The sequence below is a fragment of the Carcharhinus amblyrhynchos genome, chromosome 2, assembly GCF_965287045.1.
Source record: "Carcharhinus amblyrhynchos chromosome 2, sCarAmb.v2.hapA, whole genome shotgun sequence".
Taxonomy (NCBI): Eukaryota; Metazoa; Chordata; class Chondrichthyes; order Carcharhiniformes; family Carcharhinidae; genus Carcharhinus; species Carcharhinus amblyrhynchos.
In genome coordinates, this window is record NC_137325.1 from 116,217,893 (window position 1) to 116,284,948 (window position 67,056).

Here is a 67,056-nt window from a genome sequence, read left to right on the forward strand (position 1 = left end):
AAAGTTTACAGAATTGTGGTCACTATTTGCCAGATGTTCCCTTGCTGAAACTTTGACGACCTGACTGGGCTCATTTCCCAGTACTAGGTCCAGTAAAGCCCCCTCTCTACATCACAGCTGTACTGAGAGAGGATATATCTGAGAGTTGTGCCACTGAGTCTTTATGGGTAGAACTGAGAAATAAGAAAGGGAAAATCACTTTGATACGGTTGTATTATAGGCCCCCAAATAGTCAGCAGGAAATTGAGGAGCAAATATGTAAGATTACAGGTGGCACCAAGAAAAATAGGGTGGTAATAGTCAGAGATTTTAACTTTCCCAACATTGATTGGGACAGCCATAGGATTAGAAGGTTGGATGGAGAGAAATTTGTTGAGTGTATTCAGGAGGAATTTCTCATTCAGTATGTGGATGGCCCGACTAGAGAGGGGACAAAACTTGACCTCCTCTTGGGAAATAAGGAAGGGCAGGTGACAGAAGTGTTAGTGAGGGATCACTTTGGGACCAGTGACCATAATTCTATTAGTTTTAAAATAGCTATGTAGAATAATGGGTCTGGCCCAAAAGTTAAAATTCTAAATTGGGGCAAGGCCAATTTTGATGGTATCAGGCACAAACTTTCAAAAGTTAATTGGGGGAGTCTGTGGGAAGGCAAAGGGATGTCTGGTAGATGGGAGACTTTTAAAAGTATGATAGCCAGGGTTCAGGGTAAATACATTCCTCTTAGAGTGAAGGGCAAGGCTGGCAGAAGTAGGGAACCCTGGATGATACGGGATATTGAGGCCCCAATCAAGAAAAAGAAAAAGGCACATGACATGCACAGGGAGGTGGGCTCAAGCGAATCCCTTGAAGAGTATAGGGGGTGTAGGAGTAGAAATAAGAGAGAAATCAGGAGGGCAAAAAGGGGCATGAGATTGTTTTGGTAGATAAGGCAAAAGAGAATCCAAAGAGCTTCTACAAATACATAAAGGGCAAAAGAATAACAAGGGAGAGAGTAGGGCCTCTTAAGGTTCAACCAGGTCATCTATGAACAGATCCACAAGAGATGGGTGAGATCTTAAACAAATATTTCTCATCAGTATTTGCTGTTGAGAAAAGCATTGATGTTAGGGAACTTGGGGAAATAAATAGTGATAACTTGAGGAGTGTACATATTACAAAGAAGGAGGTGCTGGAAGTCTTAAAGCACATCAAGGTAGATAAATCTCCGGGACTTGATGAGGTATATCCCAGGACATTGAGGGATACTAGGGAGGAAATTGGGATCCCTTAGCCGAGATATTTGAATCATCAATAGTCATGGGTGAGGTGCCTGAAGATTGGAGAATGGCAAATGTTGTGCCTTTGTTTAAAAAGGGCTGCAGGGAAAAGCCTGGGAACTTTGGCTAGAGAGCCTCACATCTGTGGTGGGTAAGTTTTTGGAAGGTATTTGGAGAGACAGGATTTACAGACATTTAGAGATGCAAGGGACAGTCATCGTGGCTTTGTGAGTGGAAAATCATGTCTTACAAATTTGATTGAGTTTTTTGAAAGGGTAACCAAGAAGGTAGATGGGGACAGTGCAGTTGATGTTGTCTACATGGACTTTAGCAAGGCCTTTGACAAGGTACCACAAGGTAGGTTGTTGTATAATGTTAAATCTCATGGGATCCAAGATGAGGTAGCCAAATGGATACAAAATTGGCTACTTGACCGAAACCAGAGGGTGGCTGTAGACATTATCTTTCAAACTGGAGGCCTGTGACCAGCAGTGTACCTGATGAATCAGTGCTGGGTCCACTGTTATTTGTCATTTATATTAATGATTTGGATGAGAATATAGGAGGCATGGCTAGTAAGTTTTGAGAAAACACCAATATTGGTGGCATAGTGTACAGTAAGGAAGTTATCTTCGATTACAACAGGATGTTGATCAATTGGGCCAGTGGGCTGACGAATGGCAGATGGAGTTTAATTTAGACAAATGCAAGGTTATGCATTTTTGTAAATTGAACTAGGGTAGGACTTGCTCAGTTAATGGTAGGATATTGGGGAGAGTTACAGAACAAAGAGTTCTAGAGGTACATGTTCATAAGTCCTTGAAAGTGGAGTCACAGGTGGACAGAGTGGTAAAGAAGGCATACAGCATGCTTGGTTTCATTGGTTAGACCATTGAATATAGGAGTTGGGACGTCTTGTTGAAGTTGTACAAGACATTGGTAAGGCCACACTTGGAATATTGTGTGCAGTTCTGGTCACCCTATTATAGAAAGGATATTATTAAACTAGAAACAGTGCAGAAAAGATTTACTAAGATGCTACTAGGACTTGGTGGTTTGAGTTATAAGGAGAGGCTGGATAGACTGGGATGTTCTTCTCTGGAGCGTAGGAGGCTGAGGGGGTGACCTTATAGAGGTCTATAAAATAATGAGGTACATAGACAAGGTAGATAGTCAATATCCTTTCCCGAAGGAAGGGGAATCTAAAGCTAAAGGGCATAGGTTTAAGGTGAGAAGGGAGAGATACAAAAGTGTCCAGAGGGGCAATTTTTTCACACAGAGGGTGATGAGTGTCTGGAGCAAGCTGCCAGAGGTAGTAGTAGAGGTGGGTACAATGTTGCCTTTTAAAAAGCATTTAGATAGTTACATAGGTAAGATGGGTATAGAGGGATATGGGCCAAATGCAGGCAATTGGGATTAGCTTAGGGGTTTAAAAAGAGAGGGCGGCATGGACAAATTGTGCCTAAGGGCCTGTTTCCATGCTGTAAACCTCTATGACTCTATGCTCATAAGATAAACCTTCCGTACAAGGGATCATCCGAGTAAATCTTCTCTGAATTGCCTCCAAAGAAATAATATTTTTCAGTGGTACAATGGCTAGCACTGCTGCCTCACAGCACCAGGGACCCGGATTCAATTGCTGGCTGGGGTCACTGTCAGTGTGAAGTTTGCACATTTCCTTGTGCTTGCGTGGGTTTCCTTTGGGTGCTGCAGTTTCCTCCCAAACTCCAAAGATATGCAGGTTAGGTTGATTTGGCCATGATAAATTGACCCTTGGTGTTGTGCAATTAGCAGGGTATACATGTGTGGCCAAGAGATAGGGCCTGGGTTTGTTGTCGATGCAGGCCCAATGGTCCGAATGGCCTCTTCTGCACTGTTGGGACTTCCTTAATAAGGGGACCAAAACTGCTCCCAGTAACAGGCAGGAGGATATCATCATCTTGAATGTTTTCAGAAACACTAGAGAAATGGTTTCAGTCACTGTTGGTCCAATAATTTGGAGCATCATCCCTGCCACGAGGCTCAGAGGATGTAAATATGCCTGAACCCTGCCACTTCTCTGCAGCTGCTTCCTGTTAAGATTGGCCTTGTCTTACAAGAAGGAGGAAAGAATGCCAGTAAATGTGTTACAAGGTGTTCAGGTGAAGTACCTGTCATTGCTGGACAACTAGAAGTACGTGGAAGCTGTAAGCTATAACTATGAGCCCTGGAGTACTTGTAAGTGCTAACGATTTGATGGAACATCTAAATATTAGGCATGAGTCCTGGTTGCAGATTGATGACTGATATTATACCAAGTTGGGTGGGAGGGTGAACTGTGATGAGAAGTGTATTGAGATGGGTAGAAAACTGGTTGGCAGAAAGGAAACAAAGAGTAGGAATTAATAGGTGCTTTTCAAATTGGCAGGCAGTAACTAATGGGGTGCCACAGGGATCGGTGCTGGGACCCCAGCTGTTCACAATATATATCAATGAATTGGATGAGGGAACAAAATGTAACATCTCAAAGTTTGCAGATGAAACCAAGTTGGGTGGGTGGGTGAACTGTGACAAGGATGCAGATACCCTTCAGCATGATCTGGACAGGTTGGGTGTGTGGATTGATCAATGGCAGATGTAGTATAATTTGGATAACTGGGAGGCTATTCACTTTGGAAAGAAAAGCTGAATAATTATAAATTGGGAGACAGGAATGTGCAGAGGGACTGGGGTATCCTTGTGCACCACTCACTGAAGGTAAGCATGAAGGTACAGCAGGCGGTAAAGAAGGCAAATGGCATGTTGGTCTTCATTGCAAGAGGTTTTGAGTACAGGAGCAGGGATGTGTTGTTGTAACTCTACAGAGCCTTGGTAAGGCCTCACTTAGAGTATTGTGTGCAGTTTTGGTCTCTGGTTCTGAGGAAGGATGTTCTTGCTCTTGAGGGAGTGCAGAGAAGGTTTATTAGGTTGACTCTGGAGATGGCGGGACTGATGTACGTGGAGAGATTGACTAGGTTAGGATTGCTTTTGTTGGAGCTCAGATGATTGAAGGAGAATCTCATAAAGACTTATAAAATTCCAATAGGTCTAGACAGGATAGATGCAGGGAGGATGTTCTCAATGGTGGGGGAGTCCAGAACCAGGAGTCACAGTCTGAGGATTCAGGATATACCATTTAGGACAGAGGTGAAGAGACATTTCTTTACCCAAAGAGTGGTGAGCCTGTAGAATTCATTACCACAGGAAAGCGGCGGTTGTATATAGCACTTGGGGCAAATGGGATCAAAGATTATGGGGATAAAATAGGATTAGACTATTTAGTTAGATGATGCGCCATGATCGTAATGACCGACGGAGCAGGTTCGAAGGGCTGGACGGACTCCTCCTGCTCCTATCTTCTATGCTTCTATGATAGGATGTGGTGCATTGACTGTGAGTCTGGAGGTACAGTGGAGGTAGTGATGTATTCATTAACTTTGGGCCCCTGTGCATACACTGAACATTTTAAAGGGAAAAGTTCAAAGTTTGTTTATTAGTCACAAGTAAGGCTCACATTAGTATTGCAATAAGGTTACAGTGAAATTCCCCGAGTTGCACAGTTTGACACATGTTCAATCAATGCACCTAACCAGCATGTCTTTCAGACTGTGGGAAGAAACCAGAGCACCTGGAGGAAACCCACGCAGACACGGGGAGAACGTGCAAACTCCACACAGACAGTGACCCAAGCCAGGAATTGAACCTGGGTGCCTGGTGCTGAGAAGCAGCAGTGCTGACCACTGTGTTACTGTGCCACCCAAACATTGCAACATTACAGGAGGTCTTATGGTGCAGTGAGTAGCATGTCTGCCTCTGAGTCAGATGCGTTTAAGTCCCACTCCAGGACCTGATGGTCAAGGAATTTGTGTTCATAATGTGGCTAAATGGGTTGATTATCAACCTGTAAATCCTTCCTTTGGTAGGCAGCAAGAGTTGGCAAGTTTCTTGGTCAGCAATGGTAGACCTGGAGTAGTACACTCAAGCCTCTGAGGATAGGCTTACCAATTGTTCCAAGTAAAATCACCTATGGAAGAAGACATAAACATGTCTGCCTTATCCGCCTCATGTATCAGACATTGGGAGAAAAAATATAGAAACAGCCAAGACTTCTAGGCTAGACTCCTTGCATTGACTTACTTTGTTACTTGCTCTCGTTTTCTTAGCAGTCTGGGTGCCTGAAGGGCTTCATTACTCCCGTGGAAATGTGGGCTGTGATTCTCCCATCGTGACCTGTGACTTTTCTGGCAGGTCGTGCTGGGAGATGCATGTCGCCAGTCTTGTTCCGGGATCTGCGCATGCGTCGGGAACACATGCCCATGTCTCAGAGCCGGCGAACAGTCATCAGTCAGACCACGCTGGAAACCAGCAGGGAGGCAGGTAAGTCATTTGAATCCTTTTTTTCATGTTTTAATTCTTTAATAGAACACCAGCTTCCATATTTAACTTTTGTACATTCATTGGCATCCATGGTACAGGTTTGCTATCAATATAACTCATGTTTTAAATGTATTTCAAATCTAATTATTGGGAACTAATTATTGGGGGTTGCGCAGTGGGGGATTGTGCCCCCTGGGCATGGGCACCCTGTCAGTACCATCCTGTGCCCCCTAGCATTGGGCAGTGCCAAGGGGACAGGGCCTATTGTGGGCAGGGCGATCGGTAGTGGTGAGGGGTCTTGATACCACTCTGCAGACAGGATTGGTCTGGGATGGAGGGAGGGCAGCGATTGGTGGGTGGTCTGCCAGGGCAGGGGCTTGCCTCTTGGGACAGGTCTGATCTTGGGGTGGTCAGCTGGGGGGGTGAGGGGGGATCACCACTGCTGGGGGTGGTGGGTTGGGCATCGGGGAGGTCTGGGGCGGGGAGATCAGGCTGGCTCGGGAATTGTTGTGGGGGCTAGGATTGGGCCATGGGGAGAAGGCTGGAGGGGCAGTACTGCGGGGAGTGGGGGGGGGGCGTGGTTCCTGGGCTGGCCAGCGAACAGGTTGGCCAGCAAACTGGGAGATTGACAGATTGGGACCACTAAGCTTGCACAGGGTTCCAGAATTATCAAACTCTGGTGTGAATAGGCCCTGCCCACTGGGTTTTTAATGAGATTCACAACTGGGACCTCTGCAGTGCACAGAGCACGGAGATTCAGGTGAGAAGCTGAACTGACAAAACAGTCGGGATCTGGAACAGTTTTCCCTCCAATTCAGTGTTTTTGGGAAAATCGCATCAGTGATCTCTCTTCCTTTCCATTCCTAGACTTAGGTATTCTGCATCCCAGCAGAGAAGGAAAGTAAGGAGTTATATTGATAGCAAACCTGTACCACAGGTTTGATGTACAGATCTGTTGATGGATGCCAATGAATGTACAAAAATTAAATATGGAAGCTGGTGTTCTATTAAAGAAAGCCAAGTGAAGGATAAAACAAGATATAATTTTTTACACACATTTTGAAGCATTTATTTAGAGATATGCACATTACAAACATGACTTCCTCACTCAGCCACCACTTCCAGTCTGTTCCTTTTCATAGGGGCACAAGTCAATGCTCAGTTAATACCAAAACAAGTAATTGGAATTGATATAAATTCAGCAATTATCTGCTTCTGACTGTCTCCATGACATGCTGGAATATTTTGCTTCTTTAGCTTCCTGCGGGCAGTGACTGTTCAGTCTGGCAGATTGAAGTTGAGCCCATTGGTTTCCTTTGCCTTTAAGAAGGGAACTATGTCTATCAGGACTGTAGGAATGTTGATGGTGCAAAGTTAATGTAATTGCTTGGCATAAAAAATAACTTCTGTTCCTTTTACTTAAACATACAATGAAATAAAGCATCGCCACTGGTACTCAACATCTTCTGTCATGCTTAGAATGTATATGCTTTCTTACTGCCAGGGCAGAATCACAATGAAACAGACCACGTCCAAGTACAGGACCAAATGCTTCAAAATGTGTAAAAAATAATATCTAGTTTTATCCTTCACTGGGCTTTCTTTAATAGAACACCAGCTTCCGTTAACAGATCTGTACATCAAACCTGTGGTACAGGTTTGCTATCAATATAACGCCTTATTTTCTTTCTCTGCTGGGATGCAGAGTACCTAAGTCTAGGAGTGGAAAGGAAGAGAGATCACAGCCGCGATTTTCCCAAAAACACTGAATTAGAGGGAAAACTGCTCCAGATCCTGACTGTTTTGTCAGTTCAGCCTCTCACCTGAATCTCCATGCTCTACACACTGCAGAGGTCCCAGTTGTGAATCTCATTAAAAACCCAGGGGGCAGGGCCTATTCACACCAAAGTTTGATGGTTCTGGAACTCTGCACAAGCTTAGTGGTCCCAATCTGTCAGTCTCCCAGTTTGCTGGGGGTCCAAAATGCATGTTCTCTGATTTATCATCGAGTCATAGAATCCCTACAGAGCCATAAGAGGCTATTTGGCTCATTGAGCCTGCATCGACAACAATCCCATCCAGGACCTATCCCCGTAACTCCATGTAGTTACTCTGCTAACCTCCCTGACATTAAGGGGCAATGGATCATGGTCAGTCAACTTTGAAAGTAGGCAGTTGATGTCCTTTGGCTGTTTGGTGACTTGCAGCTTGTTTCAGAACCTGCTTCTCAGACTGGTTAATGACTGGTGGATCTGCTGGGGGTGCAGTCTCTGAAAACCAGGTTTGATCACATGACTGTGGTGCTAAGGTCCACCCTTCCTGGGTAGGTGAGGGAGGCCATTGTGATACAGTGGATAGTTGATATCCACTATTGAGTTACCAGTTACTATTGAGTTTTGATCTTCACTGCTGTCCAATATGAAACATGGAAACAGGAAGTCCAGAAACTCCATAATCTTTAGGTGTTGGTGAGATGGCTAATTCTGCAGATGGCTGTGAGGTACCCTCATTTATGATCATGTTTACAAAGGCATTCACCAGGGACTTGATACTGCCTAAAGTCCAAAAATTATATTACATGATATTAACAGCTTGTTTGCGTCCAGTTTTTAAAATGCGTGCATTTTGGACCCCCAGCAAACTGGGAGACTGACAGATTGGGACCACTAAACTTGCGCAGAGTTCCAGAACCATCAAACTTTGGTGTAAATAGGCCCTGCCCCCTGGGTTTTTAATGAGATTCACAACTGGGACCTCTGCAGTGCACAGAGCACGGAGATTCAGGTGAGAAGCTGAACTGAAAAAACAGTCGGGATCTGGAGCAGTTTTCCCTCCAATTCAGTGCTTTTGGGAAAATCGCGTCTGTGATCTCTCTTCCTTTCCACTCCTAGACTTAGGTATTCTGCATCGCAGCAGTGAAGGAAAATAAGGCGTTATATTGATAGCAAATCTGTTGATGGATGCCAATGAACACACAAAAGTTAAATACAGAAGCTGGTGTTCTATTAAAGAAAGCCCAGTGAAGGATAAAACTAGGTATTATTTTTTACACTCATTTTGAAGCATTTGGTCCTGTACTTGGACGTTGTCTGTTTCATTGTGATTCTGCCCTGGAGGTAAGAAAACATATACATTCTAAGCATGACGGAAGATGTTGAGTACCAGTGGCGATGCTCTATTTAATTGTATGTTTAAGTAAAACAGAAATTATTTTTTATGCCAAGCAATTACATTAATCTTGCACCATCAACATTCCTACAGTCCTGATAGACATAGTTCCCTTCTTAAAGGCAAAGGAAACCAATGGGCTCAACTTCAATCTGCCAGACTGAACAGTCACTGCCTGCAGGAAGCTAAAGAAGCACAGACTTAAAGTTATCTTATCTAATGCTGTGACCTATCACTGATCTTATGTGAGAACTTTGGGATGATTTCTCATATTGTGTTCCATGAAAATCTTATGATGAGAAAGTAACTCATTTTTTAGGCAGTTAACAGCTGAGGATATTCTAAACTAATGCTCTAAGTAACCCACTTTTCAGTTTAATGATTACTAGCTATACTTCATCAAAACAGAAAATGCTGGAAATAGTCAGCGGGTCTGGCAGCATCTGTGGATAGAGAAAGGGAAACCAGGATTTTCAATCACCCATGGGGCAAAGTTTGCTTGAGAATGAACTTCCAACACATCTGACAAGAAATCTCACAACCTGCTATGTATGAACTCTTCATTTTACAAGGGTCTCACTTCAACTTTAATTCATTGAATCTGTTCAAGAAACTAAAGGCTTACCATGTGGGAGACCAGAAATCATAAATCAGAATCTGAATTAACCATAGTCTGTAAAAATGGGCCATCTTTATCTGTGTGTGTGTGTGTGTGTGTGTGTGCGCGTGTATATGACTCTGCTTCAATTTGGGCATTTGGAAAAAATGTGCAAGATCTTCTGAAAATTTGCTGCTGTATTATTTAATTGGAATACACATTCCTAGGATAAGAAAAAGCACAGTTTTTTTCCCACAGAAAACATATCAGTTATATCCAGTAAGCAGAGGTGGATTTACAGGTTGTGGAACCCTGTACTCAGCTTCATTTTTGGCCCCCAACACAGGATCTGATGCCTGAAGCCCACCCTTACATACACTTCTCTCTTCCCCCACTCTTCGCATTATTCCTACAAAAAGCATCTCCAAACTCTGTGGCCTGGGCTCCTCCCTCTGCGACTGGATCCTAGATTTGCTAACCCCCCAAAACTGCAATCAATAAGACCACAACACCACCTCCAAGACCATCCTCAACACCAGTGCCCCACAAGGCTGTGTCCATGGCCCCTGACTATATTCTTTATATACCTGTGACTGTGTGGCCAAATCCCCCTCCAACTCGATTTTCAAGTTTGCTGATGACAGCACCGTAATGGGGTTGGATCTCAAATAGTGATGAGAGGGAGTACAGGAAAAAGAGAGAGAATCTGGTGAACTGGTGTGATAACAATAATCTCTCTCTCAATGTCAGCAAAATGAAGGAGATAGCCATTGTAGTGGAGCACATGCCCCTGTCTATATCAATGGGAATGAAGAGGAAATGGTTGAGAACTTCAAATTTCTAGGTTGCTAGGTCACCAACAACCTGTCCTGGTCCCTCCACTCTGACACTCTCAGTAAGAAGTCCCACCAACACCTCTACTTTCTCAGAAGACTAAGGAAATATGGCATGTCCATTAGGGCTCTCACCAACATTTAAATATGCACCATAGAAAGCATTCTTTCAGGTCGTATCACAGCTTGGTATGGCTCCTGCTCTGTCCAAGACCACAAGAAACTATAAAAGGTCATGAGTGAAACCCAGTCCATCACACAAACCAGCCTCTGTTTATACTTCCTGCTGCACCAGAAAAGCAGCCAGCACAATCAAGAACTCCATGCACCCTGGGCGTACTCTTTTCCACCTTCTTCCTTCAGGAAAAAGAGACAACAGTCTGAGACCATGTACCAACCAACTCAAGAACAGCTTCTTCCTGCTGCCATCAGAATTTTGAATTGACCTATATTAAGTTGATCTTCCTTTACACCCTCGCTATGACTGTAACACTACATTCTGCACTCTCTCATTTCCTTCTCCCCTTTGTACTCTATGAACAGTTTGTTTTGTCTGTCTGGCACACAAGAAACAATACTTTTCACTGTATACAATTAACAGTGGTTTAAAAAAAAGACAGCTTTGACAAGTTGGATGTGCTGTAAATCTCTATGACTCTATGTGATATGATTTGATATTAACAGCTTGTTTGTGTCCAGTCTTAAACGAGAATAGACTTAAAGTTATCTTATCTAATGCTGTAACCTATCACTGGTCTTACCTGAGAACTTTACTCTGATATAGTATTCCACGAAAATCTTATGATGAGGAAGTAACTCATTTTTTAGCAGTCGAGGATATTGTTAACTAATATTATTATAATGTTTTCAGTTTAATGATTATTAGTTACACTTCATAAAAACAGAAAATGTTGGAAATAGTCAGCAGGTCTGGTAAAATCTGTGGATAGAGAAAGAGAAGCCAGGATTTTCAATCACCCATGGGGCAAGAGGAAGCACGGACACACTTTAAAAATAGCAATCCCCGAAGACATATTAGTGTCCTAATGCTCCTGCTGCTTGTTGGTATTTGCAGTGTGACTTTGGCCAGAGATGTTTGCTGAATTTTTCAAGAAGCTGAGTTTTTATTATCATCGTCACTCTATTAAAGAAATTTAATCCTTCCTCTACTGCACACAACAGATGTAGTTGATTGTTTCTTCATTGGTGCCTTTTAAAAAGCGACTGAATTTCGCTCCACATCTTTGTTTAAAGTTTGAAGTTGAGCCCATTGGTTTTCCTTGCCTTTAAGAAGGGAACTATGGCTATCAGGACTGCATGAATGTTGATGATGCAAGAATAATGCCATTCCTTGACATAAAAATAACTTCTGTCATAAAAGAGACAATATCACAACTATGTCTCTCTGTTCCTATCACTTAAATATACAATTTAAATGAAGTATCACCACTGGTACTCAATACCTTCCGTCATGGATGGAATATATATGCTGTCTCACTGCAAGGGCAGAGTCACAATGAAAGAGATCATGTCCAAGTACGAGGTCCCCAGAGGCAGGGGTGCCCATAATGCAGGTTTTCTGATTAATCAAAGAATCACAGAAACCCTACAGTGCAGTAAGAGGCCATTTAGCCCACTGAGCCTACTCTGACAATAATCCCAGCCAGGTCCTATTCCCTTGACTCTGTGTATTTACCCTGCTAATCTCCCTGACATTAAGGGGCAATTCAGCATGGCCAATCAACCTAACCTGCACATCTTTGTGGAGTATGAGGAGAAACAGGAGCACCTGCAGACATGGGGAGAATGTACAAACTCCACACAGTCATCCAAGGCTGGAATTGAACCCAGGTCTTGGGGCTCACAAACCCACCCACAACAGAAATGTCAATCACTACTCCCAAACAAGTGCAGATGATGGGTCAGGACTTATCTAATTCACTGTGGATTCCGGTTCTGTGCAGGCTCTATTGGAGACAGTCACACATTCAGAACTACATTACCCGTGTTACCTGTGAAGTGTCTGCACAGTGAGGGGCATCAGCATGGAATGGTGAGACCCCGGCCAAGGTGGCTGATGGGATCATGGTGGAGGTTGGCGGTTTGAATCAGAGAGCTCGCGAGCGGGAACAGTCGGCGCGAGCGGGGCTGGGATTTGAGGTGTGCACCTATAAATCTTAGCCCACGGTGACGGGAATGCAGCAGTTTAATCCCTCTACCATATCGTCCATCCTTCACCACACTTGCTTCTGCTCCTTCACACCCCAGAGCTCCCCCTCATTCCCTTCTCCTCGCCCTCTCCTTCAAACCTCCGTGCCTCTTCTTCACTCACCCATTCCCTCCTCCTCACCCACCCCCCCTTCACCCTCCACCCCGCCTTTACCTCCATTCCTTTTCCTTCCCCTCCATTCCTTTTCCTTCCCCCTCCATCCCCCTTCTTTCACTCACCCACCCTCCTTTCATCACGAGTGCTTCTCCTTTACCCACCCCTTCTCCTTCAAACTCCATCCCCTTTACTTCATACCCTTTTTCCCTCCTTCACACTCCCGTTCCCCTCCTATCCTTCATTTCCCCCCAACCTTCACCACCCCCACACCCCCAGTCGGACAATGCTGGTTGTCCGGGAGAGAGAGAGGGAGTCTGTGTGTATGGATGACCTGTTTGTATCCAGGCTCCTTCACAAATGAGCTAATCCTGACAGTGGCCTCCGCCTGAGAAGGTACCTCCTGACATTATGATGCAGTTGACTCTGGAAGTATTCATGGGGTGACCGCCATTGCAGCAGGATGTAGCGTACAGGAGTGTACCACCAGTTTACTGGGAGGAGAAGCACATTCTGCAGGTAGATCTCTCACTCTACGGCAGAGTGGAGACCAAATCAGTCCACTTTAGGACTGCACTCTTGCAGAAAGAACAATGTATTCTGTTTTTCAGTTTTTGCTTTGTGTTATCATAGGCAGGAAATAATCAAGTCAATGACCTCAATTATAGAATCTCTGTGATCTCTTAATGCTTCCCAACCTAATAAATAATTAATAAGGATTAAGACTTGGGCCATGTTAAGCCAAATTCTCTAAGAAGATGGAGGTTTCTTCAGACCCCAGAAGCTTTGTCAATTACTTCGTTTATGATATTTGAAACATATGTAAAATTAGCTACGTATGTTATGTGATGCTGAGAGTTGATCAGAAATTAGGCTGTATTATTTTACCCAATTGATAAGATGGCAGGGAAAAGGCAGTTGAAGATGCAGGCAAGAATTTCTTCCCTACTCAGCATGTGAGGAAGTAATGGATTTAACCAGTAGCAGTACTGGTTGTCTGAGAGGATATCCGATTTCAATGCTGGAATGTAGAAATTCACAGGAACATAGGAATTAGGAGTGGGATTAGGCAATTCAGCCCTTTGAACCCTCTCCTCCAGCACGGAAGGAAGCTACTTGGACCATGATTGTAACTGCATAGCTCTCAAAAAGAACAGTTCACATCATCCTACTTCCCATACCTCGCCTTTTAAAAATTCAAATATAAAACATTTGATGAATTCTATTCCTGCCACTGTTTCTGGTGAGAACGTTCTGTGTCCTAACAACAGTTTATATCAATAGTCATTGTATCATCATATTTTATTGGTTGGGAAAACTATTGCTGCAGATAACTTGGTGTAGCTGCTGTTAGAATGGGTTCAGATTCCAGGTATAAGGAAAGGTTTTCAGAAATCAAGATTGGGATGTGCTGGTTGATGGAAATAAGTTATTGAGAAGAAAAATAAGTTATTTACATATTTAGAAAATAGTCTGAAAAATAAATATTTCACAAAGTATAAAGCATTAGCAAGATGGCATGTATAGGTATCAGATGCAGTTGAAGTTAGCTAAAGTCACAATTGAATGCCAAAAATGCATTACTAAAAGAAAAAGCTGATCTAGTAGCTTCCCATGGTAAAGCTTTCTAAGTCCTGCTCGTGGCCAGGAAAGCTATACAGACACTCGTCAAGATTTAGTGTGTTGGTGAGGATTGAGGAGTAGATTTTGGCTGAAATGTACAAATATATGTTTTGTATTCATTTTTAACCTTCAAGATGGTACAGTGGTAAATACAAATGGTTTTGATATTGACTCTTTGAATGTAAGTGCATAAATAACCTTAGTTTGGATTGAAGGTTGACCAGGTTGCTAAACCTGAAAATAATTAAGCTCAATGCTGGAAAAAAAAATCAGAGAGGTACTATGCTAGCCATTAATCTAGTTGATTAATAGTTCTTTGAGACCTGGGCCAGAATTCTTCAACCTTGCCCGCAGCTGGGATTCTTCAGTCTGCAGCTGTAAATGGAGATTTGGCTAAGTGCCAAAATCTCCTTTCTCACTGGCAGTGGTCATGGGGATTACAGGACCAGACAATTCCAGCCACAGATGTGTTTGAATTGACTGAAGAAAGGACTTGATGCATGAATGCTTTCACACATGTGCCTAGCCCCATTCATTGATATCTAGATAGCAAAAAATGGACAAGTGTAGGCTATTCAGGCCTTTGAGCTTGTTCTACCATTATAGTTGCTCTGTATCTTAATTCTACTTATGAAGTTTTATTCCAAATTTTGTAAGTACAGCTCTGTGACTCTTGTTTTTAAAGGCTTGAAATATGTCATTAAATGTTGCATAATACATTTCTAGCTATGATAAGGTTCAAAGTAAATTGCCAACATTTTTCACCTGAAAGCGTTGTCCAGGGACTCAAATAATTAATACATAATAAAACTATGTAAAAGAAGAATAATTTCTTAATTAATGTGGCATGAGCTCCCGCACCTCAAAATTTCCATCTACACCATTGGTGGTGACAGGAAAAGAATGTGAGTGAGAGGGTGGGGTTGCGTTGGGAGAAGAGTCTGTGTGTACAAGGGATGGGGAAGAGAGAGATTTGATTTGATTTTGATTTGATTTATTATTGTCACATGTATTAGTATCCAGTGAAAAGTATTGTTTCTTGTGCGCTGAACTGACAAAGCATACCATTCATAGAGAAGGAAACGAGAGAGTGCAGAATGTAGTGTTACAGTCATAGCTAGGGTGTAGAGAAAGATCAACCTAATACGAGATAGATCCATTCAAAAGACTGACGGTGAGCAGGGAAGAAGCTGTTCTTGAGTCGGTTGGTGCGTGACCTCAGACTTTTGCATCTTTTTCCAGACAGAGGAAGATGGAAGAGAATATGTCCGGTGTGCATGTGGCCTTTGGTTAAGCTAGCTGCTTTTCTGATGAAGCAGGAAGTGTAAACAGAATCAGTGGTTGGGAGACTGGTTTGCTTGATGGACTGGGCTTCGTTCATGACCTTTTGTAGTTTCTTGTTGTTTTGGACAGAGTGGGAGCCATACCAAGCTGTGATACAACCAGAAAGAATGCTTTCTATGGTGCATCTTTAAATGTTGGCGAGAGCCCTAACAGACATGCAACATTTCCTTAGTCTTCTGAGAAAATTGATGAAATTTCTTATCTATAGTGTCGGAGTGGAGGGACCAGGATAGGTTGTTGGTGACCTAGCCACCTAGAAACTTGAAGCTCTCGATCATTTCCACTTCATCCCCATTGATATAGACAGGGACGTAACCTCCATTAAAATGGCTATCACCTTCATTTTGTTGACATTAAGAGAGCAATTATTGTTATCGCACCAGTTCATCAGATTCTCTATCTCTTTCCCGTACTCCCTCTCATCATCATTTGAGATTTGACCCACTAGATCGGAGTCATCAGCAAACTTGAAAATCGAGTTGGAGAGAAATTTGGTCTCACAGCCACAGGTGTATAAAGAGTATAGTAAGGGGCTGAGGACACAGTCTTGTGGGGCGCTGGTGTTGAGGATGATCATGAAGGAGGTGTTGTCATCTTAATGATTGCGGTTAGGAAGTCTAGGCTCCAGTCACAGAGGGACGAGCTGAGCCCCGGGCCACAGAGTTTGGAGATGTTTTTCGTAAGAAAAAGAGAGAATGTGGGGGAAGAGAGAATGTATGAAAGGGTGGGCTTCAACCATCAGATCCTGGGGGCTAAAAATGAAGCTAAGTACAGGGTCCCATGACCTGTAAATCCACCTCTGCTTATTGTACATATGTTTTCTGAGGAAAAAAAGCTACGTCTTCTTATCTTTGGAATGTATATTCCAATTAAATAATATAGCAGTGAATTTTCAGAAGAAGATCTTGCACACTTTTTCCAAATTCCCAAATTGTAGCAGTCACACACACGTCTCATGCACACACACTCACATACACACACACACACGCACATGCACAGATAAAGATAGCCCATTTTTACAGACTATGGTTAATTCAGTCTCTGATTTATGATTTTGGTCTTCCACATGGTAAGCCTGTAGTTTCTTGAACAGACTCAATGATTTAAAATTGAAGTGAGAGTCTTGTAAAATGAAGAGTTCATACATAGCAGGTTGTGAGGTTTCTTGTCAGATGTGTTGGAAATTCATTCTCAAGCAAACTTTGCCCCATGGATGATTGAAAATCCTGGTTTCCCTTTCTCTATCCACAGATGCTGCCAGACCTGCTGACTATTTCCAGCATTTTCTGTTTTGATGAAGTGTAGCTAGTAATCATTAAACTGAAAAGTGGGTTACTTAGAGCATTAGTTTAGAATATCCTCAGCTGTTAACTGCCTAAAAAATTAATTACTTCCTCATCATAAAATTTTCGTGGAACACAATATGAGAAAGCATCCCAAAGTTCTCTCATGAGATCTGTGACAGGTCGCAGCATTAGATAAGATAACTTTAAGTCTATTCTTGGAAAAACTGGACGCAAACAAATTGTTAATATATAATATGACTTTTGGATTCTAGGCAGTAGCAAATCCCTGGCAAATGTCTACGTAAATGCTATCATAAATGAGGTGCCTCACAGCCATCTGCAGAATTAGTCATCTCACCAACACCTAAAGATTATGGAGTTTCCAGACTGCCTGTTTCCATGTTTCATATTGGACAGCAGTGAAGATCAAAACTCAGAGGTAACTGGATATCAACTGTCCACTGTACCACAATAGCCTTCCCCATCTAACCCAGACAGGGTGGACCTTAGATGTGTTAGCACCACAGTCATGTGATCAAATCTGGTTTTCAGAGACAGTACCCCCAGTAGATCCATCAGTCATTAACCAGTCTGAGAAGCAGATTCTGAAACAAGCTGTAAGTCACCAAGCAGCTGATTATAATATTCATGTTATTTTAATATGTTTATTGAGCCCAGGATGCAGTCGTCCTGGCTCACTTGCCTTAACGGGCTCGCTGGTGGGGATCCTCACTGGCGACGATCATGTATGGTCCCCACCGGGCATCTTGGCATTGCCCACCAGGCACTGGGCAACGTCAAGTGGTGGGTGTAAGGAAGGGGGAGGGCAGACCCAAGGGGCGGGACAGAGCTGAAGAGCAGGCAGCACATGGGGAGCTGATCCCTCTGCCACCCCAGCCATGATTGTAATCAGCCGGGGGAGAGGGGCAGTGCCGGGGTGGGGGGGGAGGGAGAGCTGAATGTGGCAGGGCAATCAACTAGGGGGGAAAGGAGAGGCAATGTGTGGGAGAGTGACAACTTTCCAATGTACTATGTACTCTTGACATAGTGCATTGGAAGATTAGGCACATGTGCAATAGTGCCCTCTAGTACTCAGCAGCCGGCTTCACAGCATGAATAGACTTTGTCCACTCCTCCTACTGACAAGAATCACACTAGAACATAGAACATTACAGCGCAGAACAGGCCCTTCGGCCCACGATGTTGCGCCGACCAGTTACAAAACAATGACCCACTAACCTAAACCAATCCCTTCTCGTCCATAAACCTATCCACGGATCTCTTAAACGCCCCCAAACTAGGCGCATTTACAACTGCAGCAGGCAGGGCATTCCAATCCCTCACCACCCTCTGGGTAAAGAACCTACCCCTGACATCCGTCCTATAACTACCACCCCTTAATTTAAAGCCATGCCCCCTCGTGCTAGATTTCTCCATCAGAGGAAAAAGGCTATTACTATCCACCCTATCTAAACCTCTAATCATCTTATATGTTTCAATAAGATCCCCTCTTAGCCGCCTTCTTTCCAGCGAAAACAACCCCAAATCCCTCAGCCTCTCCTCATAGGACCTCCCCTCCATACCAGGCAACATCCTGGTAAACCTCCTCTGCACCCTCTCCAAAGCCTCCACATCCTTCCTGTAATGTGGGGACCAGAACTGCACACAGTACTCCAAGTGCGGCCGCACCAGAGTTGTGTACAGTTGCAACATGACGCTGCGACTCCTAAATTCAATCCCCCTACCAATAAACGCCAAGACACCGTATGCCTTCTTAACAACCTTATCTACTTGACTCCCAACTTTCAGGGATCTATGTACACATACACCTAGATCCCTCTGCTCATCCACACTATTCAAAGTCCTCCCGTTAGCCCTATACTCGACACATCTGTTATTCCTACCAAAGTGAATTACCTCACACTATGCCTCATTTGTTTCTCTAAGTGGCATAAGATTTGATTTTTACTCTTGCCAAAAAAGTGGACACAATTCTCCCCAATTTTCACACTCATTTGGCACTTAGAATTATTTTTAGAAGATCATCCACACGAACATCTCTGAGATGGAAGCTCTAAGAGATGAGATTTGAGTTGAGAAATGGTCCTGGCTTGATTCAGTACATTGGTTCTGTCATGCCCAATACAAGCTCACCATAACATGAAGTTTACAGTTTTGAGTTTGGATCGGGGTAGGCCACTCGGTCCCTTGAGCCTGCTGTGCCATTCAATAGGATCATGGCTGATCTGATTGGAACCTCACTGCACATTCCTACCAATCCTCTGTTAATCTTTCAGCCCCTTGCTTAGCAAGATCTATCCACAGCTGCCTTAAATTTCCAAATACTTTGCTTCCACTGCCTTTTGAGGAAGTGTTTAGACGAATATAGAGGCAACTTGTTAGAAACATTTAAGATCCCCAGGTGTCCTGACAGTGTGGATGTAGAAAAGACGTTTCCTCTTATGGGAGTATCTAGATCCAGGTGTTACTGTTTAAAAATAAGGGAATGACCATTTAAGACAGAGATGAGAATTTTTTTTCACTCAGTGAATCCTGAGTTTTTGGAACTCTTTTGCTCAAAAAGTGATAGAGTATTTGAATATTTTTAAGGCAGAGGTAGCTAGATTCTTGATAAGAGATACTTGTCTTTATTTGTTTATGTTAGTAATATTAAAAGGGCAAGTTTCTTGAAAGTTATCATAAAGCTGAAGATCAATTTAGGTTGGTGCTGATTCATGTCCTATCTGGAAAACTGTTAACTTTAATCATTAAACTAAATAAATGAACATTTAAGCCAATTAAAATCCCCCTATTCGTTGCTATCAAAAAACTACTTCCTCCTGTGAGGTGATTTATGTGGAACTCTGAGATGTAAATCACTGCACTGTTCTCATACAGAGCCAGGGAAAAGCAGGGATGGAATAGTATGTGAGGTAAGAACCATAATTTCTGATGAACATGTATCTAAATGCAGTCCTTGATTTACCATCTGAAAATATTTCATCCTCTCATTTTATAAATTGATATTATTTTTGCTAATGTTTATTTCTTTCAAGACAGAAAAGTTTTCGCAATGATGTAGTTTATTAATAAGCCTGAAATTATTTCATATGAAAATATTCATCTTCTAAGGACAGGTTGCATCAGTTCAATGTTGCTGGAGAGCCCTGCACAAAGTAGGAGATGCTGGCAGCATTGCTACAGTCTGCATGGTACAGGCACCCTGTTTTTTCTTGAAGACAGGCTGCCCGTTAACAGAAAGGTGGAAACTGAGATTGCTGTGATGGAAGTGCTTTTGGACACCAGAGCAGCTCAAGGACAAAGGGGTAGAGCAAAAGCACGCAATGATGAAGAGGCACGTGTTTTAACTCTTGCAGTCCACCAGCTCCGATACTGGCACTTCATTTACTGGGGAAGACCATAGAGATTTTATTAGTATATGTTGAAACACTGGGCATGAGTGGACTGCAAGCAGGTCAGAAGTGAAGGATGGTTTGTTTGTCAACTTATTGGAGGACGAGATGTGCGGCACACAATTACTGCAGCTAAAGGACTCGGATGTGGGCCTCATATGGGGGGCATATTGAACACTGAGTGGCTATGTACCCAGAGATGTTGGGTGCATTGGCTAGCCCATCAAACAGTCTTCTGTCAATGCCAAGGAGCAGGGAGAGGTCCAGGCATCCATATCAATGAAGAATGCTGTGCGCATCCCCATGGCACTACCTGAATTTCTCATCTAGTGTGTTTTTTTAACAGAATAGTGCTTTCAATCACTACCAACTTTAAATATAAAAATTGTTTTCATTTCAGTCTGCCCAGTAATTATTTTTTGAGGCTGAATATGCAAGGATTTGTAATTATATATCTGAGGAGAAGAAATTGAAGTAAATCTAAACGTTTCAGATTGAGGTTGAAAAATCAGAATTTGTGATTTACAATGTTTAAATACTTTTTTGCGCCCTCAGGCTGATGCCTGGTATGGCGATTACAGTTGACCACGGCATGATTTTAAAACTAGTAATTGCATGAGTTCTGGTCCAGGAACTTCGATTGAAGTCACTGAAAAAGAGAAAGTTAAAGTTTATTTATTAGTCACAATTAAGGCTCACATTAACGCTGCAATGAAGTTACTGTGAAATTCCACTAGTTGCCATAATCCGGTGGCATGGTAGCACAGTGGTTAGCACTACTGCTTCACAGCCCTAGGGATCTGGGTTCGACTCCCGGCTTGGGTCACTGTCTGTGTGGAGTCTGCATGTTCTCCCCATGTCTGCGTGGGTTTCCTGCAGGTACTCTGGTTTCCTCCCACATCCTCAAAGACGTGTGGTTAGGTGCACCTAAAGTTGACCCGAACAGGCACTGGCCTGTGGCAACTTGGGGAATTTCACTGTAACTTCATTACAGCAAGAATTTCTGTCTTAAGGCAGCAGTAGATTCTACCAAAGGAACATCGAAATTACACTTGGACAATTTCTTACAAGTAAACACACTGTGAAATAAAAGTAATTTTGTGTCTTGTCACATGTTAATTTTAATCATTAAGCTTTATTACCCAGAGGCAGGCCAATTATCAAAGGTTGCACAACCCTCTTAAGGCCATATCTAATTTGTGACAAATTTGATATCAATTTGCTTATGTTAAAACTTTCAGCCGAAAACCAGAGCAGTTCCGGCAGTGGAAGCATTGTTTCAACACAACATTGGTTGATTCTAATATATTTTGTCCCATAGAGTGGCTTTTATTGTGTGCGTGTAGGACATTTGTGCATGAATCCTGTACCTGAACAATCAGTCATGTCATTAGCAGGCAGCCATTTTCGCCAAGTAGCCACTCTTAGGTTTGCTGGGCTTTCTCAGATGCAGCAGGCACTGTGGATAGCCACAGAGTGATGGTGTCACGACTGCCACCAGGATACTGGACGCTGACCTACATTCCCTGCCCATGGTCACATACACCAGCTGGACATTGAGGGGGTGCAATCCACTTCAGTTCTATTAGGAGCAGAGTTGACACGTTGTGCCCACAAAGGAATTTTGGCAAAATAAAGTGTAGTTAGCACTCAATGTATCGACTTGAATTATGCAAACAATGGATGTGAAACTGCAAGATGTTGCAAATATCTCCAGCTGCAACCTGGAAGGAGCTGGACGCATAGACGTTCATTGCCACAACCACTTCCACAGCCACTGGCAATGTAGGCTTTGTCTTGCTCTGAAGTTGTTGTTATAGTAGATTTCAGTGAGGAATTCTTACTAAAGTGTAAATGTTTAGCATATTGTTCTTTGCTGAGGATCACATTGGAGAATTGTTTCTTTAATGGTCTGGGCATAAACATTCTCCAGCTGAGAACTCTTTTCTCCCTTCTTCCTCCTCCTTCCAGCAACTTATTCCACTTAGCTACTTCTCTCTGTTATGTTGCTGTTTTGTTGCTCTATGTTGTATTTCAAGACTGTCCTGGTGCTCATGCTCACTCTTTTCCTGACCATCCTTAGGATCCAAGTACATCTCTGTGTCCCCTCCAACCACCCTTCACCTGCTACAGGTGAATCCTTACCTTTCTCCTGCCCCCCTCTATCAGATACTGTGATCTCCCACCATCAGTATCCTCGATTTTCCCCCAAAGATTCCTCCATCAACACACAGATCCCTCCATCTGAATCTTTCTCCCACCCACCCCAACTGTCCTCTGCTAGGAGCCCCAGTACTGCTCTTCTGGATATAAATCATGGCAGATTTTGGGGGAAAAATTACTGCATTCTCTTTGTTCCCAACAGACACAGGCAATGAAAAATGGAAAATAAAGGTGAAGAAATAGCAATTGTTGGAATAGGATGCAATTTTCCTGGAGGTAGGTAAATGAAAATTAGAATTATAGATGGTCATTAACAATTATATGTTGCAGATGAATTAGGACAGATTTTCCAATAATAGAAAGAAATAGAAAGTTTATTTATTAGTCACAAGTAGGCTTGCATTAACACTGCAATGAAGTTACTGTGAAAATCCCTTAGTTACCATACCCCAGCACCTTTCAGGTACGCTGAGGGAGAATTTAGCATGGCTGATGCAGCTAACCAACATGTCTTTTGGGCTGTGGGAAGAATCCGGAGCACCCGAGGAAACCCATGCAGATACAGGGAGAATGTGCAGACTCTGCACAGATGGTGACCCAAGCTGGGAATCAAACCCGGGTCCCTGGCGCTGTGAGGCAGCAGTGCTAACCACTGTGCCGCCCATATACTTAAATAATACTTGAGTATTAAAGGTTGCCTGCACACTGCTAGATTAATCACACGCCCATCATGGGACCAATTCATTTTCTGTCCATTTAATTTAATAAGAATGCAGCTTCCCCCTCCCCAGTCACTATCTGTGTGTGATCCCTACTGATCTTAAATGCCCATGTATCATATAAATCAGCAAATTCTAATTTTAGATTTCAACTTATGTATTCAAAATTCAGTTTCAACTGGGGAGAACAGTGAAGGTACTAGAGTGGGGAGCTGTTTTGTTTCAGTGAATCAAGTGATCTAATATCACTTGGAGCCTCCTTACTGCTCTGGAGACTGCAAATGAAAGAATAGTTTATCTCATACTGATTTCAGACACTGGTCACTGTGATGCAGGCTGTTGTATCAGCTCCCAGGATCTGACAGCTGCCATTAGACCAGCCAATCCACTGATAGTTGGGATAATCCAAGACCCATTACAATGGCAACAGCCACTGACCTTTCTGAAACTGCCATCTCCCAGGACAATGATACTAATCCTTATGGTGAGATTCTCTGTTCTTTCCTGTGTTGAGGACAGAGAATTTGTCATTACAGCCAAAGCTCAAGAGAGAAGGTGTTGGTAAGCTGCCTTCTTGAGCTGCTGCAGTCCTTGAGGTGCAGGTACACCCACGGTGTAGTTAAGTAGGGAGTTCCAGAATGTTCTGACAAAGAGTCAAAAGACTCAAACATTAACCCCGTTTTTCTCCTTATAGATGCTGGCAGAAAGATCTCTGATAGGCTGGCTCTACTCTGGAATATATTTGCTATGTCTGGGCAGTAGGGTAAATGCCAGCCTCCTCAGCTTGAGTCAGGAAAGGCCTTTGACAGAATATTGCACACCCACATGTTGGATGTGCTCTCCAAAATGGGATGTGGGAAGGGAGTCTACAACTGGATCCGACAGATCTACATAAACATCAGTAGCACAGTTCCAATCAATTGGTGGGAATGTGAAAGCTTTCTGATCAAATCCGGCATGGTTGTTCTCTCTACTGTCCTGTTCATGTGTTGCATAGTACCTTTCACCCAATCCATTGGGAAGGTTTCAAGTTTCAGAGGGATGATGATTCCAGGCAGTACAAGCGTGTAGGTCAGAGCCTCCCTGTGTGTAAACCATGTCATTGTCTTTTGCTTGGGTCCGCTGTTGGTTTGCACATGGATGAACATCTACAACAAATCCACATCAAACTAGCCTATGGAGCCAAGATAAATCATGACAAGGATGAGGCAATGTTTGTTGGGAACTGGGCCAACTGTCCCTTTCACCATCAGACTAGACTCCATGAAGATTTGGGGATATGGTCAGAGAGGCCAGAGTATGCACCAAAAACTGAGAGAAGTATATGGCTAAGGGAGGCAGAAACTGAGCACATGAGAATAATGTTTTCTCTCCACTGTGGGTAAAAATCAGGTCATCAAGTGTGAGGTGCTCTTGGTGTAGGTCCATATTGTGTTCACAGGGGCACCATATACAAAGATCTGGATAGAGAGGGGAACGTTGTGCTCAGCATTACCTGCATCCTGATGACCAACTTTGTGTGTGGCTGCATCAAGTTGTGCGTGGACCCTCAGTATATTAACACCAAGTGTCATTATGTGCTGAGGCTCTACCTGCCTTGGTGTTGTGAAGGATGGGTCTGGCCACATTGCCATGGAACACTCCAAGTAGTTGGACTGCGTTATGCCACCTGTCCCTCATAGAAAGATTTGTGCGAAAAACAGCTTTGATCACGAGTCCATCAGGTAGTGTTCTTCCTGTAACATCCTTGAGGTCCTGCAGTGAAAGGAGATGGTGGACTCTGTTGGATGGTTCCCTGACTGGACTGTCAAAGTCATTTGGCAGAATATCTCATCACCAGAATTTCCAAACAACATCAAGATATAACTTGGCTGGTGATGAGAAGTGCACTCCACATTAAATCCTTCATGTGTGTCTGAAGTCTCTGCATCACTGCATACTGTCCTTGAAGCGATTGTGATGTGGAAGAGACTGTTGCACACCTCCTTCAACAATGTGCTGTTGCAAAAAGGGTCTGGAAAGGGATGCAGTTGTTTTTGTCAAGGTTCACCCTGTGCGGTTCCCTGGCACAGGACTCTGTGTTCTCCGAGATGTTCCCAGCAATACACACTGAGACAAACATCAGTTGCTGCTGGAGGATTATCAGCTCAGTTTAACACACTTTTTGGTCTGCCCAAAACATATTGGTTTTCCAGTGTAAAGTGTTGCCCACAACTGAATGTTGTAAACTGGCTCATTCTAAGACCCAGGACTACATACTGATGGACGCACTGAAGCTTGGAGCATGAACCAGAAATGGCACAATGGGGAAAGGTAATGGTTCAAGGCCTTTTTTGGGGGGAAGGATGTGAGCATTGGCCATGTGGACAATAAGAACTGTCATAATCAATGATGATGTCTTTCTTCAAACAATTTTACTGGCACATTCAGAATGAATTTTAATACATTGATCCCCATCTGAATTCTTGTGTTTTCTTTTCAGGGGAAGGCATCGATAACTTCTGGAATGTTCTTCTTGAGGGAAGAAACTGTGTAGTAGATATTCCACCAGATAGATTTGATTATAAATTCTGGCATGACACAGATGACAACAAAGCTGGAAAAATGATCACAAAATGTGCATGTTTTATTGAAGGGTAATGCTGTATGAAATACTTCACAATAATAAGTTCAATGATCAGAGAGTTTTAATGATTATAAATCAATAAGGAGTATTCAACCAATTGAAATGTTTTATTCTTAATCTTAAGATCTATTTGCACTCAGAGATAAATGCAGCAAAAATATCAAAGGATGTAAGCATAAATGATCATTAACTCAAACCTCTCTCTTGTTCCTATATCTCTTTAAAATTGTGCCAATTGTGGGAGGAGGTGATGGTCTATTGTTATTATCGCCAGGCTATTAATCCTGAAACTCAGCTAATATTCTGGGGACTTGCGTTCGAATACCACCACGGCAGCTGGTGGAATTTGAATTCAATAAAAAATATTTGGAATTAAAAATCTATTGGCGACCATGAAACCATTGTCGATTGTTGGAAAAACCCATCTGGTTCACTAATGTCCTTTAGGGGAGGAAATCTGCCATCCTTACCTGGCCTGGCGTACATGTGACTCCAGAGCCACAGCAATGTGATTGACCCTCAATTGCGTCTGAAATGGCCACTCAGTTCAAGGGCAACTAAGGGTGGGCAATAAATGATGGCCAGTCAGCAATGCCCATGTCCCACAAATGAATAAAACAAAATAGTTTATGTTGCCTGTTGATCCTTACAAAATATACCTCTTCACATTTCTAATTTGTCTGCATAGGATGGATCTTCTGGACAGCTCAATTCACAATAAATAGCGCTTCTGCCATTTTTCCTGGGCTTTCACATCTCTTCAGATGTTTAGTCGATGAGTGGGAGAACATTCCGCCCATTGTAAATTTACCTGCATATAGCTAATGTAAACTTTCCTTTTTTTATTTACCAGGTTTAATGAATTTGACCACAAGTTATTTAGCATTAACCACACAGAAGCCAGCAGTATGGATCCACAGCACAAGCTTCTGTTAGAGTGTACGTACAAAGCATTTGAAAATGCAGGGATGCCTGTGGAAGACATCAGTGGCAGCAGAACAGGAGTTTTCATTGGTGAGTTACATCTGTTAAGTGGGAACAAACCATTCTGCCCATCAAACTTGTTCTGCCATTCAACTGGATCATGGTTGATGCGTGTCTCAAATCCATTTATCCTTCTTTCATAACTTTTGATGCCCTTATGAGATAAATATCTAACTCTAGAAAATTTCAGTTCACACAACAACCACACAGCTTTTTGGAGGGGGGCATTTCCACTAATTTTTGGACATTCATGCACACATTTCACTTAATACCAGTCCACAGATACAAAAGGAATCAAAAAGATTGTGTGAGGACAGATATACTCCTCAGCAATAAATGACACTATTCTTGGCTTTTTCATAGGACTCATGAATCGTGACTATGAAGGAATTCTAAACAGTGCCGCCAACAAAATCACCCATTACAATGGAACGGGGACATCAATGAGCATTGCTGCAAATAGAATTTCTTTCACTTTCAACCTTACAGGACCATCATTAGCTATCGACACAGCATGCTCATCATCCCTTGTCGCTCTACACTATGCTTCTCAGGCCATCAAACAAGGTACAGGAAATTATTTTACTTTTTAATAAGCATGTAAAAACGTAGAAAGTAGGAGCGTAAATAGGTTATTTGATCCTGAGAGCCTATTTTGCCATTCAGTAAGATCATAGCTTATCTGAATGTGGCCTTAACTCCATTTTCCTGTCTGTTCCTCCAACCCCCATAATCTTTGATTCTCTCATAGACCAAAAATCTGTCTAACTCATCTTTGAATACACTTCAAGACATAGCCTCTGCTTTCTGTGAGGTAGAGAATTCCAAAGATTAACAACCCTCCAAGAAGAAATTCCTCCTCATCCTCTTAAATGGGAGACCCTTTTTATGGAATACTGTGACTTATTAAAAACACATTAACTGAAAGTGTTTGGCTGCTAAGCTTCATGTTGAGCTTCAGGCTGAGTGGAGATTTTGGTAGAAGTATTGAAAATCACGAGAGTTGTGGAGAGGGTGGATAGGCTGAAACTGTTTCCATAGTTGGAACAATCGAGAACCAGAGGCCTTAGACTTGGTTTTTTTATTAGTGTCACAAGTAAGCTTAAATTAACGCTGCAATGAAGCTTCTGTGAAAATCCACCACATTCCACACCTCTTCAGGTACACTGAGGAAGAATTTATCACGGCCAATGCACCTAATCAGCATGTCTTTTGAATTTTGGGAGGAAACCGGAGCACCCAAAGGAAACTTATGCAGACATGGAGAGGACATGCAAACTTCACACAGACAGTGATTCAAGCCGAGAACTGAACCCGGGCCCCTGACACTGTGAGGCAGCAGTGTTAACCACTGTGCCACCATGCCACCTGCTTAGTGTCCAGGATATACTGCCTGAGTGTGTGCAGGCAGGTTCATTAGAGGCATTCAAGAGAGAATTGGATGAATATTTTAAAAGAAACAGTCTGCAGGGCTGGGGGTGGGGAGGGTGGGGAGACATGTGAATGGTACCAAGTAAAATGGTAATTTAAAGAGCTGGTACAGACCCTTTTTTTGGAATATATATACTGTGACTTGTTAAAAAACACATTAAATAAAAGTGTTTGGCTGCTAAGCTTCATGTGAGCTTCAGGCTGAGTGGAAACTTTGGTAGAAGTATTCAAAATCACAAGATTCGTGGAGAGGGTGGGTAGGCTGAAACTGTTCCCATCGGAGGAACAATCAAGAACCAGAGGGCTTACACTTAGTTTTTTATTAGTGCTGAGTTATTTTGTTAGGGCTGAATGGCCTCCTTCCGTGCTGTAATAATTTTGTGATTCTGCGAAAATGTGGCAAAACATCGTAAACTTAAACATGGATCGGACAACAGTTCGTGATAATTATATTAGCATCTAGAAAATGCATCTCACTTATCTGCCTAATTCTGTGTCGAGGAAGGTTGGCATTGTTCACTAACTGCCAAACAAAAATATATGATTTGGAGATGAGGAGATAAAAATATATTAATGTAGATTTTATTTTTGTGCGAAGGTGATTTGGTCACATTTATTTGCCATACAAGTGGATTGGACCAGATTTCTGATTTTCTTCCTTTGATGGACAATTTGTCTCGAATATATAATTGTACCCTGCCTGTAGCAGAGTAATTTGATATTCTCTCGAATGTATAATTTGATCCAGCCATTATCAGACAGACAAGCAAACCTCAGATCTGTTGTGGTTGTACTGTATGGCTAAGGTCATGTGAAAATAATGATATGGTAGAATGTACAAATGGACCTATATTTTGTTTTGTGAATCTCTATTATCTGGTGACTTACAATTGTAATTATAGCCACTGACTTTATGCTCCAATTAGTGGATTAGTTCATTGTTTGGAGTTCTGTTCTTTTTTCTTGAAGAGATAAAAACTTCTCTAACTCCGAGTGAATTGACCAAGTTCAGGGCAGCAACATTTAGGCAGATAAAAACTGGGAACTATAGATGGTGTCTGGATCTCAGTAGTGCCGACATAGCAGGATGCTGGTATAGATGTGTCAGTCAATAAAACAAGATGTGCTGCAGTGTTTTATCTCTCTGAGATAATACACAGATAATCAGGGGTGTAGCCAGGTTCTAAAATTAGGGGGAGCAAGCACATAAAAAAGGCACCGCGATGCATACCAAATAATTTTAAATTCATTATACATTTTTATTTTGTATTTAAAATCAAAACACAATAAACACACTTGTGTTATTTAATTATTTTACATTTTAAACGGAAAATGAAAACAAAACGAAGCAATATGACAAAGATATGAAGCAACTACAAGAGCCTCTTTTGTCTAGGCTTCACTGTAGCAAAGTTATCTATTACTTTATTATAATCTGCCTCTGTAGCCAACTGTCTTTCAATGGAGACCAAAGATAACCCAAACAATCTATCTGTGCCCATTATGGAACGAAGGTAGGACTTTATGTGTTTGAGCCGGCTAAAGGATCATTCCTCAACTGCGCTAGTTATTGATAAGGTCAGAAAAATGTGGTACAATGTGGACATAAGAACATAAGAAATAGGAGCAGGAGTAGGCCATCTAGCCCTTCGAGCCTGCCCCACCATTCAATAAGATCATGGCTGATCTGTCGTGGCTCAGTTCCACATTCCCGCCCTCTCCCCATAACCCTTAATCCCCTCTCTTATCAAAAACCCATCAACCCGGGTCTTAAAAATATTTAGCGAGGCAGCCTCCACCACTTCAACGGGCAGAGAATTCCAGAGATTCACCACCCTTTGAGTGAAGAAGTTCCTCCTCAACTCCGTTCTAAACCGCCCCCCCTTTATCATGAGGCTGTGCCCCCTAGTCCTACTGTCCTTTCTGAGCGGGAAGAGTCTCTCCACCTCTATCCTATCCATCCCATTCATCATCTTATACGTCTCAATGAGATCTCCCCTCATTCTTCTAAACTCTAACGAGTACAAGCCTAGTTTATTCAGCCTCTCCTCATAGCTCAACCCCTTCAACTCCGGTATCAGCCTAGTAAACCTCCTCTGCACTCCCTCCAAGGCCAAAATATCTTTGCGCAGGTGCGGCGCCCAAAACTGCACACAGTACTCCAGCTGCGGCCTCACCAATGCCCTATACAGCTGCAGCAAGACCTCCCTACTTTTATATTCAATCCCCCTCGCTATGAAGGCCAGCATCCCATTCGCCTTCCTGACCACCTGCTGCACCTGCAAGCTGGGTTTTTGTGACTCATGCACAAGGACCCCGAGGTCCCTCTGCACCGTCGCCTGCTGCAGTTTTTCACCACGAAAGTAATAGTCCTTCCTACCATTCTTCCTACCAAAGTGGACCACCTCACACTTGCCAACATTAAATTCCATTTGCCATTTCCTGGCCCATTCGCCCAGCCTATCTAGATCCTTCTGCGGACTCTCCACACCCTCCGCACAATTTGCCGTTCCCCCAATCTTGGTGTCATCAGCAAATTTTGACACCATACACTCGGTTCCCTCCTCCAGATCATCTATATAAATGGTAAAAAGCTGAGGCCCCAGCACCGACCCCTAGGGCACTCCACTAGTCACCATCCGCCAATCCGAATAGCACCCGTTGACCCCCACTCTCTGCCTCCTATTTGACAACCAATCCTCTATCCACGCTAACACCCTACCCCCAACTCCATGTCCCCCGACCTTCTGCAATAACCTCTTATGAGGTACTTTGTCAAACGCCTTCTGAAAATCCAGAAAGACCACATCCACCGGCTCTCCTCTATCCACTGCCCTAGACACATCCTCATAGAACTCCAGTAAATTTGTCAGACACGACTTCCCTTTAATGAAACCGTGCTGCGTCTGCTCTATCAAGCAATTCCCTTCAAGATGCCTCGCAATTTCCTCCTTAATGACGGATTCTAACATTTTACCTACCACAGACGTTAAACTAACCGGCCTATAATTCCCCGCCTTTTGCCTGGCACCCTTCTTAAACAATGGCGTAACATTAGCCGTTTTCCAATCATCCGGCACTTCCCCGGAATCCAGCGACGTCTGAAAAATAACCACCAAGGCATCCACTATCACCTCCGCCATTTCTTTCAGAACCCTCGGATGCATTCCATCCGGTCCTGGGGACTTGTCCACAATCAGCCCCTCCAGTCTGTCGAGCACCGCCTCTCTAGTAACAGTAATGTCATTAAGACCCTCCAGTCCTACCACCTTTCCATCTCTAACATCCGGCAAATTATTCACGTCCTCCTCCGTGAAGACAGAAACAAAAAAGTTATTCAATACCTTAGCCATATCCCCATCCCCTACCACTAAGTCCCCCTTCTCATCCTCGAAGGGTCCAACGTTCACCCTAGCCAGCCTCTTCCTTTTTATATATTTATAAAAACTCATGCTATCCTTTTTTATATTAAGCGCTAGCCCAGCTTCATAGTTTCTCCTACCCTCCTTTATCAACTTCTTTGTCAATCTTTGTTGACATTTAAATGTCTCCCAATCCTCTTCTCGCCCACTACTCTTAGCTACTCTACATTCCTCCGCTTTTAATTTAACACTTTCCTTCACCTCCTTCGTTATCCACGGCTTATTACCTCTCCTCCTACTGTCCTTTTTGACCATCGGAATAAATTTCTGCTGAGCACCAAGAAAGATCTCCTTAAAGATCCTCCACTGCTCCTCAGCAGACCCTCCCTCCAACGTGCTCCCCCAGTCAACATTCGCCAATTCTTCTCTCATCCTACCGTACAGGTTAGGATAAATGGAACACATGTCGTTGGCGATCATGAATTTTAGTACATTGTTGATGGTCAGTTTCTCGACACTTGAATTTGCCTTACTGCTGGTGCTCATTATCTCTTTGTACATGTCTTTGAATGAAAGAAACTCTTGTACGGTTTCAGTTTGACTGTCGATGACGTCTGAGTGTGTATCTGCTAAAAATTCTAATTTGTTCACATTATCTGTGTTGTCAAAATGTTTTGGATCTAAACCACTAAATTTGGAAGCCACATTTTTAAATTGCTCAAATATTTTACTTGTGCTATTTATAACAGAATCTAAGGATACTAAGTAGGATACATATCACCTTTCTCACTTTGCTCCTGCTGAGCATGTGTGGCAGGGTGTGTGCACTTGTACCCTCCAGAAACTGGCAATCGTGGCAATAATGGCAATCATGTCACTTCCATAAACTCATTAATTCATTGGCTATGCTCAAGACACAGCTAGCTCAAAATAACCAGTGCTTGAAATGGACAAAGCAATCAAATGTTCATGCAAGCGGAGAGATACAAGGAGCCAGATTCTAGTTCAGCTTTGGCATAGTTAATTCTAATGGTACACAATATCGAACGAATGGTGATTAAAACTATAAATTATGCGCTGAATATTTTCACTAAACCATTCCTGTGATGTCATACTCTTGTTCTTGATCTTTGCTATGTACTTAAATGAGCTGGTTTATTTAAATTAAAGCTGCCAATGTTGGACTCTGTAGTGGTTTAAATTCTTCAAGTGATAATCACCAAATCTATTTACTCACCCAGTCTTGGCTGGTGATGTCCGTTGGTGAGAGGTGCTTGGTCTCAACTGCCCGTTCATCGTGGTGACTGCATGTTTATGTCCTTCGCAGCCTCTGCAATTATCCTCATGATTGCATGCCCTCTCGGGAGATTGCATGCCTTCCTCGTTGCCTGAAGCCCCTTCATCCGTATCGCATCCCACGATTGCAGAACATGGATCAAGGACTTCAATCTCAGGAAGAGATCTGAGGGGCCCGTGAGCAACACCCTGTTGAAAAAGCACCACTTTTGAAGAATGTGCTCTGGGGAGCAGTCGCTCCCCCTGTAGCTACGCCACTAGAAAGAATAAACTCAAGCTTTTGGGTGGCACAATGGTTAGCACTGCTGCCTCACTGTGCCATAGACCCAGGTTCAATTCTGGTCTTGGGTCACGGTCTGTGAGGAGTTTGCATGTTCTCACTGTGTCTGTGTGGGTTTCCTCCGGGTGCTCCGATTTCTTCCCACAGTCCAAAGATGTGCAGGTTTGGCCATGCTAAGTGGGTTAATGGGAATAGGGCTTGGGTGGGATTGTGGTCAGTGCAGACTCCAAATGGCCACCTCTTGCACTGTAGGAATTCTATGATTCTACATGTACCAAGAGAAATGTTATTAATTGCTTTAAAATGTCTGCTCTCATGCTCAAGTTTAGTTTCTTTTCTTAGTAACCACATCCTGATTTTATTATTTAACTAACATAGTGCTGAGAAGATACCATAATCAAAGACTGAACACCACATGTTTGTGTATCTGGATGTGTGCCTATATGTCTGTATGGGTCTGTGGGCTTGTGTGTATGTGGAGGAAAAGATTATTTTTCCTGGCTCGTTCTATTTATTTTAGGGAAATGATCCAATGCATTAGGGACAGTAAATATCCCAGATAACTGGCATGCAGGGCTCGTCTTTCCCTGGCTCAAACTATTCCAGTGCAGCTAAAGAACAAAGAACAAAATCAGCCTGGGAAACAGGTCCTTTGGCCCAACGAGCCTGCGCTGCCATCTCAACACTACCAGTCCACCTCTCTACCCACGACCCCTGTCTAATGTTTTATGCCTATCCAGATTAAGGGAAACTGATTTAGGGACAATTTATTCCTGCCAATCAGCCTAACAGCACATCTTTGGGGTGTGGGAGGAAACCGGAGCACCCGGAGAAAACCCACGCATGCTCGGGGAGAATGCGCAAACTCCTACAGACAACGGCCCAAATCCATGTGTCTGCACAGCCAACAGTGATAGTCACTGAGCTGTCGTCTTGCCCTGTATCTTGTCCAGTTTAGGCACACACTAACGACATGAAGCACTAGGCCAATCTCGAACAACCTGTGACTTAAAACCTGTGAATGAAAAGAGAGAAAACATTATCGTACTATACCCATTTACATTACCAGGGATGCCCCAAAGCTAATGACCCTTATTTAAAAGGATCTCCTATATCCACTCCAACTCAGTCATGTGCCTGTCTAAGTTACTCTTTAAGGACTCTAGCGTGTTTGCCTCCACCACCTGACTTGGCAGAGCATTCCGTACCCCCACTACCCTCTGTGTGAAAAACCTCCCTCTAATATCTGTGTTATACCTCTCCCCCCTCACCTTAAGTCCATGGCCCCTTGTCCTACGTGTCTCTATCATAGGAAATAGCTTACCTCTGTTTACTCTATCTATACCCTTCATAATCTTATATACCTCTATTAGATCCCCCCTCAGTCGGCGTCTTTCAAGGGAAAAGAGCCCCAATTTCTTCAATCTTTCCTCATACCCCAGTCCTTCCATACCAGGCAACATCCTGGTAAACCTCCTCTGCACTCTCTCCAGAGTCTCCATGTCCTTCCGGTAGTAAGGCGACCAGAACTGGACGCAGTACTCCAAATGCGGCCTAACCAACGTGCTGTACAACTACAACATTAGACTCCAGCTCTTATATTCTATACCCCTTCCTATAAAGGCTAACATACCATAGGCTTTCTTCACCACACTCTCCACTTGCACTGCCACCTTCAAAGACTTGTGCACTTGCACCCCCAGGTCTCGCTGCGATTCTATACTCCTTACGGGCTTACCCTTTATCATATAACTTCCCCCTACATTATTCCGGCCAAAATGCATCACCTCACACATATCCAGATTAAACTCCATTTGCCACGTATCTGCCCAATCAACCAGCCTATCAATATCGCGCTGTATTGCCAGACACTGCTCCTCACGGCCCGCCAATCCAGCCATCTTGGTGTCATCAGCAAATTTGCTGATCACACCACCTACTCCCTCTTCCAAATCATTTATATACACTACAGAGAGAAGAGGTCCCAGTACCGAGCCCTGCAGCACACCACTAGTGACAGACCTCCAGCTAGAAAAGGACCCCTCCACTACTACTGTCTGACTCCTCTTTGCAAGCTAGTTCTCTACCCATCTAGATACCTGACCACATATCCCATGAGCTTTAATCTTCTGTACCAACCTACCATGAGGGACTTTGTCAAACGCCTTACTGAAATCCATATAGACGACATCAATGGCTCGTCCTTCGTCAACCGTTTTTGTCACCTCCTCAAAGAATTCTACCAGATTCATAAGGCAAGACTTCCCCTTGACAAAGCCATGCTGCGTATCCTTAATCAGATCGCAACGCTCTAAGTGCGCATACATCCTATCCTTAAGAATTCTCTCCATCAACTTACCTACCACTGACGTTAAGCTCACTGGCCTAAAGTTACCCGGGCTATCCCTCCTACCCTTTTTAAACAACGGTACCACATTTGCTATCCTCCAGTCCTCTGGGACCTCACCTGTGTCCAAAGAAGAGTCAAAGATTCGCGTCAGAGGCCCAACAATCTCATCCCTCGCCTCTCTAAGCAGCCTAGGATAAATGCAATCAGGCCTCAGAGATTTATCGGTTTTAATGCCCTCTAAAAGCCCTAACACTTCTTCCCTCGTAATCGATAGATCTTTCAATTGGTCTACCACTCCCTCAATGACCGTACTAGACATCAAGCCCCTCTCCTTCATGAATACCGACGCAAAGTATTCATTCAGGATCTCCCCCATTCCCTCTGCCTCTAAGCACAATTCCCCACGTCTGTCCCTGAGAGGACCGATTTTACCCCTAGCCACCCTTTTGTTCTTAAGATAGGAGTAAAACGCCTTTGGATGCTCCTTAACCCTACCTGCCAAAGCCATCTCATGCCCCCTCTTTGCTCTCCTAACTCCCCGTTTGAGATCCCTCCTACTCTCTCTGTATTCCTCCAACGGTCTCTCCGTTCCCAGCTGCTTAGACCTGACATACGCCTCTCATTTCTTCCTAACCAGGTCTTCTATATCTCTAGTAATCATAAGAACATAAGAACATAAGAAATAGGAGCAGGAGTAGGCCATCTGGCCCTTCAAGCCTGCAAATATAATATTATTAAAGACATGGTAAAGCCATTTCCACGGTTCCCTAATCCTACCTTTCCCATCCTTTCTCCTAACTAAGATTTTACCTGTTAAAAACCTGTTTAAAATAAGTTTAAAGCACTTTGTTCTTTGTAGAACTGTTTAAAGCATTTATTTATTGTATTTACTGCTTTAAGAATTCTGAGGGAGTGGTTAGCAGGCAGTTGTGGGCCATCAGCTTTAAATCAGCGCCAGGTTTAAAAGGAGGCCTGGTGTAGACAGCGGGCAGCGTCTGAGCGGGCAGTGGAGTGAGTGGGAAGCAGAGTGAGCTTTTAGGGCTTAATATCAAAAAGGGCTTGAGGGGAAAAAAGGCCAGGTGAGTTCGTTTGAAAAACAAGGAAAAAAAAACAAACAAAAAAATTTTTTTCAAAACTACTACACTGAATAATGGAGGGGCATGTGATGTGTGGTTTCTGTATGATGTGGGAACTGGTGGACTCCAGGGTCCGTCCCAGTGACCATGTCTGTAGTAAGTGCAGGTTGCTGGAGGAGCTCCAGCTCAGGGTAAATGAGCTGGCCTCTGAGCTACAGACGCTGAGGCTCATCAGGGGGAGAGAGGGTGCCATTGTCAATGGGGTGCAAGTGACATCCACCCCCCCTAGACTGGCTAACTCTAAGGGTCAGGACAAGAGGGGGCTGCTGGGAGGAGGAAGGGGGGTGAGGAGCGGAGGCCTCAGCCTCTTAATCTGCATAACAGGTTTGAGGTCTTGCTTCCACGCTGGACGAGAATGAGGCAGGTGAGGTTGGTGAGCAAACTGCACACGGTACAGGGATGCAGCAGGACATAGGCAAAGAGAGGGGGAAAAGGAACGTAGTAGTGATTGGGGATAGTGGGGTGAAGGGTATTGACACTGTCCTTTGTCACAATGACAAAGTGCACAGAAGGGTGTGTTGTCTGCCTGGTGCTCGGGTACGGGATGTCGCAGCTGGGCTGCAGAGGAACCTGGAGTGGGAGGGTGAGAATCCGGTCGTTGTGGTACATGTGGGTGCCAGCGACGTAGGCAAAATGCGAACTGAGGATCTGGGGAGGGAGTATGAAAAGCTGGGAATGGAATTAAAAAGTAGAACCGACAAGGTGGTTATCTCTAGGCTACTGCCTGAACCGAGTGCAGACGGGCGTAGGGTTGACAGGATTAAGGAAGTGAATGGGTGGCTCAGGGATTGGTGTGGGAGGAATGGGTTTGAATTTATGGGGCATTGGCACCAGTATTGGGGTAGGTGGGACCTGTTCGGGCGGGATGGGGTTGGTCTGAACCGTGCTGGGACCAGAGTGCTGGCGAATCGAGTAAAGAGGACTGTAGACAGGGCTTTAAACTAATTGTGGGGGGGAGGGTGCGAGGGTAGGTGATGTTACGAGGTCTAAAGTTAAGGATAGGGTACAGGTAAGGGAAGAGGCCGAGGATGTCCCAATAATAGAGGGAGTAGGGGGCGTGAGTATGGTTGGTGGCATTACGGCAAATAGGGTCCAGGTGAAGGCTGGGATGAAAGCGCTTTATCTGAATGCACGAAGCATTCGGAATAAAGTGGATGAGCTGGTGGCGCAGATCGACACAAATGGATATGATCTGGTGGCCATTACAGAGACGTGGCTGCAGGGTGACAGGGACTGGGAGCTGAATGTACAGGGCTATCAAGTGTTTAGGAAGGATAGGCAGGAGGGAAAAGGGGGGTGCGTAGCTCTGCTGATTAAGGATAGCATCACGGTGGTAGCAAGGGATGATATTGGAGCCAAGGAGCAGAACGTGGAATCGTTGTGGGTGGAGATTAGGAACAGCAAAGGGAGGAAGACGCTGGTGGGTGTCGTCTATAGGCCCCCGAATAATGATCTGGAGGTGGGGCGGGCTGTTAACGCGCAAATAAGTGCGGCGTGCAGGAATGGGACGGCCGTAGTTATGGGGGATAACTGCATATTGATTGGTCGACCCATGCTGGACGCGGGGAGCTCGAGGAAGAGTTCTTGGAATGCTGCCGGGATAGTTTCCTTGAACAGTGTGTGTTGGAGCCGACGAGGGAGCGAGCTATCTTGGATCTGGTGTTATGTAATGAGGCGGGTAGAATTAGGGACCTTGTGGTGAAGGATCCTCTTGGGGAGAGTGATCATTGTATGGTGGAGTTTCTGGTGCAGATGGAGGAGGAGAAAGTGGGTTCCCGGACACGCATCCTCTGTTTGAATAGAGGGGAGTACGGTAGGATGAGAGAAGAATTGGCGAATGTGGACTGGGGGAGCACGTTGGAGGGAGGGTCTGTTGAGGAGCAGTGGAGGATCTTTAAGGAGATCTTTCTTGGCGCTCAGCGGAAATTTATTCCGATGGTCAAAAAGGACAGTAGGAGGAGAGGTAATAAGCCGTGGATAACGAAGGAGGTGAAGGAAAGTGTTAAATTAAAAGCGGAGGAATTTAGAGTAGCTAAGAGTAGTGGGCGAGAAGAGGATTGGGAGAGGTTTAAATGTCAACAAAGATTGACAAAGAAGTTGATAAAGAAGGGTAGGAGAAACTATGAAGCTGGGCTAGCGCTTAATATAAAAAAGGATAGCAAGAGTTTTTATAAATATATAAAAAGGAAGAGGCTGGCTAGGGTGAACGTTGGTCCTTTGGAGGATGAGAAAGGGGACCTAGTGGTAGGGGATGGGGATATGGCTAAGGTATTGAATAACTTTTTTGTTTCTGTCTTCACGGAGGAGGACGTGAATAATTTGCCGGGTGTTAGAGATGGAAAGGTGGTAGGACTGGAGGGTCTTAATGACATTACTGTTACTAGAGAGGCGGTGCTCGACAGACTGGAGGGGCTGATTGTGGACAAGTCCCCAGGACCGGATGGAATGCATCCGAGGGTTCTGAAAGAAATGGCGGAGGTGATAGTGGATGCCTTGGTGGTTATTTTCCAGACGTCGCTGGATTCCGGGGAAGTGCCGGATGATTGGAAAACGGCTGATGTTACGCCGTTGTTTAAGAAGGGTGCCAGGCAAAAGGCGGGGAATTATAGGCCGGTTAGTTTAACGTCTGTGGTAGGTAAAATGTTAGAATCTGTCATTAAGGAGGAAATTGCGAGGCATCTTGAAGGGAATTGCTTGATAGAGCAGTCGCAGCACGGTTTCATTAAAGGGAAGTCGTGTCTGACAAATTTACTGGAGTTCTATGAGGATGTGTCTCGGGCGGTGGATAGAGGAGAGCCGGTGGATGTGGTCTTTCTAGATTTTCAGAAGGCGTTTGACAAAGTACCTCACAAGAGGTTATTGCAGAAGGTCGAGGGACATGGAGTTGGGGGTAGGGTGTTAGCGTGGATAGAGGATTGGCTGTCAAATAGGAGGCAGAGAGTGGGGGTCAACGGGTGCTATTCGGATTGGCGGATGGTGACTAGTGGAGTGCCCCAGGGGTCGGTGCTGGGGCCTCAGCTTTTTACCATTTATATAGATGATCTGGAGGAGGGAACCGAGTGTATGGTGTCGAAATTTGCTGATGACGCCAAGATTGGGGGAACGGCAAATTGTGCGGAGGGTGTGGAGAGTCTGCAGAAGGATCTAGATAGGCTGGGCGAATGGGCCAGGAAATGGCAAATGGAATTTAATGTTGGCAAGTGTGAGGTGGTCCACTTTGGTAGGAAGAATGGTAGGAAGGACTATTACTTACGGGGCGAAAAACTGCAGCAGGCAACGGTGCAGAGGAACCTCGGGGTCCTTGTGCATGAGTCACAAAAACCCAGCTTGCAGGTGCAGCAGGTGGTCAGGAAGGTGAATGGGATGCTGGCCTTCATAGCGAGGGGGATTGAATATAAAAGTAGGGAGGTCTTGCTGCAGCTGTATAGGGCATTGGTGAGGCCGCAGCTGGAGTGCTGTGTGCAGTTTTGGGCGCCGCACCTGCGCAAAGATATTTTGGCCTTGGAGGGAGTGCAGAGGAGGTTTACTAGGCTGATACTGGAGTTGAGGGGGTTGAGCTATGAGGAGAGGCTGAATAAACTGAGCTTGTACTCGTTAAAGTTTAGAAGAATGAGGGGAGATCTCATTGAGACGTATAAGATGATGAATGGGATGGATAGGATAGAGGTGGAGAGACTCTTCCCGCTCAAAAAAGACAGTAGGACTATGGGGCACAGCCTGAAGATAAAAGGGGGGCGTTTTAGAACGGAGTTGAGGAGGAACTTCTTCACTCAAAGGGTGGTGAATCTCTGGAATTCTCTGCCCATTGAAGTGGTGGAGGCTGCCTCGCTAAATATTTTTAAGACGCGGGTTGATGGGTTTTTGATAAGAGAGGGGATTAAGGGTTATGGGGAGAAAGCGGGAAAGTGGAACTGAGCAGCGACAGATCAGCCATGATCTTATTGAATGGCGGAGCAGGCTTGAAGGGCTAGATGGCCTACTCCTGCTCCTATTTCTTATGTTCTTATGTTCTAACTGGCACATGCCTTTCCATGACAGTACCATCTACAGTGGTTAGTACTGCTGCCTCACAACGCCAGGGACCAGGGTTCAATTCTCGGTTTTGTCACTGTCTGTGCAGAGTTTGCACGTTCTTCCCGTGTCTGCACAGGTTTCCTCCGGGTGCGCCAGTTTCCTGCCTCAGTCCGAAAGACGTGTTGGTTAGGTGCATTGGCCATGCTAAGTTCTTCCTCAGTGTACCTGAACAGGTGCTGGAGTGTGGCAACTAGGGGATTTTCACAGTAACTTCATTGCAGTATTAATGTAAGCCTACTTGTGACATGAATAAATAAATAAGCTTACCTTTTGATGTGGATGTTCACCTTGTTGTTTTCGCTTAAAACATTACACTGCACATTGAAATGCTAGTTAAGAAATACATGAATCCTCTGATGTATGTTAGCTCTTAACACCATAGAAGAAAGTAAAAATGTTAAACCATGCTCTGGTGTACCAAAGATACTATTGTTAGCTCCATGTATGTTGCTTTATCAACACTTGTATTATGAAGCAATTACTCATTAATTTTCCAGCATTTTCTGTTTTTGTTTCAAATTCCAGCATCTGGAAACTACTTTTACTCTTATTAAGCTCAGTTTTGCCCATAAAGACCTTGTTCAAACTCCCATTTTTATATTTTAGGTGATTGTGAGATGGCCATTTGTGGGGGAGTGAGCTGTATCATTGAACCAAGGACCAATGTAGCACTTAGCAAGGCAAAGATGATATCACCAGATGGAATGAGCAAGCCATTTTCCAGCAAAGCTAATGGGTACGGAAGAGGAGAAGGTTGTGGAATTCTTTTGTTGAAGAAGTTTTCAAAGGTAATGCATAATTATCACACCTCTTTCTCTACGTTTTGATCCAGAATGGGCATTTAAATATTGACATGTATTCCAACGTCTTGAATTAAATTGCCATATCCGTTAATCCTGTTAACAGGCACAGAAGGACCTTGATCATATTTGGGGAGTAATAGTCCGTAGTGCAGTCAATCAGGATGGTAGGACAGTCACACCCATCACCAGACCCTCAAAAGTGCAACAAGAAGAGCTATTGAGAAGTATTTACCCCAAAAATGTCGACCCATCAGAGATTCAGTACGTGGAGGCTCATGGAACCGGAACACCAGCTGGTGATCCTACAGAAGCAGCCAGCATATCAAATATTCTTGGGCAAAACAGACATCCAAATTTACCTCCGCTTATCATGGGTTCTGTCAAAGGAAACATTGGTCATACAGAGTCAGCTGCAGGAGCAGCAGGTTTAATTAAAGTGCTCCTTATGATGTACCATGGAAAAATTGTGCCATCACTCCACTATTCTGAGGAGAATTCAAGCATCGATGCAAAAGCTTTGAATCTAGTGTGAAAAAATGGGATGAAGGTTGGATGAAAGAGAAGATGGCAGGGGTCAATTCATTTGGATTCGGGGGAACAAATGCTCATGTAGTAGTGAAGCAATACAGGCAGGATTCTGTTCGTAACTGTGTTCAAAAACCATTCGAAATATTTGTGCTTTCAGCTGTCTCCCAGAACTCAGTTAAGATGATGCTAAAAGTTACAAGTCCCCAAATAAGGGAAAGTGATGATATTGTGCTCCAGAACTTGGCATACACATCTACTTGCAGAAGAAGCCACAAAAATAACAGATACAGAAAAGCATTTGTGGCGTCTTCTCTCAGTCACCTACAACAGCAGCTTAAATCTGCCACAAATACTGAGGTATCTCAGACAAAGACGGGGTTAAAGCTAGTATTTGTGTTTTGTGGCAATGGGGTTTTATATCGAGGTATGTGCAAATAACTTCTACAAACAGAACCAAAGTTCAGGACACAAATTGAAGAGACAGAACAAGCGCTCAAACCATACACAAACATCAAATTACTAGATTTAATTCAAGATGATTGTGCTGACTTCACAAAGCCAGACATAGCACAGGCAGTGCTATTCGCTATTCAGATGGCAATTGTGTCTCTTTTGAAGTTTTGGGGAGTTCAGCCAGATATTCTCATTGGTCATTCTGTTGGGGAAATTGCTGCAGTACATTGTGCTGGGATACTTTCATTACAAGATGCTGTAAAGGTACTTTACCACCGAAGTGTATTACAGTCAACAGTAACAGGAGGAAGAATGTTGGTGGTTAGCAATTTACCTCTGTCAACAGTGTCAGACAAGCTTGATTCATATTCAGGGAGACTGTGCATTGCTGCTTTCAATAGTCCCTGGTCATGTACAGTGTCAGGTGACTCCAAAGCAGTGGGTGAACTGTACACAGAATTATCCAGTTCATTTGGTGGAAAAAATGTATTCCTTCATATTTTAGATGTTCCAGCAGCATATCATAGTCACTTAATGGAACCAATTTTAAAGCAGGTAAAAGAGAACATAGGCAACTTAGAAAAACATGAAACAGAGAAAAAAGTCATTTCCACTGTTACTGGACAAGTAGTTTCAAGTGGTGATTGTGTCACAGGGGACTATTGGGCCAGAAATATTCGCAATCCAGTTGCTTTTGAACAAGCCATAAGAACTGCAGTTGCAGAGGTGAAAAGTGCTGTGTTTGTGGAAATAGGTCCAAAGAGGGCCTTACAAAGATACATCACAGAAATTGTAGGGACCGATGCTCAGGTTTTCCCTGCAGTACAGCCAGATAGAGGTTATGAAACACTGATTTCAGTTTTATCGAAACTCTTTGAACTTGGGTTCAATCCTAACTGGCAAAATATGTATGTAGAACGTGAGACTGCTCCAACATTGTATCCTTGTTACAAATTTGATCGTACTAAGCTGCAGGTCAACTTTGAAGACTTTAGGCAAAGTACTGAAAATTTACCAGCTGCCACACACCCTATCCACTGCAGTTCAATCAGAGATGGCAAGGAATACATAGAACATAGAACACTACAGCACAAACAGGCCCTTCGGCCCACAAATTGCGCCGATCACATCATCACCTACCAACCTACAGACCTATCTATAACTCTCAATCTCATTAAACCCCATATACTCATCCAGAAGTCTTTTAAAAGACCCCAGCGAGTTCGCCTCCACCACCACTGACGGCAGCCGATTCCATTCACTCACCACCCTCTGAGTGAAAAACTTACCCCTAACATCACTTCTGAACCTCCCTCCCCGCACCTTAAATCTGTGTCCTCTCGTAGCGACCATTTCAAACCGGGGAAATAGCCTCTGAGAGTCCACCCTATCTATTCCTCTCATCATTTTGTAAACTTCTATCAGGTCGCCTCTCAACCTTCGTCTCTCCAGGGAAAAGAGTCCCAGCTCCCTCAACCTAACTTCATAAGGCATGCCTCCCAGTCCAGGCAACATCCTTGTAAATCTCCTCTGCACCCTTTCAATAGCTTCTACATCCTTCCTATAGTGAGGCGACCAGAACTGCGCACAATACTCCAAATGAGGCCTGACAAGGGTCTTATAAAGTTCCAGCATTACCTCCCGACTCCTAAACTCAATCCCTCGATTAATGAAGGCCAGTACACCATACGCCTTCTTAACCACCTCCTCCACCTGCGAGGCCGATTTAAGAGTCCTGTGGACCCGGACCCCAAGATCCTTCTGCTCCTCAACACTACTCAGACTTCTGCCCTTGATAGTGTACTCGTTCATCCCGTTGGTTCTGCCAAAATGGACGACTACACATTTATCCGCGTTGAAGTCCATCTGCCACTTCTCCGCCCAGTCCTGCATCCTATCTATGTCCTGCTGCAGCTTTTGCCATCCTTCCAGATCATCCACAACACCACCGACCTTCGTGTCATCAGCGAACTTACTTACCCATCCCTCCACTTCCTCATCCAGGTCATTTATGAAAATGACAAACAACAAGGGTCCCAGAACAGATCCTTGAGGCACTCCGCTGGTGACTGACCTCCATTCAGAAAAAGCCCCATCCACAACCACTCTCTGCCTTCTGCAGGCAAGCCAGTTCTGGATCCACAAGGCCAAAGGCCCTTGGATCCCATGCCCTCTCACCTTCTCAAGAAGTCTTGCATGGGGGACCTTATCAAACGCCTTGCTGAAGTCCATGTACACTACGTCCACGGCACTTCCTTCGTCAATGTGTTCAGTCACATTATCGAAGAACTCAACTAGGCTTGTAAGGCACGACCTGCCCTTGACAAATCCATGCTGACTATTCCTGATCATGTCAAACCTCTCCAAATGTTCGTAAATCTTGTCCCTCAGAAGCCTCTCCATCAGCTTACCAACCACTGAGGTCAGACTCACCGGTCGGTAATTTCCCGGGCTATCTCTGTTCCCTTTCTTAAAAATAGGAACTACATCCGCAATCCTCCAATCCTCTGGAACCTCTCCCGTCTCCATTGACGACGCAAAGATCATCGCCAGGGGCTCTGCAATCTCTTCCCTCGCCTCCCACAGTATCCTGGGGTACATCCCATCTGGTCCCGGCGACTTATCTACCTTGATAGAATTCAAAAGTTCCAACACATCCTCCTCCTTAATATTCACGTACTCAATCCTTTCCATCTGCTGCAAATCCATAACAAAATCTCCCAGATCGGCTTCCACCGTGAATACTGAGGCGAAGTACTCGTTAAGCACCTCCGCCATTTCTTCTGGTTCCACACAAACCTTTCCCCCCTCACCTTTTATAGGTCCTATCCCTTCTCTTCTTATCCTTTTACCTTTCACATATTTATAGAAGGCCTTGGGATTCTCCTTAATCTTACCCGCCAAGGTCTTCTCATGACCCCTTCTGGCTCTCCTAATTTCCCTTTTAAGTTCCCTCCTACAGTCCTTATACTCCTCAAGATCTTTAACATCTCCTAATTCCCTGAACCTCTTGTACACCTTCCTTTTCTTCCTGACTAGGTTCAACACATCCTTTGTGCACCACGGTTCCCTCGACCCAACTACAATACAACTACAGCCTAACACCAATGGCACTGCCATATATATTAGAACACAAAAACAACAATGTGTCTATATTACCAGGCACTTTACGTGTGGAACTTGGCTTAGCATCTGTCCTGGCAAGTATTAAGCCAAAGATGCCACTCAGTTTGTGCCAAATCGGTATTACTTTTTTGAATCCCTGTATTGTGCAACCAAACTCAACTGAGCTCAAAGTACAACTTAGCAAGGAAGGTGAAGTGACCAAGTTTGTTGTTTTTGCATCTACTACCACTTATGCAAAGGAAGAGGCTCGTAAAGAATCAGAATGCATTGTTGAAGAAAACTTTATTGCTCTTCCATATATTTCACAAAGGGCCAAAGAAAAGATAAAGGCAGAAGACATCTATAACAAGCTCTCCTCTTTAGGTTTCCAATACAGTTCAGTTTTCAGACAGCTTGGGGATGTGTTCTATGGGGCTGAGTTAAAGGAAGCTATAACACGCATCAAGCTACCTGAAGAGATTGTGTTGCAGATGCATGATTACCACTTCCATCCAGTCATTTTAGATTATTATCTGCAAATGGCAGCTGTCATTGCATTGAAAATTTCACATTTTAGAGCAGCCTTCCCAACATCCATAGGGAGTTTGATAGTGTGCTGACCAATGCAACAGGAAATGATGATGTATCTGAGGACATGTAAAAGTACTACAGAATTTTTTGAGGCCTCCGGGGGGTTTACAGATACAAAGGGAGCCCTCGTTGCAGAACTAAAAAATGTCAGAATTACATTTCTTAGCCAACAAAATTCCACAGAATTCAATGACCTTTTTTACCAGAATAGTTGGGAGGAAATTGTTCATCTTCCCAAAGGTAGAGATCATGTTTCTGATCCCAGATCATTGGTCTTTGCAGATAACTATGGAATTGCTCGTGCCCTTCAAAGGTTCTTGCATAAACAGTCCTCATATATTCCTTTCCAAGAATCTAAGACAGTGAGGGACACAGAAATTATGCAGATACTAAAACAGCACAATATAAAAGATCTGAGCAGCTTTGATGAAGTGTTGTTCATGTGGGGGATGCAAAATTTAACTGACCAAAACAGCAAAGCAGTGGTGGAGCACATTAGCAGGTGCTGTGAGATTTATCGTCAAATTCTTCAACTAGTTCGTGAGAAAAAATCCTCGAAGTCTATCAGAACAATCACATTCAGGATATCAGAAAAAACAGTGGATCAAATCACTCCAGGCTTTGCCTTATGGGGTATGACCAGATCATGTGCTGCAGAACTTCCAGAGGTTACTTTTCAATTGATTGACATCAGCTCTGCCACTGATGCAGATATCATTGCATTAGTAAATGCAATTACCTTGCCTGATAATTACCCTGAAGTAATGATTAGGCTAGGAAAGGTGTATACATCCCACATCACACGAATGCCCAATCAAATGCCTGATAATATTGACAGCGCGGTCCCTTACTCAGGTTTTGAAACTGTTGATTTCCAAACTATGGATCCCTATAAAGTTGTAAATTTCCATGCAACACCAGGACAAGGGAAAATGAATAAGCCAACAAAACAAACTGTGCACATTAAAATTGATAAAATTTGCATCCATTCATCCGATTACTTTCCAATCAGTGTATCAGATATGAACTTTGGACGGACCATGTACTGGAACAAAACAATGACAGATGGCCACAAACTACTTGCTCTAGACTTCAGTGGTACAGTCACAGCAGTCAACAGTGATGTAAAGACGTGTAAAATAGGAGATCATGTTGTCACATGTTATCCAGTTGCAGCATCTTCCACGGTCACCCTTTCTGCATCTGTTTGTTACAAAAGCAGTAAAATTCCAATATTGAAACAGACACCATGCGTATCATACTTCACACTTGCATGGGAAATACTACATAACATTTTGCCTAGAGCAAAATATTGCAAATGTTTGGTAATTGTTTCCATGGAGCCAGAATCATGTCTGATCAGAGTGTTGTCCATGGCGGCCAATGGATTGGGTTGGAAAGCTCAAATTGAACATAATGACTTTTCATCTGCTTTTACTCATTCTGATGCATTGCTTTTCCTGCCTCCTATTAAGACATCCTTAATCGCAAAGTATGTTAACAACTCTTCTGCTAAACATGTTGTTGTTCTCTTTGACAACAGCCAGCTGTTCGATTCTTCTCAAAGCATTCCTGGTTTCGAAAAGGATAATGTTTATATCCACGTTTTGCAGGTAGCTAACATATTTCAGAAAGGATATCTTACAAAATCTGCACATGACATTTACAAGTGGATGAGATCAATGCATTTAAATAGAAAGCAGTTTGATTTACCAAAAGTTAATTTTCAGCAAGTGATTTGTGATCTGGATGAATGCAGGGTCGAATCATATTTTAGCTGCAGAGCTGTTCCAGTTGTAGACCTGAAGGGCACATGTGCACCAAATAGTAGGATGTCAGAGATACAAGTGTATCACAGCCAAAAGCAACTTTTTAAAAGTGATGCTGCATATATAGTGACAGGAGGCCTTACAGGACTTGGTTTGCAGACAGTACATTTCATTGCCAAACATGGTGGTGGATATGTCATTGTTCTGTCAAGAAGCATTCCATCGAATGAGAAGCAGGAAGAATTTAAAAACCTCTGGAATCAGTTTGGGACCAGTGTAACTAGCATAACTTGTGACATTTCAGTGCTGTCAGATGTTGAGAAAGCAATCAATGCCTCTCACTGCACTTTTCCAAAGATTGCAATTAAAGGAGTTTTTCACAGTGCGGTTGTGTTACATGATGGCCTGCTTCATACTCTAAACCAATCATTGTTTGAAAAAGTTCTGAATCCCAAAATTGCAGGTGTCCTGAATCTTCACAATACAACACAATCCTTCCAGTTGGACTATTTTGTATGTTACTCCTCAATTGCATCATTCAGTGGAAACTCTGCTCAGGCAAATTATTCTGCAGCAAACTCGTTTCTTGACTTCTTTATCCACTATAGGAAAAACCAAGGGTTTGTAGGGCAATCTTTAAACTGGGGTGCTTTAAACCTTGGCCTGTTACTCAATAAGGACAGCACGCAAAGATTTCTGGAATCAAGAGGCATAATGATTTTGGAACCTTCAGAGATTTCTGAATGCCTTGAACGCTGTTTGATACTGAACAGTCCACAACAAGCTATATGTAAATTTAATTTCTCAAATTTATATAAGAATGTTGTCTCTCAAAGTGAATTCCTCAAAGCACGATTCTTTTCACTCATACAGGATGAGATCAGTAAAAAATGGCTTGCCAAAGAGCAGGTTTTAACTGGTAATTCAACAATGACACTAGAACAGTATGTCATTGCATTGTTGTCTGAAGTCAGCAATACTGACCCTGCAGATTTTACGGAAGAATCATACCTTTCCAACTTTGGCCTTGATTCCATGCTGAGTATGACAGTACAGAATCGTATTTATCAGGAAAAAAACATAAACTTGCCACTGGTAACATTCCTTGATCCAAAGACAACAATACACACTGTAGTGTCACTGCTTGAAGAGAGCACTGCTATCCAACCACACTTTGGAAAAACAACTCTGCCACTGAACATATCTGTGGGAGAAACACTTCATGAACAAACTCAGTTGTAAAGTAATTACTATTAGTCGCATTGACAAAGGAGAAAGTACTTTTTTCATGTCTGGAAAATAGTAATGCTTCGCCAGCAATTTCACTCAAGATTGTTACTCCAAGTTACCCCAGCGTCCAGATTCTGAATGCTATGCCACTCAAGTAATAATCTGAACATTACTTTGTGGTTAAATATAGATGCTTTAACAAAGGCATTTGCAGAAATTTGCCAATGTGGCATGTTCATGGAAACCTCAAATTCTGAGAGTCAGTAAGGAATTGCTGACTTCATAGAATCCCTACAGTACAGAAAGAGGCCATTTGGCCCATCAAGTCTGCACCGACCACAATCCCACCCTGACACTACCCCCACATATTTATCCACTAATCCCTCTAACCTACACGTCTCAGGACACTAAAGGGCAATTTTAGCATGGCCAATCAACCTAACCCCCACATTTTTGGTCTGTGGGAGGAAACTGGAGCTCCCGGAGGAAACCCATGCAGACACAAGGAGAACGTACAAACTCCACACATATAGTGACCTAAGCTGGGAATCGAACCCAGATCCCTGGAGCTGTGAAGCAGCAGTGCTAACCACTGTGCTACCATGCCGACTTATTGCTGAATAGACAGTGATTAAGTGGTTATGTGGTACACCAGCTATATTCTTTCTCAGTAAGCATATTACTTTTATTGTTTTTGCATCAGAGGAATTTTAAAGTAATGCAAGTAATTAAAGTAAAATAATGGAATTCTGTAAGAATTTTTGTACATTTAATTTGCAAAAGAATGCTTGCAACTAATGAAAATTATACAGTAAATTTTTTTGCCTGCGATGCCTGTGAATATGTATGACTGCATGGAGTTAGGATGCAAGTAGTGCAAAATATGTTTTTAATACCATTAATCACTTTAGAATATTTCCACTAAACATCAAGATTTAGTTTGATTGTTGCTCTGGAATTCTAGCTGAACATATTATAATTTCCTTAATTGAAATACTAAATTGAACTGTTTTATAGTTATATTGAATGTTCTTATCAAACTGCAGTGCAATAAAACTTTTGATTATTGGAAATGCAAATAAACTCTAATTCGTTTTTATGATTATTCAGTTTAAGCCAGATATGGGTGCTTGGAGGTTGGTTCGAGTTGGGAAACAGATTTTCACACCCAAATCTGCATGTTTTCTCAGTTAAAATGGGTTTCTGACCAATAATGCAAACATGCATATCCATCAGGGCTGGTGGAAGAAGCTTCCCGTCAAAACAGACAGCTAATTACTTTACCATGTATTAATCTTGGGAGGCTGGGTCAGTGCCATTTTGACCCCTTCCAAATCTTCTCCCAAAATTAATACCATGCCAATGACAACAGAAAACAATCTCTACTACCCAAGAATCCAAGGTATTTAACAACACAGACGAATAAACTTGATACGTTCTGATAGCTCTTCAGAAGCACATAAATAACAGTGCACTATACTTAACGTAAGTAGCACATGAGAGAATGTATATCAGGAAGATATCAGGTAGAAACATTGGAGTGAACACAACTCAGCAGAATGGCGTCAAGGCACCAGAATATCTGAATCAAGGAGGTTGGGAGGCTGGGTCGGTGATTGGGCAACTCGTGATGGAGGTGGAGAATATCAGGAGTCTAAGGGTGGAATCAAAGGTACGTGTGGGAGCTGGGGGGATGGGGATGGGGGGGTGGAATGGTCAGAGGGGAACTTGAAGCCTTAAGGTTGGAGACGTTGTGGTTCTTTGAAGAGATCAGGGGCCTGCTGATTAGCAGGATGGAAATAGATCAGGTTCATAGGATCCTTACAGTTCAGAAGGAGACCATTCAGCCCATCAAGTCTGCACTGACTACAACCCCATCCAAAGCCTATTCCCATAACCTCACATATTTACCCGGCTAATCTCACGACACTAGGGTCAATTTAACATGGCTGAACAACCTAATCTTTGGACAGTGGGAGGAAATTGGAGCACCCGGAGGAAACCCACAGACATGGGGAGAATGTGGAAACTCCACACAGACGGTGACTTGAGGCCAGAATTGAACCCAGGTCCTTGGTGCTGTGAAGCAACAGTGCTAAACGCTGTGCCACCATGCCGCACAGATTGGATTGGAGAACTCTGTGCCTGAGGCGGATAGGAGCAAGGCTACATGGCAAAGATAAAGCTGGGTTGCCAGTTCCAGAAGTTACTCTGCGGATACCCTGGATCCAGATAACAGATGTAAAAATGCATATTCCGGATCCACCAACTCTTGGATGTTGTTGCCAGGTTTCCTGAAGTTCAGAAAACCTGGCTGACCGCAGTTGGTTTTAAAAAGCTGAATAACTACAAGACTCGCCGCCTCTTGATATTTAAAGTGCCAACTCACTTCTTTGGGATGTGTTGGTTGCAACTCATTGCCCCCCCCTCAGTTAAAGGTAGAAGGGGTTAAATTAGAAATGGGTTTGGGTGGGAACCTGATTTTTACAAGATTGACCACAGTGCACCCCATTACCCCTCTGCATACTCAAGTGCACCCATTTATTTAGGTTAAATCTCCCACTATGGTGTCAGTAAAAGTGACCATAACATTTTTTGTTCCAATTAGAACGAAACTGGTTCATTAATATCCTTTCAGGAAGGCTATCCTTGACATGTTGGCCACTACGTGACTCCAGTATCACCAATATGATTGATTTGCTCTCCCAAGTGGTCTAGCAAGTCATTCAGTTGCATTAAATGGCTTCAAAGTGGTGAAAGACTGGACTGAATAACATGAGCTGGAAATGGAATGGCTCTGTGCCTGGAACGAAGGAATATTTAGCCTGATGACATCATGTTGTGTTTCTAATGCCATCATGCTGGTAAGAAACAATAAAATGGACAGCCTGCCCTCAAAATTGGGATCCATCCTGTCTTTTTCAAATTGTAAATGAGGGATAGTTATACTCATTAGCAGTCAGCTACAATAATAGTCTCCGTGTGGAATAAAGGCCTGGTGGGAAACTTATTTTTTTTACCTTCTGGGAAGCTGAGGATGCATTGGTAATTAGAAAGGCTTTTAATCCCGGCTTTCTGTGCACTTAGTACTTAGTCTGCACTGCAGCCTTTGTGCTTGGAGCAACGTGGGGTTTGTAGTCTCCATGGGGATTGCGGTCTCCATGGGAGGCAGATCCTCCAACGAGGAAAAGAAAACGAGAAGGAGCAGGAGATTGAGAAACAGTGGGAGGTGACCAGATGGTCAGGGACAGGAGGCACAGGGAGTGTTTGAGGGTCCCTGACCTGTACAAGAGGAAAGGGGCTACTGATGGCAAATGCTGCTGCCACAGAGATGTAAAAGGAGGAATTATTCACCCAATACTGAGTGTGAACGAGAGCAAGATATTCCAGTTTCTCCTGCCTAGCGACTGGAAATTCCCACCCGTGGTCAATGAACCTTTCAACGATCCGTCAAATTTCCATCAGCTCATGATCACTCCTGAGGCGGGTGGGAAAAAGAACAGTACAGCACAGCAACAGGCTCTTCAGTGTGTGCTGGCACACAATGCCTTTCCAAGCTAATAACCTTTTGCCTCTATGTGTTCCATATCCCTCTAATCCCTGTCTATTCATGTATCTGCGAAATTTACTCTAATATACCTGCAAATGACTGAGACACAATGCCAGAGGAGACCCAGGCTGTCAAGTGACATCTCCATGTGAGATGATGACCGAGGAGATTATTTCCAATGTCATGGGTGGTCATCCAATGCCAGTTGTCCTGAAGCTCACTGAAGTTCTAATTTCTTTTGCATCTGGATAATTTCAGGAGACCTCAGTGATTTAACGCAGCTTGCTACCTACCTGCATAAAGATTTTCACAATGCAATGCGCAGGTGAGCAGGCCAATATATCACATTCACTGGACTGCAGCGGTCAGTCCGAATGAGCCTGAGGCTCCATGGCAATAGCCAGGGGACAGGGAGTGAGAGATTACACACCTATCTCCATTAAGGCTCTGGCAGGCCAGACCAGGACATTTGATTTGAAAAGAGTTCTTGCTCTCCACTTGCAGAGGAGAGTTAAGAGTTATCCACATTGCTGTGGGTCTGGAGTCACAAAGGCCAGACCAGATAAGAATGGCAGATTTCTCTCCCTAAAGGACATTAGCGAACTTTACAACAACAAAAACAAAAGATACTGGAAAGTCCCAGCAGGTCTGACAGCGTCTGTGGAGAGAAAGTAAAGTTAACTTTTTGAGTCTGGATGACCCTTCATCAGAGCTGAAGGCAAAGAAACTAGGATGAAATTTATACTATAAGGAGAAGAATATAAAATAATAACAATGGATTAATAAGATAAAAAGAAATGAAATAAAATAACATAAATGGAGATGGGGAGAAGGTGGAGGGGAGAGCTCATGCTCTGAAGTTGTTGAACTCAGTGTTAAGTCTGAAAGGCTATAAAGTGCCCAATCTGAAGATGAGGTATTGTTCCTCTTAGCGAACCCTGAGGATTTTTATGACAATTGATAATTTCATGGTCACCGTTACTGAGATTCGTTTTATATATCCTAGATTTATTAATTGAATTTAAAATCCACCAACCAATGTGGAGAAATTCAAATACTTGCCCCCAGACCATAGGGCCTCTGAATTTCTTGTCCATTGACATGGGCCGGATTCTCCAACCTCGCCCACAGCTGGGATTCTCTGGTTTCATTACAGTGAATGGAGATTTGGCTGAGTGTCAAATGCTCCATTCTTGCTGGCAGTGGTGGAGGGGTGTGAATGCCAGAGAATTCCAGCCTACGTCACTGTCTCCTCCCTTGCAATCAGGAGAAAGGCAGGCTGCTGATCCTTCCCCCCCGCCCCCCCTTACCCAGGCTGACTTTGACAAGTCTCCTCTAGGCGGTGGAGGTTTGAGGGCCCCATTATGGTAAATGTCTCCTGCATAGTTGGAGTAGCTTCTGTTGCTGTGGCACTTGAGGTTGACTGTACCAATGGCAGAGAGGCAAGAGATGTCCCCATTAGAGATGGCGGCAGTTGCTGCTCACCTTAGCCATGAGGTCTGATTGAACCTCCTTGCTTCTCAGACAGGGATTGGGCACTGGATGTGACTCCAGGCTCCCAGTTCCCTGTTGCCTGGCTCTATTGAGAATATAAAAGCCATAAGGTTTTTGTATAGTTTGTAATCTCATGCTGTGAACATGCTGTCCTGCACGTATGCAGAAGTGCCATTCATCACACTCTGTAGTCTAGCTGTACCTAGTACCAAGTGTTTTAACTGTCGTGTAAGGATTTATTGCGATGAGAGCGTATACAGAGTTGATTGGTTTTCAGAACATTATGAACTGTGCATGCAGCTATACTACCGCTCTATTGGTGTAAAAGAGTCGGGGACAAGTTGTAACAGGCTAATGCTCTGGAAGCCCGCCTACAGACTGGGATAAGTGTTTGGAAAAAGTAGAACAAAGAAGTTAGTTTTGCCTGGGTGTGCGGGACTTGCCCACCCTAAGGAAAACTAGCTCTGACATCGTAAAATAGTAAAGGTATAAATCTTCTATCTGGAGTTGACTTGATTATTATCAAACCAAGCTGAACGCAGAGCGCCGAACCTTAGAAATTGTCACTATGTCCCAGGTCACAAGTCAGAGCGCATCACTCCTAATGGCTTCTGCAATCTGCTGGGTCTGCTCCCCCTTCGGCAGTGGCCAATTCATCCACAGACAAAGCAGAGCACTCTGCAAAGGAGATGATCACAGTACTCAAGAGCTTGATGGACACCTTCAAAGACAATGCCAGAATGCGCAACCCAGTTGGTAACTCCACGTCAGTTTCACATATCTCATGCTGGACATTCAACATTTGTTGCCTTACAGATGGTTCCAGAGGTTCATCATCAGACTGGGACCCTCCAACTGCCAGAGGGCTGCTCCATCTTAATCTCCTGCTGCTGCACATACAATTGTGATATGGTCTTACCAGATTGTGTTTGTTCTTGTTCTGAAACTTGATAACTTACTGAGGTGCCAATATTCTGATAATGCTGATAAAACTGATCCTTGAGCTGGCTGGATAGCAGGTCATTGCCTCATGGACAGTGAGGTCAGAGTTCAATCAAGGAAGGGTGAGTCACCTTGGAAATGGAAAAAGGGCAGCCATCAAGTGAACATGAAGAATGGTCTTGCCTTCCAAATATCAGACGCATATTTAAGTTGTAGCTAATGATTGTTGTGTTGACAGACCTGGTCATTCTGCACTCTCATGCAGGTCAATTGCTGAAGCAGTGAGCTGCCATCACAGGATCATCTGTCCATCTCAGAGGAGAGAGAAAGGACCTCAGAGATTACAGGGTCATGCCTTAGTTCTGCACCCCACACTAGTGCAGATACTGTCATCTCCATGTGTAGGAGCTTAGGAATACATCTGGAATCATGTGGCCTGAGCAGCTGTTGGAATCTAACAAATGAAGCCATTGATACTTGGAGGAGAATGGAAGACCCGGGCTCAGGCTGATCATGTTTCTCTGGAGCCATCAGTAAGGTGGCAGGAGCTAAATGTTCTGTGTGAAGTGTGTGAATATAGCTTGGACAATGGAGGGTTTTCCGGGCTGTGATCTCCCTCTTGTGTACATGTATGGCTGCTTCACAGAGATTATTAACAACTCTGGAGATCCACATACAGTTGACCAGTTGGTGGATTCTGGGGATGTACACAGACCTGTATGCTATCACCTTGTCCCTGAGCTCAAGGGAGAAAGGGATGAGGCACCTGGAGTCTCCACCAGCTTCTTGCAGGAAAGCAGGGTGATATGAGTGTGCCTTGCAAGGGAGGAAGCGGTGGACTTCTACACCTGGCATTATCAGTTCTGAATGTGGACAATAGCTCCTCACCCCTCTGCCTGTGACACCAGAATCTCAGGTGTCTGTGATGACAGAGGACCTGAACCTGTGACTACACCATTATGGTTCTGGCAGCCTAGCCAGAGGCTTCATCAACCAGAAGGGATTTCTCTCCATTGCTCCCTCATGATCTTCTATGTCTGTGACTATTGCCAATGGATCCTGCAAGTCTTGATACTCTGGGAGCAGTCCTAATGGTTAGAGTCTCCAGCACTCCCATGTGCCACAGATTTTCAACTACCGCCATACGTGGAAGGATGGCTATTTGCCAATATGGTATACACACTCTAAAGATGGGTGATGATACCAGTGAGAAACACAAGGACTGACGCAAAAGAGTGCTTTAATAATGCAACCAAATCAACAATAGATTGCTTAAGTTGAGATACAGATGCCTGGACCGATCAGGTGGCACCCTCCAGAATGCCACAGCAAGGGTCTCCTGAATTGTGATGGTTTGCTGCCCTTTCAGAACATCCCTGAATGAACCTTCTTTTCATTCATTTGTGGACATGGGTGTCACTGGCTGGCCAACATTTATTGCCCGTCCCTAGGTGCCCTTAAGAAGTGGTGGTGAACTGCCATCTTGAAATGCTGCAGGACTTCGTAATGGTTGATACACCTCGCTCAGCCATTTCAAAAGGCAGTTGAGAGTCAACCACATTTCTGTGGCTCTGGAGTCACGTGTAGGCCAGACCAGGTAAGGATGGCAGATTTCCTTCCCGAAAGAACATTAGTGAACTAGATGGATTTTTCCAACAGTCCACAATGTTTCATGGTCATCAGTAGATTCTTAATTTAAGATTTTTAAAATTAAATTCAGAAGCCACCATCTGCTGTGGTGGGATTGGAACGCAGGTCCTCAGAACATGAGCTGAGTTTCTGGATTAATAGTCCAGCAATAATACCCATTAGACCCTCTCCTCCCCTGAGGTGAACAAAGTTAGGGTCACAGTGACCTTATAGAGCTGCTGACAATGGAGGCTCACCACCATGGTGCACAGATCAGTCACAGCCTTGCTGGATGCGCTGATATCTGGAGGTAGCTCATCCATACTGTATGGCCTCTGGGTAACCTTGGCCGTGATTCTCCCAACACGGCTGGATTGGTGGGAAAACTGGTCCAAATCATGACGGTTTTTTCAGCGCAACTTCAGACCTGAATCTCCCCACTCTGTGCAATGCAGAGGTCACAATCGTGAATATTATTAAAAGCTCAGAGCATGGGGCTAATTCACACCAAAGAGCCCGAAATCAGCGGGATGAGCGCGAACCCACGCATGTGCACATTGCTGGGAGATCATCCAGTATCAAGATCACTGCCATCCAACCCCCACAGACATCGCTGGCTCATCACTGACCCTAACAACCCCTCCACAGACATCACTGGTCCCCACAACCCCCCAGGACATTGCTGGCTCATCACTGACCCTGACAACTCCTCCACAGACATTGCTGGCCTCATCACTGATCCTGACAACCTCTCCACAAACATCACTGGCCTCATCGCTGGCCCCACAACCTCCCCCACAGACATCACTGCCCCCTCCCCCTCTCCCATACAAACCTCATTGGTGCCCCCTCCCCCATATAGATATCACTGGCCCCCTCCCCTATACAGACATTGCTGGCCCCCTCCCCCATATAGACATTGCTGGACACCCTCTCTCATACAGATATCACTGCGCCCCCCCCCCCCCCCCCCGACAACTCCCCTCCCCATCTCTACCCACACACAGACATGGCAGCCTGCTCACCCCATGCCCCCATGGTTCTGGATAATGCGGGTACCCAATCCCTCCATCCCTTGAACATACTCTCTTCATTGCTGTCCTGCAGAGAACTTGTGTTGTGCTGACATGCACAACCTCAGCTTGCGATCATTCCCTCACTTGAATGGGAGTCCTGAGTATTGCACTCTAGCCTGGACACAGCAGCTTATTGAATGGCAGCTAATCAGCACCCCAAGGGATGCATGAAATTCAACTGAATGCAACCTTCCTCACAAGTATTTGTAGCCAATGGGCCTTTGACTGGTCACACTCACTGTGCCTGCACTCTCCTAATAAGCCAGAGTTGTATATGAGCTGCAGGAATGGACACACAACCAGTCATGCCACAAAGATGTCTGAGTGCAAACCTGCACCCAGATTCACAGAGGCCATCCAGGAGCACCTGCCAGATGCTGTGGAGGAGAGGTGTGAACGGATCTTCGCTGGCCGCCTGCCCTCTTTTCTCTGTTCTTCATATGGCGGGACGCCCACCTCGCTCCCTCGCTGCTCCTCCTCTTTCTCCTCCTGCTCCAGCTGGTCTCCCTGCTGTTGGGTGATGTTGTGAAGAATGCAGCAAATGATGATGATAGAACATAGAACACTACAGCACAAACAGGCCCTTTGGCCCACAAGTTGCGCCGATCACATCTATATCTACCAAGCCATAGAACTATCTGTAACTTCCAATGCTATTGGATCCCATTTACTCATCCAGAAGTCTTTTAAAAGACCCCAGCGAGTTCGCCTCTACTACCACCGACGGCAGCCAATTCCACTCACTCACCACCCTCTTGAGTGAAAAACTTTCCCCTAACATCTCCTCTGTACTTGCTTCCCAGCACCTTAAACCTGTGTCCTCTCGTAGCGACCATTTCAGCCCTGGGCCTCTTTCTGTACTGTAGGATTTCTATGATTCTTCTATGATTCTATGAATACTTTGTTCTTCAGTTTTCAAAAGACTGAACTGGCGCATTGGAGTTGATGCAGGATTTCATTGTCGATGCCTGCTCTGAGAGGATGTTCTCTAGGTATGGGAAATGATCCATGTTATCAAGGAGGTCAAAGTGGATCTTGATGGTCAGGGGGCATTTTTGTGTGGCAGGAGCACACTGGTAGATAATCTTTGTTTTCCAGATGTTTAGTTCGAGGCCCATCTTCTCATTTGCCTCAGTAAATGCATTAATGATGGTTTATAGCTTGGCCTCTGAGTATACATGTACATAGGTATCATCTGTGCACTGCAGCACAATCATAGAAGTTGGGGTGGCCTTGGCTTTGGTCTGCAGCCTTTTGGACATTGAACAGTTTTTCGTTTGCCCCATAGATTAGCTTCACTCCGGCAGGAGCTACAAGGTGATGGGTGGAGTATTGCTGCGAAGAAGATGGAGAGGTGCGTTGGTGCAATAGCAACTGATATGTAAGAGAAAAAGATTGTCAAAAATGAATGCAGGCCCCTTACAATCAGAAATGGGAAAATTCATAATGGGGAACCAAGAAATGACTGAGGAACTAACTTTGTAAATTGCTGCTGTCTTCGACAATAAGACTACAAGAGCATAAGACATAGGAGCAGAATTAGGCCACTCAGTCCATTGAGTGTGATCTGTCATTCTATCATGACTGATATTTTTCTCACCTCATTCTCCTGCCTTTCCCCCATAATCCCTGACCCCCTTATTAATCAAGAACTTATCTATCTCTGTTTTAAAGACACTCAATGACCTGGCCGCCACCGTTTCACAGATTCATCACTCTGGCTGAAGAAATTCCTCCTCATCCCTTCTAAATGATTGTCCCTTTAGCCTGAGGTTGTGCCCTCTGGTTCTAGTTTTTCCTACTAGTGGAAACATCCTGTTCATATCCACTCTACCCAGGCCCTACAGTCTCCAGTAAGTTTCAATAAGATTCCCTCCTCATCCTTCTAAACTCCAACAAGCACAGACCCCGAGTCCTCAACCATTCCTCATACGACAAGCTCTTCATTCCAGGGATCATTCTTCTGGACCTCCTCTGGGCCCTTTCCAAGATCAGCACAGCCTTCCTTAGATTTGGAGCCCAAAACTGCTCACAATACTCCACATGGGGTCTGACCAGAGCCTTATACCGCCTCAGAAATACATCCCTGCTCTTGTATTTTAGCCCTCTCAACATGAATGCTAATATTGCATTTGCCTTCCTAACTGCTGACTGAACCTGCACATTAACCTTAAGAGAATCTTGAACAATGACTCCCAAGTTCCTTTGTGTTTCTGATTTCCTAAGCATTTTCCATTTAGAAAATAGTCTATAACTCTATTCCTCCTCCCAAAATGCATAGCTTCACACATTTCCACATTGTATTCTATCTGTTACTTCTTTGCCCATTCCCCCAACTGTCCAAGAACTTCTACAGCCCCACTGTTTCCTCAATACTACCTGTCCCTCCACATATCTTTGTACCATCTGCAAACTTAGCAACAGTGCCTTCAGTTCCTTCCTCCGAATTGTTAATGCATATTGTGAAAATTTATGGTCTCAGCACTGACTCCTGAGACACACCACTAGTTACTGGCTGCCATCCTGAAAAAGACCTCTTTGTCCCACTCTCTGCCTTCTGCCGGCCAGCCAATTCCCTATCCATGGCAGGATCTTATCCTTAACACCATAGGCACTTAACGCATTTAACAGTCACCTTGTGGCACCTTGTCAAAGACATTCTGGAAATCTAAATAAATCACACCCAGTGGTTCTCCTTTATCTAACTTCCTTGTTACCTCAATGAACTAGAAAGGAAGACATGGATAATGTACCAGAAGTACTGAGAAACACAAATTTTAGTGAGGAGCTGAAGGAAATCAATATCAATAGAGAAATGTTTTTGGAGAAATTAATGGGATTGAAGGCAGATAAATCTCCAGGTCTTGATAATCTTCGTCTTAGAGTACTTAAGGAAGTAATCTGGCCCTAGAAATATTGGATCATTGATGCCCATTTTTCAAAACTCTTTGAACTCTGGAATGGTTCCTACAGATTGGAGGGTAGCTAATATAAGCCTACTATTCAAAAAGGGAGGTAGAGAGAAAACAAGGAATGATAGACCAGTGAGCCTAGCATCAGTAGTAGGAAAGTAGTAGCTAGATGCATTATCATGAACTTCATAGCATAGCATTTGGAAAGCATGGTATAATCAGACAAAGTCAGCATGGATTTATGTAAGGAAAATCATGCTTGACAAATCTACTGAAATTCTTTGAAGATTTAACGAATAGAGTTGCCCAGGATGTGGATGTGGTTTATAGCCTTTCAGAAGGCTTTCAATAAGGTCTCACATAACAGATTACTACGAAAGTTAAAGCACATGTGATTGCAAGTAGGGTCTTGAGATGGATAGAAAGCTGGTTAGCAGATAGGAAGCAAAGATTTGGCATAAGTGGGTCTTCTTCTGATTGGCAGGAAATTACTAGTGGGGTTCTATAGCGATCTGTGCTAGGACGCCAACTGTTCACATGATATATTAATGATTCGATGAGGGAATGAAATGTACTATTGCCAAATTTGCAGATGATACAAAGTTGGGTGGGAGGGTGAGCAATGAGGAGGATGCAGAGATGCTTCAGCATGAGTTGGACAGGCTGAGTCAGTGTGCATATGCATCGCAGATGCAGTATCATGTGGATAAATGTGATATTATCCACTTTGGTAGCAAAAATAGGAAGGTAAATTATTATTTGCATGGGTGTAAATTGAGAGAGATAGACGCTCAACAAGACCTTGGTGTCCTTGTGCATCAGTTGTTGAAAGCAAGCCTGCAGGTACAGTAAAGACGACAAATAAATAACGAGAGGATTTGAGTATATGAATAGTGATGCTTTACTGCAATTTTATTGGGAATTGGTGAGGCCACACCTGGAGTATTGTGTGTAGTTTTGGTGTCCTTAGCTGAGGAAGTATGTTCTTGCTAAAGAGGAAGTACAGTGAAGGTTTACCTGGCTGATTCTTGTGATGGGGAGTGTCTTGTCATATGAGGAGAGACTAAATCGGTTAGGATTATATTCATTGCAGTTTTAGAAGAGTGAGAGGGAATCTCATAGAAACTGATAAATTTCTAACAGGATTAGGCAAGGTACATTCAAAAAGAATATTCGCAAAAGTGGGAGAGCCCTGAACTAGGACTCATAGTTTGAGGATAAGGGGTAAACCTTTTAGACTGAGGTGAGGTGATATTTATTCATAGTAAGAAGTCTCACAATACCAGGTTAAAGTCCAACAGGTTTATTTGGTAGCAAACGCCACTAGCTTTCGCAGCTTTGCCCCTTCGTCAGGTGAGTGGGGAGTTCTGATCACAAACAGGGCATATAAAGGCACACACAGTTTACAGAATACTGATTAGAATGTGAGTCTTTACAGCTAATCAAGTCTTAAAGGTGCGAACAGTGTGAGTGGAGATAGCATTAAGCATAGGTTAAAGAGATGTGTATTGTCTCCAGGCAGGACAGTAAGTGAGATGTTGCAAGCCCAGGCAAGTCATGGGGGTTACAGATAGTGTGACATGAACCCAAGATCCCAGTCGAGGCCGAACTCATGTGTGTGGAACTTAGCTATCAGTCTCTGCTCAGCGACTCTGCGCTGTCGTATGTCGTGAAGGCTGCCTTGGAGAACGTTTACCCGAAGATCGGGTAAACTCCACTCCACTCACATTGTCTGCACCTTTAAGACTTGATTAAGACCTCTTACTGTGTTTACCCCAGTCCAATACCAGCATCTCCACATCATGATACTTATTCACCCAGAGAATGGTGAATCTGTGGAATTCACTACCACAGAAAATAGTTGAGCCAAAACGTTGTATGATTTCAAAAAGGAATAGCTCTTGGGGCTAAAGAGATCAAGGGATATGGGCAGAAGGTGGGATCAGGATATTGAATTTGATGATCAGCCATAATCATAATGAATGGCGAGCAAGCTCAAAGGGCCAATTAGTGTTTCTAGTTTCCATCTATTTATGTATGAACTCATAGGAAACCCTGGTGAAGGCTGACTCTATACAGACTCTATACAGGTCTTATAAGACGCATGTCAGACCCTACTGGGAGTACTGTGCGCAGTTCTAGTCGCCTCAGTACAAGAAGGATGTGGAAGCTACTGAGAGGGTGCAGAGGAGATTTACAAGCATGTTGCCTGGATTGGGTGGCATGCCTTATGAAGATAGGTTGAGGGAGCTAGGTCTTTTCTCCCCGGAGAGACAAAGGATGAGAGGCGACCTGATAGAGGTTTATAAGATGTTGAGAGGTATAGATAGGGTGGATTCTCAGAGGCTATTTCCCAGGGCTGAAATGGTTGCTATGACAGGAGACAGGTTTAAGGTGCTGGGGAGCAGGTACAGAGGAGATGTCAGGGGTAAGTTTTTCACTCAGAGGGTGGTGAGTGAGTGGAATCTGTTGCCATCGGTGGTGGTGGAGGCGAACTCATTGGTGTCTTTTAAGAGACTTCTGGATGAGTACATGGGATTTAATGGGAATGAGGGTTATAGACAGGCCTGGTAAGTAGGGATATGATTGGCGCAACTTGTGGGCTGAAGGGCCTGTTTGTGCTGTAGTGTTCTATGTTCTATGTTCTATACTCGAGAGGCAGCACCAACACATAGGCATCTCAAACCAAAAGAGAGAATGCTGAAAAGTCTCAGCAGGTCTGGTCGCATCTATGAGGAGAGAAAAGAACTGACATTTTGAGTCTAGATGACCCTTTATCATTTTATGAGGGAGTGTAGCTCGTTTGACAGATCAAGTGGCCTCCTGGTTCAAATCCAAGTGCCTCCTTTAAAGAATACAGCAATCTCAAACCATGGATCAAAATACAGCCAGGAAATAGAGATTTAAAATTTCCCAGTTTGCGAAGTCTAAATAACACCGAGTGTTGTAGATATTAATGATTAACAAATTATGCAAAATGCAAATAGTATTTGGCCACCAATATTAGGAGTTGGTCATACTTTCTGAGAAAGCAGTTCAGAGCAGGTGAAACAAGGTGCGAATTCCTGACGTCAACAAATTGCAGGGAAAGCACAATGACCATAGTGAGGTGGTAGCATAGTGACATTGATGCTGGGAAAGAAAGCCAGAGACCTGTAGGAATTTTCTGAGGATATGTGTTCGTATCCCACCACGACAGGTGATGGAATTTGAATTCAGTAAAAAGAACTGGAATAAAAAATTGAACGGTGACCATGAAACCTTTGTCAATTGTCATTAAAACCCGACTGGTCCACTAATGCTCTTTAGGGAAGGAAATCTGACACCCTTACCTGGTCTAGCCTAAATATGATGCCAGACCCACATCCACAGCGATTTAGTTGACTCTTAAATGCACTCTGAAATAACTTGACAAGCCACTCAGTTTTATCAAACTGCTACAAAGTCTAAAAGCAATGATACTGGACGAGTCACCTGGTACAACATAGGCATTGGAACTGACAACAGCAAATGCAGCCTGTTGACACTACAAAATCCTCATTAATATCATCTGGAGGCTACTGCCAAAACTGGGAAACATTAGCTGGTCTGGCAGAATCTGTAAGGAGAGAAAAGTGCTGGCATTTTGAGTCCAGATGACCCTTTGTCAAAGCTAAAATGGTCAAAGCCAAAAGCTTTGTCAAAGCCACAAGCCTTTTAGCTTGTCTTCATCCAATTCGATTCACTCTCCCAGTGGTGTCTCCCATACTAACCAAGCAATAGCCCTGACATAGTCAACCTCACGGAATCATACATTCACATAGAGTGAATCGAATTGGATGAAGACAAGCTAAAAGGCTTGTGGCTTTGACAAAGCTTTTGGCTTTGACCATTTTAGCTTTGACAAAGGGTCATCTGGACTCAAAATGCCAGCACTTTTCTCTCCTTACAGATTCTGCCAGACCAGCTAATGTTTCCCAGTTTTGGCAGTAGCCTCCAGATGATATTAATGAGGATTTTGTAGTGTCAACAGGCTGCATTTGCTGTTGTCAGTTCCAATGCCTATGTTGTACCAGGTGACTCGTCCAGTATCATTGCTTTTAGACTTTGTAGCAGTTTGATAAAACTGAGTGGCTTGTCAAGTTATTTCAGAGTGCATTTAAGAGTCAACTAAATCGCTGTGGATGTGGGTCTGGCATCATATTTAGGCTAGACCAGGTAAGGGTGTCAGATTTCCTTCCCTAAAGAGCATTAGTGGACCAGTCGGGTTTTAATGACAATTGACAAAGGTTTCATGGTCACCGTTCAATTTTTTATTCCAGTTCTTTTTACTGAATTCAAATTCCATCACCTGTCGTGGTGGGATACGAACACATATCCTCAGAAAATTCCTACAGGTCTCTGGCTTTCTTTCCCAGCATCAATGTCACTATGCTACCACCTCACTATGGTCATTGTGCTTTCCCTGCAATTTGTTGACGTCAGGAATTCGCACCTTGTTTCACCTGCTCTGAACTGCTTCTCAGAAAGTATGACCAACTCCTAATATTGGTGGCCAAATACTATTTGCATTTTGCATAATTTGTTAATCATTAATATCTACAACACTCGGTGTTATTTAGACTTCGCAAACTGGGAAATTTTAAATCTCTATTTCCTGGCTGTATTTTGATCCATGGTTTGAGATTGCTGTATTCTTTAAAGGAGGCACTTGGATTTGAACCAGGAGGCCACTTGATCTGTCAAACGAGCTACACTCCCTCATAAAATGATAAAGGGTCATCTAGACTCAAAATGTCAGTTCTTTTCTCTCCTCATAGATGCGACCAGACCTGCTGAGACTTTTCAGCATTCTCTCTTTTGGTTTGAGATGCCTATGTGTTGGTGCTGCCTCTCGAGTATAGAACATAGAACATAGAACACTACAGCACAAACAGGCCCTTCAGCCCACAAGTTGCGCCAATCATATCCCTACTTACCAGGCCTGTCTATAACCCTCATTCCCATTAAATCCCATGTACTCATCCAGAAGTCTCTTAAAAGACACCAATGAGTTCGCCTCCACCACCACCGATGGCAACAGATTCCACTCACTCACCACCCTCTGAGTGAAAAACTTACCCTGACATCTCCTCTGTACCTGCTCCCCAGCACCTTTAACTGTCTCCTGTCATAGCAACCATTTCAGCCCTGGGAAATAGCCTCTGAGAATCCACCCTATCTATACCTCTCAACATCTTATAAACCTCTATCAGGTCGCCTCTCATCCTTTGTCTCTCCGGGGAGAAAAGACCTAGCTCCCTCAACCTATCTTCATAAGGCATGCCACCCAATCCAGGCAACATGCTTGTAAATCTCCTCTGCACCCTCTCAGTAGCTTCCACATCCTTCTTGTACTGAGGCGACTAGAACTGCGCACAGTACTCCCAGTAGGGTCTGACATGCGTCTTATAAGACCTGTATAGAGTCTGTATAGAGTCAGCCTTCACCAGGGTTTCCTATGAGTTCATACATAAATAGATGGAAACTAGAAACACTAATTGGCCCTTTGAGCTTGCTCGCCATTCATTATGATTATGGCTGATCATCAAATTCAATATCCTGATCCCACCTTCTGCCCATATCCCTTGATCTCTTTAGCCCCAAGAGCTATTCCTTTTTGAAATCATACAACGTTTGGCTCAACTATTTTCTGTGGTAGTGAATTCCACAGATTCACCATTCTCTGGGTGAATAAGTATCATGATGTGGAGATGCTGGTATTGGACTGGGGTAAACACAGTAAGAGGTCTTAATCAAGTCTTAAAGGTGCAGACAATGTGAGTGGAGTGGAGTTTACCCGATCTTCGGGTAAACGTTCTCCAAGGCAGCCTTCACGACATACGACAGCGCAGAGTCGCTGAGCAGAGACTGATAGCTAAGTTCCACACACATGAGTTCGGCCTCGACTGGGATCTTGGGTTCATGTCACACTATCTGTAACCCCCATGACTTGCCTGGGCTTGCAACATCTCACTTACTGTCCTGCCTGGAGACAATACACATCTCTTTAACCTATGCTTAATGCTATCTCCACTCACACTGTTCGCACCTTTAAGACTTGATTAGCTGTAAAGACTCACATTCTAATCAGTATTCTGTAAACTGTGTGTGCCTTTATATGCCCTGTTTGTGATCAGAACTCCCCACTCACCTGACGAAGGGGCAAAGCTGCGAAAGCTAGTGGCGTTTGCTACCAAATAAACCTGTTGGACTTTAACCTGGTATTGTGAGACTTCTTACTATGAATAATATCACCTCACCTCAGTCTAAAAGGTTTACCCCTTATCCTC

The 67,056-nt window shown here is 43.8% G+C and overlaps 1 protein-coding gene across 1 annotated transcript; it reads left to right on the top strand.

Annotated features, from left to right (window-relative positions):
* The first annotated feature begins 22,623 nt into the window (after positions 1–22,623).
* Positions 22,624–60,744, top strand: LOC145359876 (phthioceranic/hydroxyphthioceranic acid synthase-like). Its single transcript, XM_080214705.1, is given in 11 exon segments — positions 22,624–22,681; positions 25,607–25,760; positions 26,604–26,764; positions 27,098–27,301; positions 41,270–41,451; positions 41,570–41,990; positions 41,993–43,447; positions 45,487–48,954; positions 52,951–53,017; positions 59,122–59,214; positions 60,564–60,744. Coding segments are annotated over 11 exon segments (6,444 nt in total).
* The last annotated feature ends 6,312 nt before the right edge of the window (positions 60,745–67,056 follow it).